We start from the raw sequence: 72089 nt of genomic DNA on the forward strand, positions 1-72089 counted from the left end.
GAGTGGAAGGGGAGAGAACATAATAAAGAAAGTAAAAATTGGCATTAAAACGCTGAGGGAAACGGAAAAGAACAGAAGAAGAGATATTGATTTTGACTTTGGAGAGATTTCCTCCCGGAATGAAACGGGAACAATAATTAATACCTCGGAGTCCGGACTGTGCCCGTCCGTAGATAAACAACTTAACGAAGGATTAGCCGTAAGCCTTCATCAAACTATGAGCTTTTTTTCATTTTCTATCTTGGAATCTGCGCTTTCCCAATATCCTCCGAGGATTCGACTCCTAATTCATTAAAACAGAGGACGAGATTCTGATTTCATCTCTGTTCCATGAGATTTGGACCTTCGGTGCCGCGGCGGGAAGACCTTTTCAGCAGAGAAAAAAACTTTGTTGCCGGTTTTTGCTCGGAAAAGTCCGTTCTACTTTTTGAATTTCCGAAGAAATAAGGAACTAGGCACGCACTGACAACGTTCAAGAAAAAAAGTCTGAGTAATCTCCTCGGAATTCCTTGGTTTTTCATTTTGATTGTTTCGAATGTCTCCGCGCCGATAGAGTAATGTCATTATCGAGCCTTTACCCGTGGCTTTTCAGTGGCGAAACAGCACAATTTGATCCTCCTAGAGTTTCAAAGGACACGTCAATTGAGAGGGTTTATTCTGAATCGGGAACAGCAAAGTCTCGTGGTTTAAGATCTGCAGAGTACCAAATGAATGTCATGCAAAAAGCTTACGTTCCGATTGTAGAACATCAACGGTGTATCAACCTCCTTTAATCCAAAGTTGCCGTCATTTTTCTGGGTTCTAAGCGTTTCTATGGGACCCTAGGGATCATACTCTTTATGAATGAATACTCTACACTAAGGAAGAAGTCCAGTTTATATTGAGCACCGAACCTTGTCGGTTCAGCTCTCCAAAATTTGCGGTTTATTGGACCAGAACTTTTGGTTGCCTGCACCAAATAAGTGTGGCATTCAATATGAGCTGAAGTTCAGTCCGTGCAACCGAGCTTTTTTCTTAATGTAGACTATAATGCAGGTGCGAGCACTGGGGAAAAAAAAACACATTGGATCTAGAGTCCAGACTCTTGAAAACATTGACAAGAAAAAAGACTCTTGATTCAATAAGAATCTAGCTTAAATCAAAAGGAAATCCGCTCAAATTAAGAGGCTTGGTTCTTGATTTAAGCTTAAATCTGATTGAATCAAGAGTATTTTTTCTTGTCCATGTTTTTAAGAGTCTGGACTCTAGATCCAATATGTTTTTTTCCCTCCATTTGAAACAATGGTAAAGAATCGATAATTAAGGTGTTTGCTGCAAACATCCTGTCTATAGATTCTTTTCCATAGGTTTAAATGGCAGATCAATTGATTTATTGCAAAGCACGCCACACTACTGCAGTAAAATGTCCCTATTTTTCCCAACCACGAAAGAATTGAAAGCGGCAACGGCGTGTAAGGGTCTGGAGGACTGTCAGACCGGGTACTCAGATAGGAGTAATTTGATTAACAATAAGTCTGAATTGCGGCCGACTGTCGATCATGAATCAGGGCGCTGCTCTGTTCTTGCTCCATCGCTGCTCCGGCCGAGCTCTCATGCCGTAAGCCCGTAACTCCCGCTCGCACGGAAAAAAACGAGTTGCGGCGGAGACACAAGATGGGTAGATCAATTGGCGTTACCGGGCTTTTTTGCGTCCCACACCCGCTGGTTTAGGGTCGTAACGTACCCTGGTTTGCGTCTCAGCCTAACCCGGCAGACGTGGGACGCAAGAACTGTTACGCCAAGAGACCTGTCCGTCTTGTGTCTCCGACGGAAACTTATTTTCTCCGTGCAGGGCGAGCGGTGAGCCATCTTGTTCGTCTACCCCCACGGTTTGCAAGGCTCACCCGGGGATGGAGATGTACCCTCACGCTATTTTCCATGTTGAGGCTATATGTACCTACTAAGTAAAAATAATGTAACTCCGAGGACAACCCCATGTACATACGTACACGGAGAAAAAAACCTCATGCGTGGGACCGAAGCTTAGGTCATATGGATCTCTGAAGTTTTCAGATTGAGCATCTGAACACTTTAGGTCTAGCTGTCGAGGTTCGGATCACACATCTGAACTTCAGTTCTTACATCTGAAGCACTTCAGATGTGAGAACCGAAGTTGTTCGGATGTAAAACCGAGGTACTTCAGATGTAAGAACTGAAGTTTAAGATTGTGTGATCCAACCTCAGCAGCTGACCTTAAGTGTTCGGATGCTCAATCCGAAAACTTCAGAGATCCAAATGACCGTAACTTCGGGTCCCACGCACGAAGTTTTTTCTCCGTGTAGGTTTTAATGGACACGATAGATCTCTTCCCTCCATTCGCATAGACCAATAAGTGCCGCTCGATGCGCTGCATAGACCAACATAGTGATCACGTTAATCGATGTGTAGAAATTAAAACGACGAAATAGCCCGAGACGTAACAAGGATTAAGAAACAAAAACACACAAAACATGGATAACCGAAGGCTAAATATTGAATAATTTAATCAGCCGGAACGTTTTGGAATTCCTCACTGCGTGTGTCTAATTTTGTCGAGTTCGCCTTCAATAAGCCGTGATGGCAATATGAGCGACTTCGGAGCAAGAATAGTTGCACGCTGTAGTTTTGTCTTTTTTGCATCTGTCTAAGCAAGGATCACACGTTAAAATCAAAGATGTTTTTACCAAGGAATTTGTTGCATTGAAACCAATGTTTGATTGGCTTACTCCGAAAAAGGCGCAGAAAAATTGATCAAGATACGGCATCAGCGGCATCTCTGAATCTTCCACGCGATGTTGCCATGTGATAGAGGCATTAAAGCGCTCAAAAAATCTTGTGTCCCACTCGCATCATCACTCTCACCAACTTTTTAAGCAGGAAAAATCTCTTTTTTAAATTGCGATTTTTCTGCGGGGACAAAAATAAAATTTCTTAGCTGACGTGAAAACATTAAACTATAATCGGGCGCAAGAAATTTAAACATCCGCAATCATTGGCTCCAGAGCGATCATTAGTAAGTACCTGATATGTCAACTTGACTCACATTTATAAGTATAGATATGAGCCATGATTACAATTTTTTTATCCATTGGGTTTGCTCTTTCGTGCTCGTGGTAAACACTTGAATCCGTCGAAGAAACGATTATGATACCGACAGCATCCACGTAAATTTACAGAAACACTTGCAGTTGGCAGTACGTAATTCCTGATTTTTCGCGTGAATTGGCTAGCACTTCCAAGTGTCGGTCTTTGCACCGGGATTTACATAGTGGGTGCTGATGTGCATAGCTGCTCCTGCTCCAGCTACCCGGTGAAGGTTTATAATGGCGCACTTGACTTGACACCGTGAATTATAACCGCCTCAACGAGATAGACGTCTCCCAGATATGTGTAGTTTGTCACCAGTATTGTGTCATTGTGTCCAGCTCCTCCCTTCCCCATCTGGCTACTCCTCTCCTCCGAGGACCGTGTAAACCTGGCCAGCCCCCCCCCCCCCCTCCAGAGTTTCATCCCGTAACGCGGCGGGTATGCAAAATTCATACTTGCATTGCCGGGCAGGAATTCTACTCTGCTGAGGAAAAACGCCGTATGGACATGCGGTTGTTGCAAAATTTCCCATGGTAGAATGTTTACTTTGAGTTTAGTTACAAACAGTTTCCCTAAAAATTCCCAGGAACTTTATTAATTAAATTGCGATTGACAGTCTCTGAAATATTGCAGGAAAAATATTCACAGCTTTTTCACGAAATTCGTATGTATCGCAAGAAAATTGGCAACATCTAAAGGCTCATGGGGTATTTTTCCTCAGTGCAGAATTGTCCAGCGACATATCTTGAGGTGCCCGCACTATCAGGTTCCAATGGCTTGTTAAAATTACTCTCGTAGAGTAACATTGATCATCACGCTATGATGACCTCTGAAGAGCGTTGTGAGCAGTTTGTTTGACCAACAAGACTCACAATCAGTTTGACAAAACGCTGGACATGCACCGCTGGGCCACTGGTTAACCCGCACATAGTTAAGCATCTTCAGTTTCTTCATTTCTACGATGGCAATTTGTAATAAAACAGTGTTTCTTTAAAAGTGGAAGATTGACGTGGCTGCGTGAAACGTAATCGGGTCACCGACTTCATCTAAACCGTAATTACGTGCTGAATTTGACAGCTGCATACGAAAATCATCAGTTGTTGCTCATCAGTTGAAATTTTGTAATTTTTGGTCGATTATTTCCACATTTATCAAATCTATTCGGATAGTTCAGACTAAATGATAACTTCCGAGCCTCGATCCTCATCGGTGCCCTGAATTTTACAACAGACCGATGACTCCCAGATTTAGCTTCTTATATTCAGTGTGCGACTGGGGCATTAAGAAGCGTTCATAAATTACGTAACGCTCTAGGGGGAGGAGGGAACATGAGCTTGCATTACGCTACTTACAAGTATTAAGGGTTGAGGGGGGGAGTGCCAGCGTTATGTGACCCTCTCTATTGATAAGAAAACACACAAAATCAAAAATGTGTCATCATCATTTTTTCGACCTTGTTCGTCACACTATCATCAAAAATACTTCAAATTTTGCCCACCTATAAATATTGAACAGTTTCCTGCAACTTTTGGGATCTTAAAAGAAGGCGGATTCGTTAAGTGTTGCGTATTTATTGATCGGGGGAAGGGGGCGGGGGTTCGCGGCTGCAAAAGCATTATATCATTAATGAAAGCTTCCGAATGTAAGCAGATCCTCCTTGAAAGAATAAGCTGTTCGAGAGAGGATCCAGTATATGCCGCCCATAATCAAAGGTTAGAATGGTGAATCCATACCGGAGCTACATCTCGGTTGCCTGGTCATTTGTACATGGAGGTAAGTAGACGTAATAGCGCGGGCGAAGCACACGTAGCAGTTTCAACTAATGTTGCGCCAAGCCTACTGACCACAGCAAAAACACCTTATATCCGTTCAATATTACGCATTTGTCTTCCATACATAATGCATTATTACGAAGAATCTTCATCACTCTCTAGTCTCGTTTTGTCAGTTGGTGATCCTCGTAGTATGCTATGGTTATTCTAAAAATATGAATGATGAGAGTTGAGTGGTTTCTCTGCAACACACAATTTTCTCAGAGGGTAATATGGAACGGAGTTAGGCGATTTAAGCGGGGGACGCCAGACGCTAACTGAGCCGGCAACTGGGGGGTTTACACGATACAATCGGTGTTTCGATGAGCTCCCGATATCCCGGCTCATCCCGATTGTCTACGATGCGCGGCGCTCCTTATCGCAATGGGAGTTTAATCTCGGCCCGAGTATCACCATTCACCATCGCCGGATCGCATCGGGCCGGGAACATTCAAATGGGTAGCAAGTATGTAATTTGTTGCTGTCCGTGCTTCGACGGTTTCCCGGTCTCGCACTTCATCGCGGATCCCCGCTTGCGCTTGCGCTGCGCTTATGCAAACCGGTTGCGGGCGTGCGATATGAGGATACGCGCAGGAATCCGCTCACAATGTAACAGTGGCACAACAGGAAAGCTTTTAGAGGCGTGGCGGGTGGAGGATAGGTGTACTTGCGATCCCCCGGCTGATACAGGAGGATCAGTGTCAAATTAATGCCATAAAGTTGGACGGAACACCTCGGAGACCTCGCTTTATCAATACTTGAAAATGGCCACGTTTGAGTCCGTTTCGAATGAGTTGTAACCTCAGAGGCGGATCCACGGGGACGTTGTGTACGCCCACCCTCAATTCACCCCCAAAAAAGGAGGAAGGAACATAGGACAGAAGAATGAAAAATGCTTACATTTTGTAATTATTCAGGACGAAATTGACTCAAACTGCAAATTAGATGCTTCAAGAATTCAAAATATTTCTGGGGGGGGGGGGGGGGACCCCCCTTGCGCGGCTCACTCCTTCGAGCCATCTGGATCCACCTATGTTTACCTTTGTGCATGGTCATGAGGTTACCTTGAAAAAGAATTTACTTATGGGCCGTTCAAGTATTATGTGAGCCACTTGAGCGCTGAGGGGCCACGAGTCGCTTGCCTAGCGAGGTATTATGTCGGAGGTTTTGTTTACATTGTGATTTAGGGAAGTTCTAGGAAGCCCTCAAAATAGCATCGTAAAAAGGATACTATTGCCAATCTCCAGTGAAATTCAGCATAGTAACGTTGTAAATGAGTCTATGAAAGGGATGACAATTGTTTATCTCTACAAAAGGTACAAAATACAAAAGAAATTCTATACCATATTCATACATTTTACGGTAGGTTCATACCCACCTTGTTATTCGTGAAAATCATAGAAGTTTTTCTTTCGTATTTTGTACTTTTAGGAGTAAAAAAGTATTGCAATCCCTTTCAAGGGCCCATTTCCAAAGTTATACTGCTGAATTTTTATCTGCAACCCAACGCGCCTTCAATTTATCGCATATGCAATATGGACATCCATCAAGTACGAATAGTTGCATCAAGGCGCTGTAGCTTCGAAGCTCTCCTATATGAGCGTCTGAAAGCCAGTGAGTTTTCATATTTTTGCATATCCAACACGGACAGTCTTTGAGTACGAATGGTTGCATTAAAAAATGGATATTTTTTTTTGTGTGTGTATGCATAGTAAAATTCCACTCCGTGAACCAAATTAGGAGCCTCCTAATGATAGGAGCCGTTTAAAGACTGATATCCTCCTTGACTATAAACCTCCCTTAATCACAATGTAAACCATATGGAATATGACCCTAAATACTACCGATCAGAGTCTTCAGCTTGAACTTCTCACCACCATGCAGTTAGGCACGAACAGAAATGGGATCTACCCCAGAATAAACGGAAGACGGGAGTAACAACGGGAAGATCGTGTGCCTGTTGAGCGTATTAGTCGCGTGGGACAAGGAATGGGCTTGCTTAATGGTTAATGGCTAATGGCTAATGGCTAATGACTAATCGTTAATGGTCGGTAGGCAATGGTGAATGGGTTAGCGATCTGAGTGATCTAAATAATACGTACAAATGACGTTCGGCGTGCTACTATAAATCTGCATGCACCGCAGATAGCATCTGGACTCCGTCGACCAGCCTACCTCCGTGCATGCGAGAGATACACTAATGCCATGTTGCCGAGTCCTGTAATTGAACAACAACATCTTTTCTTTAATACCTTACCTTTTTCATCAAATTTTCTTCCTCATCCGTGGGAGGTCGCAAAAGGAAGCTGCACTGCAGGCGTTGAAAATATTTTTTGTTGAAACGGAGGAATTTTCATGAATTCCATGAGATATGTTAACAATTCACCAAAATAAGAAACACTTATGTAAGGTCCAGCGATATGAGTATGGTAATCACCTACAGGCTCTACAGTAGCGAGTACAGTAATTCTAATTGCATTCACCGAAAGTACGGTAAATTTTACCATGTGCCTTATATTTATCCTACACCATCGCTATGTCAGAAATCAAGCAGACTAGCGACAGAATTCAATGAGCTTCCGGTGAAATTTGCCGTACTTTTCTTCAGTGAATGGAGATCCAGGGATACTTGATTTCGCTGAACTTCATACACAGGGGCTGGGGATTTTCCTCCATTGTAAAAACTCCGTTATGGTTCGTAGCTGTTTACTATACACATACCTTCACAAGCACACGAACTGACATCACATTCAATTTTGGTGAAATTTCACCGGATATAATCAATACACAGTCAAAAATCACGGTCAAAAGCATGGTAATGAAAATCATTTTCAAAATTTTTACCATACGTCATAATAAAGGTAAAATTTGCATCGATGAATGTTGTCCGTTATTAAAACCAACATAAATTCAACTTAATTTTTCATTTAATTTTCATACTTATTGATTACCAAAGAATGGAATGAGAAAATTCCGCTGGGTTTTCAGCTTCATTTTTTTAGAACGATTATTTTTCTTAATTTCTTGCGTGAAATAAATTTAATTTTTAGAATGAATTTTGAATAAATCGGAATGCATTTTTCAAGTCTGATATAGCCTGAAATGCACCAATGTAGAAAAATCATAAGGAAACAGTCCCAAAAGTAATGATTTTTTTTCTTCTTTCCCACAAATTTGCGTTATCGTTACGCTTCCTGAGAAAAGAAGGAAACAAATTTGAAGTTTGACGATAGTCACGTACAGCCTAAAAAACCCGTCCTGGAGCTGATGCAAAAGAAGATGGCCAAAGAAATGTCGAACCTTGATAAATATTTAGAAGGTATTTTCTCCAAACCAATGTGGAAAAAATACCTTAAAAAAATTTCCAATAGAATTTCCATGGGAAAACGCGGCAACAATGTCGCGAAATGGAACGTCGCGTCGCGGGGGCAGCGCGTCAACGTAAATCCTAAAGATCTTTGACATCCATTGTGCAGAGTCGTTGTTTGATGTGTATCTGATTCAGGATCGTGGCCCTTATACCGAGCCTCCTTAGCTGTTATGAAAATAAAATTATTGAATTCATTAGCATGACGGGACCGTGGTCCCTGCGCCCTTCGCCCTTGCTTGATCTCGGCGATTCTCTTGATTTTCCTTTCGCTGATCATTCTGCACCCGCGCGGGTTGTCAGATCACCTGGAAAATAGAGTCGTCCTCAACAGAAGCGATATACACCGAGTAACCTGGAATGAAATGAGTCCGCAGTCCGTTCAAGAAATTTTGGATTGAAAAAAGAGCTGTACAGAATACTGATTTTTAAGTTGAATAACTGTCTTTTACACGGGTTTGGAGCAATTATACGCAGGACTTAAATCTTTGAAGCCATCTCGTGCGATACACACGCATAAAAGAAGAAAAAGTATAAGATGATAAGTCTATACATTTTAGTGCCGAATCCTAAAATACTCGTAATCTTGAGTTTCCGCTATTATGCCCTTCGTCGGAGTGTCGAATTCTTTCCTTGAAAACTTCCCGCAAAATACGGAATTTTCCGAGGGCGACCCGATTTTCCGGGAAATTAGTACATACTAGAGGAAGCAAAGGTCCCTTCCGGATTTTTCCATCTGCAGCCAAGAGGATATGATGCAATTTCTCATTTTTTAAAGTTATTTTTATAAAATTTTCGATTTTCAATTTCTTGAAAACTTCCCGCAAAATACGGAATTTTCCGAGAGCGACCCGATTTTCCGGGAAATTAGTACATACTAGAGGGAGCGAAGGTCCCTTTCGGATTTTTCCACCTGCAGCCGAGAGGAGATGCAATTTCTCATTTTTAAATTTATTTTTATAAAATTTTCGATTCGAAGAAACAATGAGAAATAACACTCAGCTTAAAGCGCATTTTCAGCCGAGGGACTTATCATTTTTCGAGCGGATCCTCCACTTACTAGAAAATCAAAACCTAAAAACGGCAGCACGGCGCGTGTTTCTTTTCCTGACATAAATCCGTTGTCGTATTACGGAGTATGCAAACTTGACTTATTTATCGGTCGGAGGCTGCGAGCCAGTGCCTATTCACTCGTTCGTCCATCGTCTATCGGCACGTCATTAGTAGGACAATCGTCTAGCTTCCGATAATGATTTACGACTCGTCAAAGTTCCATTTTTCCTTTGATATTCCTCAGTCGGAATTCAAATGCGCCGCGGTGACGCGTCCGCGACTCCGCGCCGGTGCTTCATAAATTCTCGGCAGCGCGCCAAAAGTGGAAAGCCGCTTCGAAAAACAATGAGTCCCGGGCCGCGGACGGTGGACGGTGTCGCTGGAGACGCACTGTAGAATTGCAGTTACGCATCGATTAGATGACCCCGCTTAAAATTGCAATTACAATCCTCGCAAGTTCCCATCCTCTCATAAAAGCTTCGATAGGGGATCAAATTCCGAACCAACTCCGATCAAAATGGACCATTATTTGAAGACTGTTGGTCACCTTGAAACATACTTCTTTTATTAAACCTAAAACGAGATCAAGTATTTTGAAGTTTGAAACTGAAAGATTGGTTTGATGAAGTGTTTTTGTGAAAGCCCTGTCAACACTGACAAAAGTTCAGTTCCGTAAAACCATCCCCGCTTGGACAAGGTCTCTCATTTTAAAAAAAAACGAACGAACAAATTATGAAAGAACGAACATAAATGTGGTTAATGTGGTTACCTTCCGCCGCCGCGCGCGCGCCGCGCCGACCGCACTGTGTTGGCGCAATGCGTGAAGTATTCATGCAGTCTTGTAGGCGCTATGCGTTTCACGCCGACCGCTGCTGACCACACTGTTTGGCGCAATGCGTGAAGTATTCGTGCAGTCTTGTAGGCGCTATGCGTTTCATGCCGACCGCCGCGCCGCTCCGTGCCAGGTCAAATCGCGTGTTTGGTTTCGCTCTTGACTCGACAGGTGTTCTCTTGTATCACCGAAACACGACAAAATCTTTTTTCTCGGTGTACGTTTACTTTGCGCGACAAAACCTCAGCAGTATACAGCGCAAAAAGTCAGGAATGTAGCTGAAGTTATCACATGTTTCTCCGTGTGGTTAATCTCCGAAAATTTTAGTAAGGAAAGTGAATATCTATAAGATCTATATGTAGTTTCTGTTTTCTCACGTCATTTCAAATTTCATTCAAAATGATGAATAAAATAGAAAATTCTTTCGAAAATTGTAGGTCGGGAGTCCATTCGTTAAGCACAGATCTCTTACCGACTAAAAAAAAACTTAATACTTAACGTGTACCCTTGCAACGCCTCGCTGGAGCCTTCAAACGACGCTAACGCAAAAATCGCTATCCACTTTGAAAGCGTATCCCCTCCGCCACGAATGCCGAACGCCGCAAAGAGGCCGCACAAAATAAGTTTGGGGCATAAATTCACTGAGCGTGCGGTAAATCAACCACGGCAAGTCCTCCCCGGTTCCTTCCAAGTTCCAGGCCCCTTGTGTTGCGCTCAAGAATTGACGAATTGAATTTTGCCCACCTTTGAATTTTGGATAAGAAAGCTGAAAGTTTAACTAGGGCAACGCCACATTGCCAGCGCATCCTTAAAGGGAATAGTCTATGTTATGATTTCTATGACCCCACAAGATACGCAACATGCTTTAAAGTCCACGAAAAGGTTCGTTGTTAGTAACTTATGGAATTTACGTCAAATAGCATTACCAAGATTTTCGGAAGGATGGTAAAAGTTTTGCTTGGATTAGTGTGAAGATTAGGGTTTGTTGAGATCATGTTTCTTTTTTTCTTATTCTTCTCTTTTGGCAAAAAGTAAGCATGTCCAATAAATAGACGCAAATTTAAATTAAAATCCTTTGAGAGTCTCTCGTATACTTAAAAGAATCATGGTATGGCGCAACTATTTCGACTGTTGTTTCGTTCAAATTACATAGTCCAAATGAAGAAAAACTCTTCCCACTTTCACCTCCTCTCACATATTCTTTTTAATTTATTTTATTTATTTATTTGTTTATTTGTTTATTATTTATCTATTTATTTATTTATTTATTTATTTATCTATTTATTCATTTATTTTTTCTTGGGATCAACGCGAATCGGAACTGAACGATGCAATTGGCAACAACGGTGCTGCAAAGTAGTGACGTCGCGAAATCGACGCCTCCAAGTTTCTGACTCACCCCTATCGAAACCAAGGAAGGGAGGGGGTCTCAAGACACTCGTATTCCACCCTCGTGGTTATTGCCTTGCAGTCGTATCTGTTCGTCTCTTTTTGTTTCAATATTTTCGTCTGTTTATTTTCGTTTACGTACTAACATCACAAATGCAGTTACGGCTGTCTTTTATCAACGGGCGAGATATGTTCTGCGGTCGTAAATCCTAGTCGTAGCCCTGGTCAATACATGGTCGCTTCCGCATGTTTCACCTTGTCGGATGGTAAAACATTTTACAAACGTTGGGCTTCTTAGAGTGGAAGCTATGTGTGGAAGTTAGAGTGCATGAAAGTTATTGAAAGATGCTGTACTAAAAAACACACACTTATCATTGTTTAGTCAATCAGTGAAATCCACTTTTGCTTTGAGTGATATTCACGTCCAGGGCCGGATTTACCTACTTACCGCCCATGGGCCGCCTGTATTTTTCCGCCCCCTTCTCATTTGTTTTGAAACATCAATAGATTGTATTCGACAGTGGTTCGATGTATCGTTTGGTTCAAAACAATAGAACATAACTTCTAACAAACATTTTAGGATTTAATTTAGAAAAGCCGAAAATGAGAAAATTCCTGACAATTTCACTTTTCATTGCCATTTGGTACTCGAGAGAATAAAAATTCGATCACATAAGACCCGTTACCTCAGATTTCTAAATTGACTTTTGAGGCTGTGGTTACATATTGAACCAATCGATATCAATATAATCTCACCTGAGTGATCTGTCGAATACGATCTATAAAAACCATCAAGTGAACGTGCCGGTGGGGGAAGGGTGTATGAGACGCGTTTACTCGTGTTGGGCACATTTTTTGTGAAAGCCCTGTCAACACTAACAAGAGTTCAGTTTCGTAAACCCATCCCTGTTTGGACAAGGTCTTCCACTTATAAAAATGAACGAAAAAATTATGAAAGAACAAACATAAATGTGGTTAAAAATTTTAACTTCCACCGCCGCGCCGACCGCACTGTATTGGCGCAATGCGTGAAGTATTCATGCAGTCTTGTAGGCGCTATGCGTTTCACGCCGACCGCTAACTGATCACACTGTTTGACGCAATGCGTGAAGTATTCATGCAGTCTTGTAGGCGCTATGCGTTTTATGCCGACCGCCGCGCCGCTCCGTTCCAGGTCAAATTGCGTGTTTGGTTTCACTCTTAAGTCGACTAATTAAAGGTGTTGTCTCTTGTATTACCGAAAGACGACAACATTAGAAATTACTGTACTTTTACTCTCAGGAAATGAGAGATTTTGTCGCCTTTTCTCGTTTGTAATTTATTTTCTGAATCCGATTTTTTTCTCTCTTTTTTTGATAACTACATTCAAAACTATTGCAAAATTTGACGCCTCCTACATTTTGCCGCCGCATGGGCCGCGGCCCATGTGGCCATCCCCTTAATCCGGCCTTGTTCACGTCCAATGAGATGCATTTGAAGATGAAATCGCCGCGACTTTACCGGATTAAAAGATGAGGACATAACCCTCTCTATATGATCCTATGCAGAACTTCGTTAAATGGGAAATGTAAATGAATTATTAGACCGTGTAGCGTAGCGAATTATATGTACTTCAACGATGTTTTTCTTCCATTCTTCTTCTTCTTGCTTTTATGTATCAACAGTATATAGTAACAGTAACAGTATACTCGAGGATACAGTCCTATCCTATTGCACGGCGCAAATCGGAGTAGCACAGGAATTTCCTATCATTGAACTCCTCCACCCTGACCCTGATAGATTTCGCACCATACTGGTAATCACGCGGACGGAGGTTTTAACTTCAGCCATGAAAGCAGGAAATTTTAACGCGTCTGACTATTTTCCTAGAATTTCATTTAATTCTGTATTTAATATGGTATATCTCTTAAAGCGGAAAGGTAAAAAAAAATCGCAAAATTTCTCTCGAGGATCTTGAATTTAGGTTTAAGTTTCGACATTTCTAAATTACAATGTGCTCATCTTCATTTTTGAGATATTTCACTGAAATAACCTGGAACAGCTCTCCTTTTCTCTCTTGCAAGAGATTGCGACGAACCCATCCTGTTATGGCTCCTGTTGCCAAATAGGGCCCACTCACTTTCTATGTATTTCCGCAAAAACTCTTGAGGACTGGCAACGTGATGACAATGCGCCGCTGTCCGCGCGAACTTGGACCCTGCGCGCGACAAACGATTATCATACGTCGTTATTAATATTTCATCTGCTAGATCCGCCGATTGTTTTACCGCCCCTCATTCCTTTCATCTTGTACCTGTGCGCCGTAAATAATAATTCTTGTCTGCGTAGTCACATCTTTCAACACACCGCATAACACACCTGAAGCAGCATTCTTGTCCCTGCTGCCAGTTTTAGATTATAAATATACGAAATGACAAGAGCAAACTGGATTGTTCACGTGGTGTTGAGACCAGAGGGCGAAATGGACGTATCTTACTCTTTAATATAAAAGTATAAGAATGACGCATTACGCAAAACATGCACCTGAAGCGCTATGCGCTTCGGATGGTTGGGCCGCGAAGCGCTCAGGAGGCGCATCCGTTGGTTCATTTAAAAAAGAATCCTGCGAAAATGAAAGATGATTACATAAGAAGATACTATGAGTATAGAATTTGCTCCATCGTTTTTTTTTGGGGGGACATATTTTCACATACTTACTTTGAGTGGATGTAAATGGACCGCATAAAGCAGTAAGGATTCACATCAAGGATTGTATAATTTCGTCGGGTGACTAATTTTTTTACGGGGTAATGGTATTGTAATTTTTAAATTCCATTTTTCATTATTTGCATCATGTTGAGCAGGAAAGAGCCAAGTCAAATCACGCATTGCAAAATGTCATCGAACAATTGACTTCTTTGCAGGAAAATGGTTGTGCGATTTTTTTTCAGAATTTAGGGCATCTGCTTCACGTCATGTAGGAATTTCCCTGAAATTTTGCAATAGAATTTGCACAACCGTTTCCCTGCAAAAAAGTCAATTGTTCGATGACATTTTGCAAGGCGTAATGTGACTTGGTTCTTTTCTGCTCAAAATGGTCCAACTTCTGCTTAAATGGGACGTACAAATTCTAATATTCCTCTTAAAAATCCTACTTATTTTGAGTATGAATACTGAGGCATGCATTTAGTCTAAGAAAGACTACATTAAGGGCAATTTTTAACTTAAGTTCTTCGGAAAATTACTAAAAAGTACTAGCTAAAAATCGTTCGGTGAAGGAACGTATCAAAAGGAAGATCAATTTGAACTTTAATGGATCCTTGCGTGCTTGGAAGCCCCCTTGTTGCGCATTTTTCTGCAATTGCTAACTGAGAAAACAGTGCAACATACTATAAACTCATGTTAAAAAGTTCATTAATACCGTCGTTCTTCTGAAGTAGAATGGCATATCTCTTTTTCCAAATGAGCCCCGGAAGGCAAAAATGCATTTGAAGCTTAGAAGGCTCACGTGTGAATTGAGGTATACCCTTACATAGCAGACGAGCCTCGGTATGAAGCAATGACATTTTTTGTGGATGTTTACCATTCCATCTAAAGTATAGTTTCGCAACATTCACCCATTTATCTCGGAAACGTACGAATATGTGGAGATGAAGCTGGATTCATTTACCCCCTATAGAGGAATTTTCTCCGAAAATTAACCATTTCATAGCTTTAAAATGGGTCAATTCATATTTGCGAGGTTTATCGCATCCGTGTTCTTCAGCCGTATTTGAGGCCGGAAGAACACCGTATGAGTCATTAGATATTGCAAAACTTCCTCAGACTAATCACGAATTTTTGGGGAAATTCTTGTACAATCTTCCACTCAATTTTTCCGAGAACTTTCTTCATAATTTGATCTAAAGTATCTGAAAATTTTAGGGAAAAGTATCCACGACTTTCCTCAAAAATAAATATTTTCCGAAAGAAAATTTGGCAACATTCGAATGTTCATACGCTGTTCTTCCATGGCAAGGCAATGCTTGTTCCTCCCCGAAAAATGACAGGGAGAACAGAAAAGAAATTGAGTAAAACGACGGTGAGAGACGCCTCAAACTGTTCAGAGCGACAAGGCGACAACGCTGTCAGGAATAGGGTTAGCTTATGCTGATGCGCCGCGCCGGCCGCGTGGAAAAAGGTTGATAAAAAAACCCCGAGCTCACAGGCAAGACAATGTGGTATAAAGATGTATGATACAGGATGCTTATAAGGCCACAGCAAGAGTTCCAGCCTTCCCCGACCGTGCCCCACGAAGCCCCGTGCGGGGGGCAGGGGCCCAACCCTATTCCCGGGCTCCGGGTGCTATCATAACAATCATCATAATTCTTCAGTCGCAGCCGGATAGTACAACTGTCAATTAAAGCAATCACAGCGCTTCACCGTGTCCCCCCTCCCCCCTCTCGCTCACCCTCTCGCTCCTCTCAGGTGTTCCCGCATGTGTGCATCTCCGTCGATCCTCCGATGTCGACCATCTTCTATCGACCATTTTCTCTGTCCAGATGTTTATTTGGTGTTTTTTATTCCGATCTTCTTCATCGTCGGCGTGTTTTCCTAGCCTTCGACCGTTGAGATCAGCGCTCGCGCTTGTTCCTGTCGGCCTCAATGGCGGCATCCATCAAATTGTGGATCGGTACCAGCTTTTCCGAAAACATGCTCCGAGCGCTGACCGGGCGAGCCTCGCGCTGAGGTGCTACGTCACAGAATCAACGGCCGATCAACGGTGGCGTCAGCGATAGCCATCATCCGGCTCTGCCAACCTGTGACCCCGGGGACATGCTCTCTCTTCGGGTCCGACCCTATCCAGATTGGCGATTTTTTATAGGTGAAAAGGTGCAACTTATGTGCTCTTTATGTGCAAAGAATGTTGGAGGAGAGGTTTCCCAAACAAGTTTTGGATTGCATACCACCTAGGAAAGGGCGACGGGGACGTCTTTCAAGGGATAGCCAGGGCTGGATTAAGGGGGTGGCCACATGGGCCGCGTCCCATGGCGGCAAATTTAGGGGGCGGCAAATTTTGCAATTTTTTTAAATGTAGCTATAAAGAAAAAACGGATGCAGAAAAAGAATTACAAACGAGAAAATGTGACAAAATTTCTCATTTCCTGAGAGTAAATCTCTAATTTTGTCGTCTTCCTGTGATACAATAGACAGCACCTTTAATTAATCGAGTTAAGACTAAGAGAGAAACCGAACACGGAATTTGGCCTGGAACGGCGCGGCGCAGAGAGCAATGATGAGAGAACTTGAAATGAAAAGGAGAAACCCTCGGCGCGGTGGCGGTCGGCGCGTAACACATATCAGCGCCTACAAGACTGCCGGAATACTTCACGCATTGCGTCAAAGACAGTGCGGTCGCTGCGGTCAGCAGCGGGCGGCGTGAATTGCACAGCGCCTACAAGACTGCATGAATACTTCACGCATTGCGTCAAAGACAGTGCGTGCAGCAGCGGTTGGTGTGAAACGCATAGCGCATGCAAGACTGTAGGAATACTTCACGCATTGCGCCAAACACAGTGCGGTCAGCGCGGCGCGGCGGCGGAAGTTAAAATTATTAAACCATATTTATGTTTGTTCTTTTATAATATTTTCGTTCATTTCATACAAATGGAAGGCCTTTTCCACACAGAGATAGGTTTAAGGAACTTAACTTTTGCGCCAAGTTCCGTGAAATTTTGCTAGTAAAGTTGACAGGGCTTTCGCAAAAAATGTGTCCAACACGAGCAAAGGTGTCTTATGCACCCCTCGCCCTCCGGCACGTTCACTTGATGGTTTTTATTGATGTTTCAAAACGAATGAGAAGGGAGCGGCAAAATACAGGCGGCCCATGGGCGGCAAGTAAGTAAATCCGGCCCTGGGGATAGCGGTGGGCGTTGACGAAGAGATGTTGCGTTGTCAGTTACCCAATAACCTCTGAGAAGATGGGTACATGTGGCGTTTGGGTGTCGCAGAACCCTAGAGTGCGTTGTAGAAGCGACTTTTACAGCAGTAAATAGTGGAACCTTTCGCACATGCCTTGAAGTGACTAAAATTGAGCAAACTAAAAAAAAAAATTGAAATATCAAGGAAAAAATATTGAAGTCACATAAATGAATGGCATTTTTCACGGAGCTAAATGGGTGCATTATGCCATTTGATTGGAAAAACCTATTTATTGAAAAGAGAACGGAAAGTTTTTAAGGCATTATTCCGTAAATGTTTGGGAGCTGATTCTGGTAAAATCCCTGGTTTTCCTCATCACGCAACAATATATCAGATGCTCAATTTTTTCGATTTGTCAGGGACGTTCTGAAAACCTGACCAAGCAAGGAGAGAGGGTCGGGCGTACTCTTTTGATTGCAGTAGGTGCACCTTTGCTGCTTGCTTGGGTGGCAATGCCCCGATTTTTCAAGGTCCAGATGAACACCTAGAGTACCTGAATGGAGAAAGTATGGATATATCTGTAATTTTGGAGGTTTAGTTAGATCAGACCGTGAAGCTCTTAGCGCCAAAACTTAGGGTTGAAGATCCCTCCATAGAGAGTTGAGACAACGCGGCTCATGGATGTCACAAACGGGAATAAAGATTACATAAATCGGACGTTTTTTGTAATCTTTGATCAACCCATTCCTGAATCCCTATCTCCGTTCCCGCTTTCATTCCATTTGTTCCTTTGCCGTACTCCTAATGCCCCGGCCCATTCCAGTTTATAATCTTTGCAATTGGTGAAAATGTTCTCTATATTCCCGTTTGTGACTCTTTGAAGGCCTGAAATAGGGGAACCAATCAGAAATGGATTCACATCGTCTTTACTCTCAGTGTATCCAGAATTATTTATTTATATCTGCAATTGAATTTGCTATCATTGAGTCTATCGGTGCCATACTCATATCACCGTACCTCAAACCATACCTTTTTATTTTTCAGTGCACCGTTCGAAACTGAACAGTCAATCAGTAGATGACAGGGGATTGCTGCGCGAAACGCATGACACTTCCGGAAATGGTGGAAGTAGGAGGTAGGATGCGCCAAAAAATTAGGGTTTATCTACGAATTCAAAATGTTCAGAATCATTTATATCTGCTTTGTAATTGCTCTCAGTAAAGTGCTTGAGTCAATTGGTACCATACTCATATCTCAGTACCTCAAACCATACCTTTTTATTTTTCAGCGCACCGTTCGAAACTTAACAATCAATCAGTCGATGACAGGGGATTGCTGCGGGAAACGCATGACACTTCCGGAAGTGGTGGAAGTAGGAGGAAGGGAGGCGGGTGGGGGTAAGTAGAGTACGTCGCGACGCCGCAATGAGACGTAAGTAGGAGTTGCGTGCCGTAGCGCCGGGCGCCGCCATTAATCACCGGCGAGAAAATATCCCGGCCGATTCCGGCTGATTTACGGCCCCGGGTCGGCCGCGACCGGGGCGCGGGGCGCTATACGGGAATTATGGTCAAATGAGCGAAAACGCATACGCCCAAGTAAATCTTGGCGAGTCCCGAACCCGGAGCGGAGCTTATGTAATTTACAATTTACAGGAGCCGGGAGCCAACCAGCACCAGGTGAGTTGGGGTGGTCCGACGCGCTGCCTTTCGGGCCGCAGCTTCGTGCACCCCGGGGCCGCCGGATCCCGCCGCCCCGAACGAGCCCCCCCGCCGACCCCCCTCGGGGCCGCAATTCGGGGATATCCCGCCCGATCTGTCGGCGCCGCGTGTCCTGCGCCGGTGATTGGTCCGACTCCTGAGCTGGCGGTATGCAAATCGGCCATTTTAACACGGGCACCCATGCGTCCTTGCCAAATTTGACCATTTCGTCTGTTTACTCTCGATTGGAAAAGTCTCGAAAAGTGCCCAACCCTGGGAGGAAAATCACACACGGAGAAAAAACTTCGTGCGTGGGACCCGAAGTTGAGGTCATATGGATCTCTGAAGTTTTCGGATCACGTATCTAAAAACTTGAGGTCCAGCTGCCGAAGTTCGGGTTAGACATCTTTGAAGTACTTCGATATATGCCGAAGGGTTTGGGTCACACATCTGAAGTACTCCGGTACACACCGAAGTGCCTCGATGTCTGACCCGAACTTCGGCAGCTCGACCTTAAGTTTTTGGATGAGTGATCAGAAAACTTCAGAGATCCATATGACCTCAACTTTGGGCCCATGCACGAAGTTTTTTTCTCCGTGCAGGTTGTGGGAAAAAGTGGATTTAGCCAAAAATTCTTGATGGATATATAGACATTTTTTTGGCGAATTAAATGCACAAAAAGAGACCGTAGCCAAAAATTTGAATCTTCTCGGTACTTTCATTGTAAAAAGTGGCCGGTGTTAAACCTCACAGTGGAGCGCCTTTGGTTAAAAAAATATTTATAAAATAAAATTTGTTGGGTTCATTTTTTTCAATAGTGCTTGGACCTAATACGTCTCTCAATGATATGCCTCTAGTAAAATATCACTCCAAATAAAGCCATTTTTGCACTCATCAGTCATAATTATTTGAAATCAATACATAACAACATCGATGCGGTTTTGCCAGGGGGCCATTCATAGTATTACGTAAGTCACTAAGGGGAGGCAAATCCTACCTTATCGGGCCTTATAAGGGAGCAGGGAGAAGCGGATTACAGAACCCCCCATTATTATCATTCATTCCCATAGTAACATTATTTCCAAGCAGATATACTGTACAGATCCCCTGTGTCATTTCTGCACATTTATGGAGGTGCCAAGCCAGCCTTACATGATCCAAGGGGAGGGGGGGGGGGTGTCAGATGTTGTTCTTTGGGTGCCTTGCAAAGAGGGAGATGGGTCAAGTATTTTGCCAAAATGTCTTACGTAATACTTGAACGTTCCGAACCCCTTTGCAATCGAGTACGGACTTGGATTTTAGAAGTTGATCGAGTTAGTGAAAATTCAAAGGTTGGCAACAGCGCCTCGTGCGCGGGCATTATGAATATTCAAGCTAACAACGCCGTAATAAACAGGGCTGTGCTCCGTGGGGTTCTGAGGGGGTTCCGGGGGGTCGTGGAGGGGGGCGGGCGTTAACCGTGGCTTGATTTACGGTTCGGTGCCATTACAGCATACAAGCTGATGAACGACGCTATGCGTTCTGGGAGCATGGACGATATATCGATAAATGTCAATTTCAGCTAGGCTTTAATTATAATGATGCTTTTTAGCCCCTCCCCCACCCTCCGCCCGTTGTGTTGCTTTCTCGGACGTTGATTGTTCGCTCTATTTTATCCTGGCTCCACCGGTAGCGGTTTTATTAACATTTTTATTACACAGTTGCCGAGTGCTCGGAATATCTCAATTTTCTCCCATTAACTCGGTAATGAGGATAATGAGTTTTAATGGCACATTTGGCAAATATGTTTATTCGTATAAATCAGGGCCTGACACTATAAGTTCGCTGAGATTTCAGTTATCGAATCGCTTTTTTTATATAATGGCTGGCACTTTCCGGCAAATAATAAACCACATCTCCTCTAGAAACTATGAACTCTGTGAAGCTCCAAAGCCTCTCCTAATGAAAAACATAGTTAAGCCAGTGGTGAGGCGTCAATGATCTAGAATCGATATACTATTTCCCTGATTAAGGCTATGGTAAAGAATCGATTATTAAGGTGTCGGTTGCAAACACCCTGTTCACCGATCCGTTTCCACAGGTTTGAATGGCAGGTCAATCGACAAATTGTAAAGCACGTGACGCCACTATGAGCTAATCATCGGCTCAAAATCTTCCCGCCTTCATGGGAAACTTATCGCGTTTTTCATGCATGCACTCCTCGAAATGCAATTTTTAGAAGATGCACCTCAATGTCAATAATGTGAAAACCGAAGGAAACTTGCAAGCCTACACGGAGAAACAAAGTTCGTTTTACATCAAAGACCATAGTTTCTCGATTCAGAAAGGTGAAGTTTTCGGTTACAGAAACTGAACTTCGGTTGAGCTAATCGAATTCCTTCCTTATGAGCGAAAACTCCGGTTACTGGATTGGATCCGAAAACGTTCGGTGATCCAAACGAAGCAGAACCGGAGCTCAATATCTGTACACTGTTAAATATTTTGGAGTGAAATTCTGTGCCTCAGTCTGTAAAGCGCCAAAAAACCCCATGTGACACGAATGCAGAACGAAATCTTTTTTACTTGCAGAATGTGACTTACACACTATTACGGAGCGGAATCTACTAGGTATCTTTGCGGAGCGACTTACGTACGCTTTTAGGGTGCTAATTTCACTTAGCATTCATATCACTCTGGGTTCTCGGGCGCCTTATAAACTCTGGCACCATAAGCGGATTCAGACACCTCGAAAAAAAGGCGTAAGCGGGGTCTGGGGGGCCTCCCCACAAATTTTTTTGTAATTTTAAAGCATCTCTTCTGCAATTTTTCATGAATAAGTGCCCAATTTAAGCATCCCTCCTTCTTCTCCCTCCGTTTCTTCCTTTCATTCTTTATTCCATTCTTCGTGCTCATTTTTTCGGGCGAACAGGGGGGGGGGGGAGAGGGCGTATAGGGGGTGTATGTACTGTTTCCGCGAATACCTGGCACCGAATTTTGCTGCTAGAGTTTTAACAGTGTAGCAAAAGTTTTTCGCCATGGGTTCAGCGATTCGGCCCATTTTCGTTCGTCGATGATCGTCCGGCCTGAAATTCAGCCGCTCAGCTGCGGTGGCCAAGACATGGAGAGGACGGGAGTGAGGGGCGATGGGGGGCAAAGACGTTGAGCAACAAGTTGACCGTTTATTAAACGCTTCCTCCTTGGCTGAAAGGTCACTCTCATGACGACAATAACTGATATCTTCATAAACACTCATTTCCGTCGGGCTCAGCGCTCCTCTCGTCAAAAGCTGACATTCAAATTCCTCACTCATATTTCGAGTCTGAGTCCATCTCTAATCGACGGCGGCGCGGCGTGTCTAGTTCTTCTTCTTCCTCCTCCTACTCTGCCGTGCTAAGGAAAAACGCCGTAAGAGCATTCGAATGTTGCCAAATTTCCTCCTAGAAAACATCCATTTTAGCATAAAGTTATGAATGTTTTTCCTTGAAATTTTCAGACCTTTTAGATAATATTTCGAACAAAATCCTCCGGAAAATCGGCGGAGAAATATTCACAAATTTTCCTGAAAATTCGTCGTTTTTCGAAGGAAATTTGGCGATGCCTGATGGCTCATACGGCGTTTTTCCTTAGCACGGCAGTACTCCTCCACGGCCGCAATTGAGCCAGATTGATCCGCTCGAATAATAAATATAGATGACGCGTCCTGCAGGAAGCGCTCCTTCGTATCCTTTCATCTTTTCATTGTCCGGCCGAACGCGAAATTTATCTTAAAGTAGTGGAGGCGGCTGCAAGTTATGTCACGCTTAACAGACCTGATTCGTTTAGCTCCTGCGCTGCGGAACGCTGGCGGCTAAGTGCTTGACATCATGTCATACGATTCCGCGAATATGATCCAAACTGAAGGAAAAGGGGTGAAAAACGTCGTTTTACCACACTGAGAAAAAGCTATGGCTTGTAAACCATTTAGTGGTTCATGTACACCACTAATAGTGGTAAAGGCAACATATAATAATAGCACATATACCTTTGTGATGGTACGGGATACCTTAGTGTGGTTCACAGACCGAGAATCATTAGTTCATTTACGACTATTAGTAGTGTTCATGAAAAACCAACCGAAAGATATGTACTAACCACACGATTAGGTTACGTTGTGTTCTATTACCCACATTATCACAAAATTTCAGTTACTTCTTCTCACTGTGTACTTCACGAATCCGAACCCACGAGTTATAAATTGGTAAAACTTCTCTCGAAAGGTGACAAAATCTGCTTCTGGGCTTAATGAACCCGTTGTCCGCCAAAAATCTAAAGTGAAACCGGTAATTCAACATAATTTGTTTGATACCTCGATGTTCATTTTCCTCCGATGTAGATTCACCCTAATGACAGTAAAATAATAGGAAACGGCAGCCGCATGCGCAGAGGCGGATCCGGCAATTTGGCAACACCGGATTTCCTCCATTAAAACCTATGCTAAATAATCGATTTTTGTCGCACTCGGTCCCTCCAAGAATCGATACATTTCCATTGGTTTAATTAGAGAAAAGACAATGTTGCCAACTTGCTGGATCCGCCGATGCGCATGCGTTGTATGAGGAAACGCGTCTCACCGAATTCATTCAACGCGCACGACTCGTATTATTGGGTCCGCATGGAACAGCTTTTACACTTCCACCTAAGTTTACGTTACCGGGATCTCGCGCGGCGGGAGGCGAGATGCGGGGAGGGGGGAGGGGGGAGGGGTAGGCGTCTCGGCTAATAAGCTCTCGTCACGCAGAAAGTGCCTTAAATTGAAACATCCTACAGTAATAACATCGTTGTGTCGGAGAAATTCTCTGCCTCGGGTAATGTTATCACGTTCGGTCGTCCCCCCCCCCTCCTTCATTGCGCTCAGGTCAATCACTTTTTTGAGGGCGATATGTGCATGAACTTTTAATCGTTGGTCTGATTGTGAAGTGCTCAGAACGAGGGCATCTTTTTTAGGAAGTATTATGGAATGTCCAACCTTATTCTGACAGTCTCACACCGTACCACAGGGTGCAAAAAGCTTATCCAAAGAGATTAAATATTTGCCTGAGATGAAACTCGCACCATTACGTCTAAAAAGATATAGTAGCTGATGAGGATTCCTTGCGATTACGCTTGCCTCGTTTTATTTTCATTAGGTAATGGAATGTAATTTTTTTTTTTTTTTTTTTTTTTTTTTTTTTTTTACCAATTGCCTCGTCCTTTATATTAGACGAACCAACGTAAAAGAAACTTCAGTCCATGGAGGCAAATTTTTGTCAAAACTTTGGTATGCCACTTTTTTAAGGAAACCCCTCTTTTTCAAAGGAATTAATTGCAAGCATTTTTGTCAATTTTGATGCCAGTTTCATGTAGAGCTATGGGTTTAATATGAATGCTGAAAATACCGTGTTTTTATCATTCCGTTTAAAGTTCATTTATATATTTAAAGACAAACTTCAAACCGGCATGACGACAGTTAAATTCGATATCTTTGGTCGTTTCTGTGCCAAGATTTTCATAAAATAATCTAATATGCAATGGTGCTACTAACAATAAATCAGTTTTGAGATCTCTCACTCTGAAACTTCATTTCCTATGCGCGTTACACATTATAATATCCGAATTTTTTAAGAGCACGACAACATTACTGCCGTGATAAGAAGAAACGCCGTATGAACCTTCAGGCGTTGCCAAATTTCCATTTATAAAACACGAATTTACTGTTAAACTTAGGAATATTTCTTTTCCAATTTTTCAGATAATTTTGTTCGCAATTATACCTAAAGTTCCTGAAAATGTCAAGGAGAAATACTCATAACTTTCCTCAAAAATAAACATTTTATCGAAGGAAATACGGCAACTTTCGAATGTTCATATGGCGTTCTTTCAGCGCGGCAAATAAGCTGATGCGTTTATTTCCAAAAGATACGAGCCTTGGCCTTTTTTCATCTAAAAAATGCTTGCGGAAAACCCTCCCCTTGAATTTCCTGCCCATGAAATAACCGCTCGATCGGTGCCCGAGGACTGTGACGTCACCTCTCGAACTATCGAATAATCTGGCATCGAACATGAATGCTCTCCAAACAGGAGTAGATCACTGACCGCAGGCCACAGGTCAAATCGCAAAGCCTCTCAGCGAGCAACCCCTCCCCCCACCCCGCTCACCTGGAGTCCTGCAGGAATGGCGGAATGAATCATTACAGTCTCATAAGCGTCGATCGGTGGAACAAGACCCAATGCACACCAGCTTCATACTGCACAATTCTCTCACATGGAGTCATAATTAATTACATGCACACACAGGTCTGCGGCCAGGTTGTAAGCACGACTGCCAGATATCCCTAGCGTAGCCGAGGGTTTCACCTTTTGCATTGAATTATGGCTGGAGTATGCAGAAGACATGATTTCTCGGGCAACCCTGGAAGGTGGATGTAAGAATGGTGCCTGGATTAACGTGGAGACCCACGTTGCCGGACATTGCATGGCAGGGAAAGAGGCAGGAAGAATGAGCAGAGGTCACAGATTTGAGGGCAAAAATCTGTTGCAGATTTGTCGGAATAAATTACAGAAGCTTTGACTCAAAAAAACATATTTTGAAGGTCATAAAAGAACCCTGCCAAGAAAATAATCAACCGTTGTCAGCTATTGTATCCAAGAGTAAAGGGACAACCTTAGTCTAAATATAATATCATTTAAGAACGTAAAAATCCGTTACATTCTCTCGCTTGGCATCCCAGATATAGCATGTTTGAATCCTTAGTTGAACCAGCATTTAAGCAAAATATCAATCACTTCCACAGATAAATTAAATATACTTTAAAGTGGTCTTCTAAGTTGGCTACCTGAGTACCTACGGTTTCATACGCCACTAAGTGTGGCAACCCCGCACCCATACCCAGACAAACATCAGGAGCCAATAAATATAGAAGCGGAGAATAAGTTATTAATGACTTTTAACCGCGGGATATTATGAAATCGTGACCCGCCCGGTTCTTCTCATTGGTTGGAATTATTTTCATGAGCAAGGTGCCCATGTATTAGGAATATGCATGTATTCGTGGATAAATTCCCTCCTCTACTTCTCTCACCTCAGCCATCAGTTCGCCATCATATTTTTGTATCCATGAGGCTAAGACTTACCGGGTGGTCGTGAACTCAAGATTCTTGGAATGGATTTGTTCGTCTCGCCTGGCCTCCAAATAAAGAACATTTAGTCTGTTAAACACAACTTTCAAGGGAAAGAGTAAAATAATATCAACTATGCCTGATTTTGGCGCCAACCTGAGGAATGGTTGCATCACTCACTAGTATGGTTGTGTTAGCCACACTTCTGCAGGAAGCTGCAAATATCAGGCAGGAGTATAGTTGAAATTGTTATATTTTTTCTTCGTGAAGTTGTTTTTAACTATGACTATACGTGTTCCTTATTTGGAGGCTAGAAGAGACGATTGAAACTATTCCGAGCATCTCGAATCCGTTACCATCCGATAAGACACTTTGTTAAAATTTTGGTTTCGTCTAATGGGTGTAACAAGGCTATGAACTGGTCATACGTCGTATTATTTGATTTTATTACTGTTATGCGCATTATGTTGAATGGGCGACAAGCTATAATATATAGACCTTCCTCAGAGCATGGCACCTTTGAATATAACCCACACGACAAGTGTATTCCAGAGATAGATTCGTTCAGCCACATTCTTTCAGTTAATAATTAGTTTCATCATAACCCACAGCTAAAGATAAAAAATATTTACAATAAGCTTGTGGTTTGGTTAAAAGGTTTATTGGGAACACTGGTTATGAGAGGGTATGAAGAGCTTCAGCGTGCTTTTGAAAGACCGTCGAACATGATTGCATATCACTCAACAAGAAGTTACCTATGAATACGCTTAGTGCATTATTCTCTAACACGCTACCCGCTCAAGGTTCTAAGTTCTAGGCTGGACTCAATATAATTCCTACGAGAGCTTGTTTCGCTAAATTTGCTTTTACTGTTTTGATGGTTATAAGAATCTTTGTCCAGTGTTTTTGTGTTCAATATTTTTTGGTCCATTTTACATTTTTGTCCAGTAGTTAGTTTGGCCCAAAAGAAAATTTTTCCTACCTTTTTTAGTCCTCTTTATTACTTTGACCCATATTTATGTGTCCAATGATCAGATTTTCTTTTTGTCCAATTTATAGCGTAGGTAAATGTTAGAAAAGGGAAAAATTTGTGCGGTGTCTGTCCGCTAAAACTAAGTGTGGGAATTCCATACACGTGGTGGGAAATGTGGGGGCACTGCTCGTCGACGACCTCTTCCTATTGTCTAATGTTCTTCATCGAAAAGAAAAACTATGTACAAAGGACAAAAAAAACACAATTGGACCTAAAACGCAGGGTCATTTTATAGAGTGAACCAATGAATATCGGACCAAACTTACTTGACTAAGTGGTACTGGGCGAAATTTATTGGACTAAAATTCTCTAGGACGAAAAAAGTTGGCCGAAAATTCCTGAAACCGCTTTGATTGATACTAATTTGTCAATAATTTGTAATTATTTGTCATGTATTGGGCAAGATCAATCTCGGAACATTTACTGATAGGCTTTGAGTTTAGCGCTGGAAGAAAGGCACTTGAAGAATCCAAAAGCTTTATTTCAAAAATAAATTAAACATATTGGCTTTCAGTAGAACACATTATTGTAAACTTTGCTGTTCAACTTTGTAGGAGACCTGCGAGCTCATTGCAGGAGCTGCATTCTATCGAGTGAGTACACCGAGTAAGTATTCTTTTATCATGATATCCGCTGGGTTATATTTATTTCCCATAATGTTGATATTACATATCAATAATTATTTATAATAAGCAAGAATGCTTATTATCCGCTAGAATTACTTTTAAAACTCATTTATATTTAATAACAAGTCAATAGATACTAAGAATTATAGTAGTAGTAGTGACATATTTGTATTGTTAATATAACAATAAATTAATTTAAAAAAAAAAAAAATCCGCTGGGAATGTTGCCGTGCTAAGGATAAACGCCGTATGAGCCCTAAGGTGTTGCCAAATTTCCTGTGATGAAATACGAATTTATTAGGATCGTTACACATACTTTTCTTTTAATCCTCCAGTAAAATTTTGTCCGCGATTTAATGTGAATTATCCGAAAATTCCAAAGAAAAGTGAAAACGTTCATAACTTTCTTCCAAAGTAACTTTTTTACCAGGGGTTTGGCAATATTCTAACGTTCACACGGTGTTTTTCCTTAGCACGGCAGAATGGCATCGTGGTAATGTTAGAAATCGCGAGAAATCGAGGAGGAAGGAGAGGGGGTTAAATATGAGGGGGGATTTTGGTGCAAACGAGGGAGTAAGGTTAAAGAGGAAGAGAGGGGGGTGTGATTCAAAGCGGAGGAAATATGGACTCGTAGGTTCAGAATGTTCGACCACGTAGTGGCATTGTTCAGATGAAGCGTTTAAAATAAAAACGGTTAATTAACTGGAATTCTGACTTATTTCTTAGGAAGACTATTTGTTGGGCCTCATCGAAGCGTTGTTGACGAATCTCCACCATGGATATATGATTGATAAAAAAAAATAACAAATCTGTACCGAACCTTTGCAGAGAAGTGAACAATTATTTCGGAGAGTTCTTTTTCTTCACAAAGGCAAAATCTCTTTAAAGTGGCAGGACGTCTCTTTGAAATAACAGAGAAAACGCTTGAAACTAGATTTCTGTTGACTCAACGAGAATTCTCTCTCGGTAATTATATTGATTAAAATTGCAATTGAGCTGACGGAAAATTTTCCCACGTGCGTGTAAATTGTCTTATGATGAAAGCTTAATTCATTGCAGAGCCTGAAATCCCATTTTCTTACTTCTTTCAGCTGGCAACAGCGTAAAGCTTTTATCTAGGAATCTGAAAGGGAGGGGGGGGATTGGCGACCACGCAAATCGGATTTATAAATAATCAAATGAGGAAGGGGTTTTGCGATATTGGCGCCTCAAACCTGGAAACAAAGACTCCCTGGCTGGACTCGTCGGGACGAAGGGGGGATGGCACGTCAGGCTACAGCGAGTAATGCACGCCCTGGCCAGAATCGGGAGAGGACTCCAGAAATCGCCGGGTTGTCGTTCAGCGGATACATTAGCTTTCGCCACCACCTCGCTGTTACGTCCGAGCTCACCAGAGGGCACCACTGTTGCCGCCGTAGCTTTTCCTTATTTTCTCCCGCTCCTGCAAAAATTAAAATAATTGTCCGAATCAATATGATAACGGAAGGAAATGAATCCATTTTTCGGTCATTTCGAATCATCTGAATGCAACTTCAACCGTTTATGGGGATTTTACGGGGTGCTCCTAAAGTCCAGCACCACCCCTTCAACTCTTAGGGTTCCGGTCGCTTCACAGTTGACAGCGTCACGTTACCCTCCCTGTTGGTTAAAAACATGCAAAATTTTGGGAAAGTTGGCGCAATCTTTTGCTGGTTGCGGCCGGTAGATGGTCTGCGCAGCGAGAAAAATGATGACTATAAATTTTATCCAGTTATATATTCGACAGTTTCCTAAAATTTCGGGATTTTAAAGGGGGTCCGTTAAGCGTATCGTAATCAAGAGGAGGTCCGGGTAAGCGTAAGTAGAGGGAGGGGGTGAAAAATGTCAAAAAAGTGCGTTACGTAATTTATAAACGCTTTCCGAAGATGAATGCAGTGTCGATGAAGAAAAGGTTTTCAGAGAAAATAGACTTTAACCTTGATCCGATGATATGGCGTCTCGTGGACAGGTCCCATGTTCATTGTTCGTAGATTATACTTCAATTTTTGTTGAGATTGGCATAATATTGGTCCTTAAAACGATTTAGTGTAAGAATGAAAGATAAAACAACGAAAGTAAAAACCTGTTTTTCCCTTATACATATCGTCACCTTCCAGGCAAAGTATCACAAGCACCATGCGACGTTTAAAAATTTCCGCCGCCATTTTATTTTTTTACAGAGAAATTGTTCAACGAAGCTGTCCGAAAATTTCACTAAATTTTTTTTGTGCTGCCGATAAAATGTAGTGAAATTTCCAAACAGATTCAACCAACAATTTCTCTGTAAAGAAATAAAATGGCGGCGGAAATTTTTAAACGTCGCATGGCGCTTGTGATACTTTGCCTGGAAGGTGACGATATTGTGATCTTGGTACGATTGCCTGGCGTTAAGACTTAAAGATAAAACAACATAAGTAAAACCCATTTTTCCCTTGTACATACTGTAATCTTGCCTGGCAGTACGGGCGACGGACAGGAAGTCCTTTGGCAACGCGGTGGTGGATGCAACTTACGAGTGGCTTCCAGAGGGGCTCTCGGTGGCGTCGAGTCGCGACTGCGGCAGATTCGCAGTTCTCCTCTCCTACGCAACCAGAATCCAGCATTCCTCAATCAGCCTGGATTTACTGGTCGCTCATAGATTTATTCCTATAATTCCCGGCCCCAATCCCAGGCCAGTCCCAATCCCATGTTTATGTGCACCCATTGACAGCTCCAGTATGGGCGAACACAGGGACACTCGTTACCCTGCCTTGTTGCCGGCGTAATCCGCCGGCCGAGTGGGGGACGTGGAGCATCTCTGCAGGGAGGGAGAACCCTTTTTTGATTGGCTCAGCCATCTTAGTCTTCTTGGAGTTCTTGGGATAGTGAAAAAAAATGGTGGATGTGGCATGCAGATCATTCAAAAGTGCAGAAAGTAAGGTTTCATTCGCTCGTATCTCTGTGAACTTTACTCGACGTATACACTCTTTTACATATTCAGAATAGGATCAATGTTTTTGGCGGGAAGATACAACCGCTTAAGTTCCTCAAGAAATTGGATCGCATTTTTTAAAAGGAACCACCGCAATTACAGTATTTTTAATATCCTACTTACTTCCTCTCTCCTTTTAAAAATACTCAATGGATGTACAGTATTAAAATTTACACAATTAATTTCCTTTAAAATATGTAATTTCTTGGTGGGAAGCAAAAACTATTTGCTATTCTGGGAGATTTTTTTTTTATAATTATAAAGAAGCAACATTTTTACACCTGGAACAGCGCGGCGCAGAGAGCAATGATGACGAGAACTTGAGATGAAAAGGAGAAATTCTCGGCGCGGCGGTCGGCATGTGACACGTATATTAGCGCCTACAAGACTGCATGCATACTTCACGCATTGCGTCAAAGACAGTGCGGCCGCTGCGGTCAGCAGCGGGCGGCGTGAAACGCATAGCGCCTACAAGACTGCATGAATACTTCTCGCATTGCGTCAAACACAGTGCGGTCAGCGCGGCGCGGCGGCGGAAGTTAAAATTATTAAACCACATTTATGTTCGTTCTTTCATAATTGTTTCGTTCATTTCTTATAAATGGAAGGCCTTGTCCACACAGAGATAGGTTTATGGAACTTAACTTTCGCGCAAAGTTCCGTGAACTTTTGCTAGTAGTGTTGACAGGACACTCGCAAAAAAATGTGTCCAACACGAGTAAACACGTCTTATGCACCCTTCCCTCTCCGGAACGTTCACTTGATGGTTTTTTATTGATGTTTCGAAACGAATGAGAAGGGGGCGGCAAAATACAGGCGGCCCATGGGCGGCAAGTAAGTAAATCCAGCCCTGTCGATAGTGCTAACGATGACTTTATGTCGGGTAAAGGTATTCAAGTTCCCACAAATATGTACAGTACTGACCAAAAAACGTGTAAAAAAGGGGCCGTTCATGAAATACGTAACGCTCTAAGAGAAAAGCGTTGCGCTATTCTGTTTTTACGCTTGAAAGGATAAGGGGACCTACTTCACATGATGGGAAAACCCAAAACTCAGCGTTACATATTTCGTCGACTCCAAAGATGAGAATATGGGAAATTTACACCGAAAAAAAACGTGATGCTGATTCAACATTCTGGATGTAAAAGAGTGTGCGAGAACTCACTAAACGCTGCAATAACCGCTACAGCAGTTACATCAGCAACGTCAAGATGTAAAACCAACTGCTGTGACAGTTAATTCAACGCTTTGAGAGTTCTAGCACACTTTTTCACATCCAGAATGTTAAATTAGCATCACTTTTTTTTCGGTGTATATTTCCCGGTTTCTGGCAACACAGGACAGGCAGGAGCCCCGTTTGGACGGCTGCTGCTCCGATGCATGGCGTTGTGAGTTATTACGTAGGACGCCGAAGTGGCTGCGATTGTGGTCCAGTCTGTGACGTCACGTCTTATCGAGTGGTGTCACTCCGGTGATGGAAGATGCGTGTTGCTGTTGCAGCGTGAATTGTGCCGGGCGGAGAGAAGTAAATCCGGATCAGTAACGAGCCGAACAATTGGAGATTTTTGTCCGTTCCGGCGTGAACTTTCGCGCAGCTTTCGTGATAAGGAGCGAGGAGTGTGCTCTCATTTCCAGCGACGCTTCGCGCCGGAATAGGCGAGTCGAACGTCTACCGAAAACTGTCTGCGGTTGTTTCATGCAGATTGGTCCGCGCTCAATCCGGAAATCTGCCTCGCCGAAGAAGAATTCGCATTTGAGGAGCGGAAACTCAAAACCTGGTAAGCCCTATCAAGTGTTGCTAAGATTGTTCGTGGTATACCTCGATGTTTAGATACCAAAATTCCTTCGCTTCATGCAATTTTTGTTGAAAAATGTGTCTTAGATTTTTGTTTTGTTTTTAGGGCATGCAAGAATCTTTACTCTCAGGCTAGTAGATTCAAATTAGATGAGAGAGCCACTTGCACGAGATGTCGCTTCTCTGACGAAAGGGCTCGATTTCCACACGTGAGCCCCGCTTTACATATAAACCCATGCTTTTCGCGGCTCATGTGGATATAGATGTACGTCTTTAATTTAGAAGCGAATCTTGAAAGTTGGTGAATCTTGAAAGTAATAAAATTGATTCTTGGTATGAGGCAAACAAGCGATGGGGCTTATGAAGTTTTTAATTTCCCGGCTTCATTTATTGAATAATGGACCATAATAAGACAAAATAAAAATTAGATCTCTAAAAACATGATGCAGCCCGTAAAAATTTCACGTAGAACACGTTAATATTAACGAAAACTTCCATATCCAACCCATTAGAGCAAAATTAGTTTTTGCATTTTACATCATTATACATTACAAACACTAAAATCCAACTTCCTATTCGCGAAACCCACCTTAATCAATGTAAGTCAATTTGGCCATTGAAAACAATCCTTACTGAAATCAAATAACTGGTGAACTGGTGCTTGTTTTTGTACCCGATTTCCTCCTCCATTGATACATGGCCGCTCGAATTTTGTTAAAAAAAACGTCACCACCAATGAAAATGCTTCTATCAGCACTATCGTAAAACTTACCGAAAGCAGTCAGCTCTATTTGACTAGAGTAGACTTTGGACGTCCTGCAGTGAAAAGTGTAATGACATAAACAGAAAACTAGCTTTTTTATTTATGAATTAGACATAGAAAGTGCGTGGAAAGTATTTAGTGTGTCCATTGTATTCCACTTCACATTTTGTGAAAGGAAATGTTTATTTTAGTGCCTAATTTCGCACTCTATCTAGTGGTCTATATTATTCGCAACCCATTATAAGAATCGCGGCCTATATTTCAGATAATTTTGTACGAAAAACAGATATAAAAAATCATCAAATCATTCTGCTTGATGATATCAATCTAAAAATTTCACATGATATTCCAAGTACTCCTCTCAGTATACTCCCATTTTTCCTCGAAAAAATTTCAAGGGAAAGACTGAATTAACTCGATGGCTGTGGAGGATAAAACCCTCCAAATAGGTCGGTTCTGGGTCGCAATTTAGCAGTCCGCTACTCTTACCACGAGGAGGTCATTACTCTTTCCCTAATTGTCCGGTTTATTTATATATATTTTTATTGAGGTGAATTAGTGAGCGAATGAGTCGTTCACTTGTTCATGATTCCAAAAATGAGGAAGAACGGACGACGAAGCAGGCAAAATCCGTGCGCTGGAACAATCACCCCCCGCCCCCCGGGTCTATCGCAACGCTCCCATGTGGGTGGGGGGCGGGGGCGGGGAAAGCTATTTTTCAATAATTAGAGCCGTGTTAGAATTGTACATCGTCGTGACTTATCCTCTGGCTTTACTGTTTCTCAGGAGCCACGCTTAAATTATTCCTTCCCTGAGAGCGCGAAGCCAGTCTCGCGCCGAATCGAACCGAACGCGAACCGGTTTACCCCTGGACTCGAATAGGGAAGTAGGGCGATTTTCCTCTTTCTGGCGCAAATCGGCAACCTCAGACCCGACTTAGACGTAACCTAACACAAGCAAAGTCGGGAACGCGGAGTTGTGGGTACGGTTGAAGGGGATCATATAAAAAATGGTATGTTTAGAATGGTGTGTGCTCTCACATTATTCTATGGTGTGTAGTAGTGGAGAGGTGAGAGGAGGTGTAAATTTTCTTGTTTTAGATTTTTTCAGGATTTCAGTTTCTAGCTGTAAAGAAGAGAGACCAGCAGTGAGAAACCTCACTCGATTTGAGCAGACTCAATCCGGTACTTCGCTGAAGAGGAAATGCCAAAACGACCGACATGAGCCGAAAGAGACATCCGTTATTCGTCGTCAAGCTTCAAATCATAAAACAATCCCCCCCCCCCCATTTTTCAACCCCTGGCTTTACCATCTGCAAGGCTTTAAAATAATCCTTTCTTTAAGAGAGCTGGATTTAAGAAACTTTTTAAACTAGTTGTGCAAGATTGATTGAGGCGCCTCAAGAAAGAAAGGTGAAAGGCGTCTCGAGGACACTCTAAAGCTTACTTCATTCAAGTAAATCTATGTAGGACGGACAGATAAAAACGAAGGGAAAACTACCAATTTAAAATTTGAAATTCGTGATTTCCGAAAGGAGATTCTTTTTCGATTGCGAATTTTTTGGTCCAAGCAATGAGCGATGAAACTTCAAAGGAGCCACATGATGTCAGAAGAAAAGCTTAGTAAGACGAATGAAAGCACTTCAACCTATGCGAGAATGCTCCTCAAGCCTAGCAAATAAATTAGCAAACATAATTTAGGTGTGAAAAATTATGCTTTCGAAAACACCTGCTTGCCGTAAACATGAAGTTTGATCAAAGGATCTTATCTGAGAGAATATGAAAAGAACGGAAAATGATTCATAATTTGATTGAGTTTATAGTTCAAGATCGTATGATTTACTTGAAATTATAGTTTAATATTTGCGGATGTTATTCTTTTACAGCAACATACTTATTCAACAGCAAGTTTCTGAGAAATCGCTTAGGGATCCCAAAGAGTACAGCTCTGAAGTACATTCAAGGCATAAAAAGCGAAATAAATGTGTCTTTTTTGATAAATATAGCTCTACTCGTGCTCCCTGGTATTTTTGTTGCCTATACGTCAAAATTGAAGGGGAACTTTAGTTGACGATACCTGCCCGCTTTGTCTTTTGGGTAATGTAGTTTTTTTAATAGGTAACAATTCTTGTTATGTTCGTCGCGTAAGCTGCGAAATTGAAGGCAAACTTGAAATGTACGCTAAAATGCCGTTAAGTTTACACTTTCTTAATGACTCTGTCGATGTTTATGGAGCGAGATACATGTGTGTTTTTGAAGATACAACTAAACGCGCTCTCCGGTATGTTTGTTGCCTATACGGTGAAGTTGAAGGCTAAAATGAAGTGCGCGATACCTGCCAACAGATTAGCATTTTCTCTCAGGTTCTTCTAGGTTTTCTCAGCATATCGCTAAAGGGTAAAACCACGTGACTTTGTTACAGTGTTTCAAAATTTCTTCTTCTGTTTTCATTTTTCCGAAGAGCAACAACCTAACTTCATAGCTCAACATTTAAACAGCACACTCTACTGACAGAAAAGAAAAATCAAGGCGGTTTGAAAAAAATTACGTAACTGGTTTTCCAAAGAAATAATAAAGTTTGACAGGAAGTCTGCAAGTCGCATATGGAGATTGGTGGTTTTACATTTTGGCCATCGATATATTTGCCCCACTTTAGGTCTGAAGATCATTCTGCGCCCTTGAATATTGAAATCGACAGACAAAGCGATGGACAAAGGAGACATAAGGGGTATTTAGCGATCTTATTGGTTGAGATGGGTGGCTCCTATAGACTAAGGAGAAAAATGATGGACTAACTATGAGGTCTCTCGTGGGTTGCCGTTAGTTTGTCTATAGCCCACCTCCTCTGTCCATTGTAACCACTCGCTTCCACCAATAAGATCTTTCCAAACCGCTGTCGTCTTCTTTGTCTGTAGCTTTGTCTAACAATTTCAATAATCCCGCTGCACTGAAAAAAATAGCTCTGTTCATAGGTTTCTTGCACTTCCTTTGTTACAACTATACAGAAGTTTCCGTTATGAGGACAGAGTACTCTATGATCATGATCGAAGTTCTGGTCTCACAACAGAAAAGTTCTGTAAGTATAACGAAGAAAGTGCAGGAGCCCTGTGAACAGAAGGTTCTGTCATCAGCATTGAGTTTTTTTTTTGCGTGTGGCTCACTGTAAATATGATTTGTTTGCTTGGCGCCATGTATTTCAATACGGATGGAGCCCGCCTTACCATCTCTTTTCTCGCGAGGGAGGGGGAGGAGGATCACTTCGAACTGAAACACCTCCCGCCTCCATCTTGCGAGCTCCCGTGCTTTCCACATTTCACGGCACGGCATCGCGATCAATTAAAATAAAAGCTACCTCATCCATTCTAATTACTTCCAAACTCATTACCGCATTCTGCTGCGGGACTGCGGGTGTCCCGTAAATTGTGCACACGGAGGAATTTCGTGGCGATATTTTCGGCGCAGCCCCGTGGTCTGGTCGTGTGGTCCGCGTCGGTCACCTTTCTCCTCCGACTCGGCGCCACCGAAGAGGGTTGCGATATATCGATTGATCTGCCATGGATCGTATTCGATACATCAGACAGATGTGATTGTATCGATATCGATTGGTTCAACACGTAAGCATAGCCTCAAAAGTCAAGTAAATAGTCTGAGGGAACGGGTTTCTTGTGATGGATTTTTGATTCTTGTGAGTATCAGATGGCACTGAAAAGTGCAATGGTTCAGAATTTGCTCATTTTCAGCTTTTTCTACTTAAATCTTAATTTTTTTTTTTTTTTTTTTTAAGGTTATGTTTATATTGTTTTGAACCAAACTATACATCTAACCAGTATCGAATACAATCTATCAATATATCGGAGAGGAAAGCTTAAAAAATGTAGCTGAATTTATTTTTTTGGAAATTATTTTCAAAGTGAGAGACTTACGTAGGACTAGGCTTCCCCCTTTCCCCCTCGTATGAGACAAGCGGAATCAGGTCCCTTCTCATTTAAGTAGCTTGCGTAAGTCTTTTGAGTGGCCCCTTGCTACTCGTTTTCTATGAGCTACTGGATTATAATAACGAAATTTCGAGCCTTTGCTGGTGCAGCCGAACAAAAGAGTACTGTCCTTCGAATGTTACACGCTCTTGGGTAGCAACTAACCAATCAATGTCTGAACGAAGAGACCCAACCTCAGAAAAATAGAGAAATCAATCCTTAGATTGAGGAAAGATAGCGTTAAACCTTTTCCCTAGCGCGGGGACTGAAATATTCATCAGATTCGTTAATTGCACCAAAGTTATTGGAGGCAGTCTCATTAACCGTAGTTTAGAGGTTAGGCACGGTGCAGGGAGTCAACCAGAAATGGAGCGCGTGAACACTGATGCCAAATCACCCACGAGCATCATACATCACGGTAGCGTAGCGATTAGACCTGCAAGTTTGTCTGGCAGCGCTGTGAGGAGTATTGAACGTCGGTTAGCAGGGTTTTAGAGCACGTAAATCAATAGACATCTTCTTCGAGGACTTCTAATAAATTACTAGGTATGTAGGTACAGAAAAAAGAGAGACAGATGGGTGTGAGAAGAAGGAAGTGAGTCGAAGGAGGAAATCGGAAAAATCAGAGACGGACAAAAATATCAGATAGCCGTAAAGTGAATTACTAAGTTCACCTCGAACGAATTAATAAGACGATATTTGGGATATTGAGGCTCAATCGATTTTTATTAAAGATTTCAGGGGCCATTGAAGGGGCTTGTACTTCTGCACAACACGATCTTAAATCTGAAATAAATAAACAAAAAAAGAAAAAACAAAAACACGTTTATACACGGTCATACTTCCCAGTGCCAAGAATAATGTCACATTCTCTCAGAAAGAGCTTTAATATCTGTTCAAAGAACACAAGGACACAATAGGGATCAAAATTTGAAAAGGTCATCTTAAGCATTTAAATTCTCTGAAGCCTTAAGAAGTAAGAGTGGCTGAGTTCCATTTTTGAGCTTATACAAGGAATCTTATTCGTAGAAATGTTACGTTTCATACACTTCTTGTTGGCTGCCCCAGTAAAATAAGAACCATGCTTTTAAATTAAATAATTAGATAAGAGTATCGTTTTCTAATTACATGTCTTCACAGCCATATTTTAGAAACGCCAGAATATTTTTACTTAAAATTATCGGTCACACTAGAAAAATAGTGAGTAAACTTCACCAAAGATTTTAAATAAAAATGTACACGTTTTTCAGAATTTTTGTGTTTTACGGTATGAAATTTGGCAGTGTCGGAGTGTTTATAATCCGTTGTTCCTCAGCAAGGCAGTAAGTTCCTCCTCTTCTGCGCGTTATTGAATTATCAAAGGTTCTAGCTTGGAAAAATGAGTTAGTTGGTCCACTCGCGCAAGCCCTACATCGATAGTGGACGGGGAACTTGATAGATGTTGGTAATAACTGCTAAGCACTCCGAGACTTGAAATTTCGATCGTGAATTGTAGCCGGCTCACTGGCTCCCGTATTTGCGACGTTTCTCCATGTATTGGAGGTAACCCAAATTTAACAAATGTGTAGGAAGGCAATCCTAAACCTTTAGTTTTTGTGAAACATATATAATCATACAGGGAGAAAATGACAAAGATTAGGTACACAGCCAGATTTACTGGGATCGATTAAGCACGTTTCACCGAAGAAAAAATGTTGCTCTTAAATGACGCAAACTAACCGCATTTTTTGTTTGATTTTGGCACAGAGAGTGATGGAAAAACATAGAATGGACAAAAAATGTATGTTCGTGCGTCTTCCATTTCCTTCATTGGCTAAATTCATGTCTTATTTTTTCTTTCGGTCTATCCATTTAGCAACCAAGACCACCCTTTCGTAAAGTTAGCTTTGAGCTCGGATTCGAACATGATTCCAATACAACCAAAACTGCCGAGAATCTAGCGCTATTACCGGGTTTTTGTATATCTTAGCCGCCATCTTTGTATTTAACGTAAAATAACATTTTAACTCCTATTTTTAAAATGTCTCTCGATCAGCGGCAAATCGTTTCTCTGCCTCTTCTTACCTCTTTTTGCACCTGGTTTTTTTCCTGCTATACTTCCTTTCGCCCTCTTTCTGTTTGTTTTCTCTGTCCGTTCAACTTCTCATATTTCTATATCTGAATCTTTTTTATGGTTTTTTCTCTTTCTTTAAATTCATTTTTCTCCTTATCGCGTTTCCTTCCGTGTCTCCTAATGTTTCATCTCTTTCCAAGCAAAATAAGAGAAAGTACAAAACAAGGAAGCAAGTAAAGTCCTGATGACTTTCTTGTTTCATAGGCTCTGAACTTTTGCTCCTCTCGTGTATGAAGGAAGTTAGGAGCTTTAAAATCTGTTGGGAAAATTTGCCGTAATTATGCTCTCTCATTCGCACAGTTGTCCAAACAATGGTTTCATCTTGAAATTGCCACGATCTGACTAATGATGGAAATTTTGCAGGATGCTATTATCAACATTGACCATGTGAAAATATTCCAATTTCGACTTCTTGAAAATGAATTTCCAAAAATGTAATCAATCAATTTACTCAACAATTGCTACAGTTTTCACGGTAATTTTTGCTATTTGGCCCCTGCATATACAGTTTTATAAGATTCCTTTCATTTTAAGAGTTAGTATTTAAATAGACTGGTGCAAGTTGTATGCTCTTACGCGAAGATTTGCAACAAGGATTTTTTGGAATGAAAACTTGAGAAAGTTTGAATGGTACAAATAAGGGTTGAACATTGCGCCCAGTTTTTCGCCTTCAATTTTTGAAGTAGGCTAAAATACATCCTCCATTCCGCAACAGATAACTATTTGAGGATTCGAGTCTAGTGTTGTCTATTGAGGAATCGTGCAGTGAAGTGAATTATGTTGAACATCCTCTGATAAATTCGATACGCGTTCTATTTACTACTTGAGCCCCTATAATTGATCGTGAATATCACAGGGAATAAAAAAAATCAATCGAAAATTTCTATGGGATGATTCATAAATGATCTATCACAAACTTTTGCCGCAGCATGAGACTCCACCAGACTTATACAATTATGCATTCATCCTAGCCTTCGCTGAGAGGATATTTGTCTGAATTCGGGCGATATTCTTCTCACTTTGTGGAAAAGTGGCGTCCAAGTGCAGGAGGCAAAACGGAGTGGATTAATCTTTGAATACGTCTCTCGGAGCGTGAACGTTTAATTTAAATGTGAAATTGTAAACTTTTTTGCGTGCAGGAGACGGGAAACTAATTAGCTGATGCCGGGGCTCACCGTGGAAGGGACAGCTTAAATTCGAAACAAGCCAAGACAAGATTTAAACGAGCAACTTGTGATTCGCACGACAAAAACTGAAACTCAGCGCCCCGAAACGGAGACGGAACTTCTGCCGGGCTATGAATCGCACGTCTTCCCACTGCGGACTTCCGTTACCTGCACGGCTGCCACGCGTTCTAAGATGTCGCTTCTTTTGCTGCGTCACACAGTGGATTGAGTCAATCAGAAAGGTCGGACTTGATTTTTTAACTAAAATTGCATATTTTGATGTTTATTTCGTCATATTTTAAATTATACACTGGACAAAAAGTCGCTTGGCTCTGGAGTCCGGACTCTTGAAATCGTTGACAAGAAAAAATACTCTTAATTCAATCGGATTTTTGCTTAAATCGAGAGCTAAGCCTCTTAATTTAAACGGATTTATTTTTGATTCAAGCAAAATCCGATTGAATCAAGAATATTTTTTCTTGTCATTGTTTTCAGGAGTCTGGAATCTAGATCCAAGTGACTTGTTTTTCCAGTGCAATGGATGTTGCTGAAAGACAATTCCATGAGGAAACCAACGGAGCCTCTTTTAAGACCTCAAAGTTCTATATGAACGGAGTTATAAGCTTTAAAAGTTTCCAAATTTTGTCCGACCTCTCTCTCATCGACTCGATCAACTGTGCGTTTCCTCAAACATGTAGTAATGTAGTAACTGCACAAGCAAGTACAGGAGAGGAATGGATAATATTTATAGAAATACAGTCATTAAAACTGATCAAACAAAAAACCTCACATTTTCAAAACTCGCGATTGGCTCTCATTTTATTATCAACATATAAATAGTAACAAAGGGCTCCTGAAAATCAGCGTTCGGAGAGTTTTTATCGATCATTATGGTACAGTGCAATATATTATTTTCAATTCTCAAGGGCGTTCCAAAGTTGCCTAACTGAGGCGGATGACAGTCGTCGTCTGACTTTCTGGGGTCGTTACGTTTTGGAAACGGGATTAACAAGTTTTAAGGTTACAAATTGACAAATAAGGGACTAAGGGTACCATTTTCTCAAACAGCTGTAAGAACGGTAAATTTTCTTGACACTCATGATATAATGTTGATTTACCTCTGCTTTATTTTCTTGAGATGAGGGACAAATTTTGCTTTTTTTACCACAGAAACATCCAGGTTGGATTGGATTCAAAGGATTTCCGAAAATTTGGCGCAACTACGTTGTATTCGGTACCACGGCAGTCTCAACGAATTCACATGCGGACCACAACGTGCGTCAATTCTCCGCGAGTGGTGAGTTATTCGACGTCACGGTTGCATCCTGATGACATGACAGTTGAAACCGGTATGACGCTTCGGGCTCCGGGATGACAATCTCATTGACCGAATTGGCAAATCGCGATGACATGTTATGAGCTTTATGATCCGGAAAGTGTGCGCTCCCGTCCGGTGAAAATATGCTGCTCGTAGGGGAAGGGTAGAGCTGCTTCAAATACGGAGCGTGTTTTTCATCGAGTGGAAAAAAGCTTCTCCGACTTGTTGCTCTGCTCGCGGAAACATGAAGATCCGTGCGAACCCCTGCAAGATAATGATCGTCCACAATGTATTTGAGTGATTTAAAAATCAGCATTCACATCGATGCAACATCTTCTCCTTCCTCTTTTTCCTGATTTGACTATGTCAAATGTCCTATTTGGTTAGCCATTATCATATCAGGAAAAAAAAATGGATATAATTTTATAAAATTGATCAAGGAGGGGTATCGATAAGAACCGTTTTTGGATCCCATCATAAATTTCCTCAGCTCTACGATTTTTTTCTACTTAAAGATCTAAATTTTACATTATGCTTCATGATTTAGTCAGTTCCGGTCTCTTTTTAGGTCTAACATTGGCCTAAACATGGGTTTGAGGGCTGATTTTAGCAAAAAATGCGGATTTTTGCAATTGCACATTCTTGCATCTTGACATGTAAAATGGAAGTACAAAATCAGTGCGTAAGCCGTGCAAACAGTCGGATATACTTCTTTTTTTTTGGGGGGGGGGAGGAGTCTTTGATCATAAATTTCTCACCCCCTGAACTCCCCTGGCTACGCCACTGCATGCGAAGAAGGGAGAAGAATTATTGAGAAAAGAAATTCGGTCTTAGGGAACGTAGGACGAACGACTGAATTTTGAACTGTAAAACTAAGTCAGTAGTATGAATCGAACTGTAGGAGACACGCGGTGGTATAAACCAAAGATACACGGAATAAATAGTTTAGTGCTCATAGCATGCCTAAAAGGATAGGTAAAATGGCATTACCTAGATTTTACTTGCCCAAGTTTTCTGAGAGAGTCATAACTAACTATGTGTGCATTCTGAACTCGATTACATCGCAATTTTGCAACGGAGCATGTCCCTCAAATTGCTTTACTCCTCGATCCCACTCAACGTCAAACCTGAGACGATTCTGACGGCTGTATGAAAGATCAATAAACGGACAGCTCAAAGGCTAATAAGAGCTTAATGGGAGGAAGTAGACAAAAGCGCTGAAAGGGTCTCTTAATTCCTAAGCACTAGCCGGCCCCTTGGCGATATAACCTTGACTCTCCCAACGAGCTTGAGGTTACCTTTTTATACTTTTGAAACTTTTGAAACGGGCCTTACAGAAACCAATATGGTTTTCAGATTTGGCTCAAGTAACAGGAATAACCATTAATCCGAGAGAACATTTTTATCAACTCTCAAAGATAAATTGACTTTATAATCGTGATGGCTTATCCCTGAGAAAAGTTTACAATACCTACATATTTAAGAACGCGCATACAACCAAGAATTAGGTTAAGATAAAAGGAATGAAACACTCAGCGAACGGACAAAGGGACATTTATATGCTCCAATATTTTACAGCTCCTTTTCTTATGGTTGAAAAGGAAAGCTGAAATATCCGAAAAACATGATTGAGGCGCTCCTTTTACATAAAGATCTGCTGGAATTGCGACTAAAGGCCTTAGCTCTCACTGTCTGTTCAAGACTATACCCATCCTGCATTCCTCTTGTTGTATTATTATTATACGTTCACTGAAAAAAAAAATATTAGTGTTGTATGCTCAAATTTGAGTGTACGGCACCAACTCATATTTGTGTGAAATTGCACTCAAAGATTTATCTGTGCCGGATACAAACTAGAGTCCCTTTATACCCAGAGTTACGACAACTCACTTTTGGTTGGGCCAGGATTGGGCTGAAAGTGGCCTAAAAAAAAATCCAATTCTGATTGGTTCTCGCTCATGGAGGCCGAAACTAGTGCACCAAGATGGCGGTACCTCGTATGTGAACAAGAATAATGAAAATATTACCTAATTGTGGTTTATCAAGAGTAAATTGTTATTGCCATCGGTCCAAAATGAAAATAGATTAAGAAATTATTCACAAACCAATCTCATTTTCTTTTTAATTGATCAATTTGTTGATGTTGTTGTTTCTGTGTGACAGACATCGCAGGATTCCTGATCCTTATCCCCCAATATCGTTCGTTTGAGTGCACTAGTTTCGGCCTCCATGGCCAGCCAAGGTCGGTTGCCAGTCAGCTGATAATCGAGTTGTCGTTACTCTGGGTATAAAGGGACTCTAATACAAACTTGGATTTTGGTCGGACGCAAATATTAAATTTGTGCCCGTCACCAATTAAATTTGTGCCCGTCACCAATTCAATTTGTGCCCGCCACCAATTCAATTAGTGTCCAGAACAAATTTATTTGTGCTGGGAGCAAATAAATTTGTGCTGGGCGCAAATTAAACTTGTGCCCAGCACAAATATATCTGTGTTGGGCGCAAATGCTAACCTAACCCAACCTAACCTAACCTAACCTAACCTAACTCGAGGTATCATATCTAGAAGTGCTGGTCCACTTTTCCATGAGTGGACTTATATGTTATGATGCATTTGAATCTGAAAAAAATAGAAGATATTGCTTGAGCATAAAAAGGATGACTAAATATACGACTCACCACTCGCAATAGATCAGCTGTGGGATCCTTCTGTAAATCCAACTTTGGTAATCCATTGGTTAATTAATACACTCACACCAGGTTACACATCACTCACGAAAATAAATTGCAGCATTTAGAAATGCTGCAAATTATCACTAAAGATTATTGAAAGCACTAATGATTGTTTTATCACTGATGATCATTGAAAGCATACCATGCAGTAAACTCCTCGCCCTTGTGTAGGAAATTTCGATATTTTGTCTTATTTTTGGATCTGAGGGGAAACAAGTGAGGTTTGTATGATAGCTAATCGAGAAGCAAAAAGCAGTATGATGATAAATTTTATTCGAGAGGAGGAAACACAATAGCACTGAAGCCAGAACGGCTATGAATGATGCAGCCACAACACTGGGGATAGAGGGGCACATTTTGAATGAACGATCAATTTTCCGGAAGAACTAATAACCGACGCGAAGGGAATTGGCGAAATTTTGAGATTTTCACGTTCAAATGTATATTACCGACCGAATTTGGTGGGTTTACGACCGGCTCAAAGGAAGGCGTTAGATGTCGACGACGATCTGCTAACTTCTTGTTTGTTTACAAATAATAATGGTTAGGAAAATCCGATGAATGATGCACGAACGGCTACGAGAGGTATACGCGGTAATTTTAAAACAGTCTCTAATCAAATAATCCACTTTTATATTATAATCTTCTTGATTTTCCCGACGCGGACAACGAACGCGACGCCATTTCCTTTCCAACTGACGAAAAAAAGTAACGGAAATTTGAAACAAATTTATTATTAGTGGCATCAATAAATTTACGTACGGAACAAATAAATTTGTGCACAGAACAAATAAATTTGTGCCCGGTCCTAACTACTCCGAAATGCCCTCTACGCAAATTCTAGACTTCTTACGTATCAAATAAGGTTAGTGCAAGGGGATAATTCATTGGTTTGCGGACGCAAAAAAATTGGTGCCGTCCACAAATTTCACTTCAACTCAATACGATTGTTCAGAACACAAATATTTTTTTTTCAGTGTGGGGCAGCTTACATTTTAAAATCTATAATTCATCACGAGAATTCATGTCGATATATTTATGACCGTCTAGAAAGAAGATAGACTTAAGTTCCGAAAAGTGTAAGATAATTGAGCTATTTGTACCGTTATGCGTTATGCTAAAGATGTACTTTGGTTAAATTAGAAAAAATTAAAGCCACTAGACGCACCCAAGCACCATTATTTCCAAAAGAACCGAGCCAGTGCTGCGGTTTACACGAGCTTATGACGTGAGTCTGCAAATCAATTCTAAAGAAGAATCAGACAAGAACATGAAAAAAGAAGGAAGAACGAGTATCAATACAGACGAAGATAGGAAAGACGTATTCGGGCCTCTTCTTAAACTTTTCCCCCGAATCTGAGCGACACCTCATTGACAGCATATAGGAGAGCATTGAGAGCTCACGCTTCGCGTCATCGCGCCTTCAATATTTCAGATGCAGCACGGACGTCCATCAAGTACGAATAGTTGTATCTCTGCGCCGTCGTAAACGCGCATCCTTTCCCTCCCTCTATATCCATATTGTGTTTGCTTCCGTTTGTCTTACCTGTAATTGTGCTTCAAGCACTACGGGAGTAACACAGCCAAAGGTGGGGGAGATGTGTTCGGGTCTCTTCTTCAACTTTTCTACCGAATCTCAGCGACACCTCATTGACAGCATATAGCAGAGCACTGAGAGCTCGTCATCGCGCCTTCAATTTTCTGATGCAGCACGGACGTCCATCAAGGACGAATAGTTGTATCTCTGCGCCGTCGTTAACGCTCATCCTTACCCTCGCTTTTTTCCATATTGTATTTGTTTGCGTTTGCCTTGTTCGTAATGGTGCTTCAAAGGCATAGAGCAGGGCATTTCGAGTTCACGACTCACGCCATCGCGTTTCACATTTTTCATATACAATGTGGACATCCATCTTGCGCGGATAGTTGTGTCGCGTTTACACTTTAGATGTCTCTTATTTTTGAATTTTGAGATAAATTAAGGTTAACATTGCCTGAGATATGCTATGGTATGTCCAATTCGATAGTCATTATTTGAAAAGGAAAAAATTAAAGGTCTCTCAAAAGGTGCGATGTCGTAAAAATTCGAATAATTGTATCCGCCCTGACAAAAATCGTTCCTCCGTAAAGACGTAACGCCTCGCAGTAAGGTTCGTTTTTCTTTGGACGGCTATTCATGAAGAAAAAGGTTTTCTGTAGCAACGAGGGGCAGAGGGAAAATAATAAGACGGAAAACTGTCTAATGAAATTTCGATCGGACTTTCAGTCAATTAATACCTGCCAATCCAGTTTGATTTATTTGGGGTTGGGTTTATTTATGAGGAGCACGTTGACGGCCCTCACGCTACCCTCTGCGTATCGACTTTTCCGCGCTGGTCAAGTGACATAGATATAGGGGCGTATTCATAGTCGTCCCTTAGAAAGGCCGCGTACGCTTTACATTATGACTAAGGAAGCCTTTGACAAAGCATCATGCTAAGGACAAGTTTCATCCACCTTCAGTAAAATTCAGCACTGTCAATCCCCGGAATTAATTCCGAAATTCGGCAATTTTTAACTTTGCCCGTAATCTTCTGAATCCCCGGAATTTTCAGCTATTTTCGGAATTTCCTCGAAATTTGCAGTTTTTCGCCAGTTTGACCATTTACTTGATCAAATGTAGGGACTTTTTGATCAAATTTGACAATCTTTGGAACTAAATCCGGGCGTATTTTGGAATTTTCCCCCGAAATTTTTCTCGGTACTTTGGAAAATCGGAATAGGTATCTTTCCGGAAATCGGAATTATTTCGGAACCTTTTGATAAAATAAAATGGCAGCACTGGTAAAATTCAACTGCGAATACTGTAAAGGACCACTTCAAAACCAATTCTGCCACGCTAAGGAAGAACGCCGTATGAACTTTCAAGAGTTGCCAAATTGCCGCCGAATAAAACATGTGTTTTTGAGAACAATTTTGCGTATATCCTTGAATTTTCCAGAAATTTTAGACAAAATTTCGACCAAAATTGTCTGAAAAAATTGAAGAAAAAACTTTGCGATTTTCCCAGTAGATTAGGTTTTTATCGAAGAAAATGTGGCAACGTCTGAGGTTCACGCGGCGCTCTGCCTTAAGCACGGCAGAATTGTGCAACGTTCCTCCACAAAAGACCGCTAGTCGAAATAATAGGATCATGCCTTAAACTGGAGACTAATCAACGCGGAATAGTTTCACAGAAAGTAGGCAGTTGTGAGGTGTTTATCGCGAGGTAGACCAAGCGGCGCGTCAAAAAATAATCTCCTGCAAACTCATCGGCGCGATGCGCTTTGATGCAAATGGCTTGAGCTGAAGCCCTACGATCATTGGTCACCCGGGCACCACAATAACCTTTACTACATGGAACCATGGTCCATCCGACAGGTCGACTGCGCATTCAGCGCAGGGCTCATGAATTAGAGAAGGGTAGGAAGTTTGCTATAAGCTCCCTATTTAATGTTGAGACTGGCGCCGGCTTCCAATCGGCTTTTTTCCACTTTACTTTGCCTCACGACTCTGATGGCCCTTTGCTCTCTGAAGTATATCCATACCCAACCAGAAACTTGCGGGCCAGTTGTGTAGGATTTAGATATTTTTTGCAAGGAATTAATACGAACAACTCATGTGAGTACCTCCGCTAAAATACCACACAGCTGGAAATAATAATGATATTCTGATTCCATTATGAAAAAAGAAGAGACCAAGTCAACTTTCACTATGATTTTAAGTAAAATTAGACTACATTTCAATTCCCTATACGCTATTTGCTTTTGCATGACCCTAAAATGACTCTGAATGACTTGAAAGCCTCTGAATTGGTGTCTAATTCAAATCGACCTATACGAGACAATAGAGAATTTGCAGGATCTAATCTGCTAAAATACATGTGTTTAAATAGGAAATGCCACCAGATGACGTCACTAGGCGGTGTATTTTCTCGCTTTTAAATATATTTTTATACTATTTCCCATATCAGAAAAAAATTATAAACAAATACTGTGAAATCAGCTCTTTGACCACTTCCAGACAAAGCAATAAAAAATTTGCATGCAAATTCTCCATTGGCTCAAATTGTCTTCAGTATGGGAACAGACTTTACAGGGTGATCCAAAAGTCCCTTCCACCCCCTCTAACTTTTTACCTAATTGAGGTAAAGATTTGAAACTTGGGGGATATTCCTAGGTCAAAGGGAGCTACTTTTTGGCCCCCCTAAAATTTTCAGGGGGGCCCCCCTTGGGGGGGCAACGGCCCCCAACTTTTAATTTTCAAATGGGAAGACCCCCTTTGTGATAGCTCGTTCGAAAGAGCATAAAAAAAGAAAACTTTTCGCGCAAACCCGAAGTCAATATCTCAAACCGTTTCAAAATGGCGGCCGGTTAAAGTTCAAAATGGCCGAAAATTCACACCGGTTATTTGTCGATGGATTTGCGCGAAAATCGGTATGTAGGGGTATTTTGACACGAGAAAAACGAATTTGACGTTAGATTTTCAAAAAAAACCGAAATTTCCAAAATGGCCGCCGGTTAAAGTTCAAAATGACAAAAATTGATTTTTTTAGAAATCTAAGTTCAAATTTGTTTATCTTATGCCAAAATACTCTCAAATTCCAAGTTTAAGGCAAATCCATCAGCAAAAAACCGAGGTGACAATTTTCGGCCATTTTAAACTTTAACCGGCGGCCATTTTGGAAATTTCGGTTTTTTTTGAAAATCTAACGTCAAATTCGTTTTTCTCGTGTCAAAATACCCCTGCATACCGATTTTCGCGCAAATCCATCGACAAATAACCGGTGTGAATTTTCGGCCATTTTGAACTTTAACCGGCCGCCATTTTGAAACGGTTTGAGATATTGACTTCGGGTTTGCGCGAAAAGTTTTCTTTTTTTATGCTCTTTCGAACGAGCTATCACAAAGGGGGTCTTCCCATTTGAAAATTAAAAGTTGGGGGCCGTTGCCCCCCCAAGGGAGGCCCCCCTGAAAATTTTAGGGGGGCCAAAAAGTAGCTCCCTTTGACCTAGGAATATCCCCCAAGTTTCAAATCTTTACCTTAATTAGGTAAAAAGTTAGAGGGGGTGGAAGGGACTTTTGGATCACCCTGTATATAATTGTTGACAGAGCATAATTCAAGAATATCATGATCATTCAATGGCTGGCTTTGTTAACTGCCAAAAATCCATGAATATCACATCATGCACAGCTCTTCAAAATTGTCATAACACTAAATCGATAATTTTCCTATGTTTTATTTGTATAGTATGGGTATTTGCTCGAGATAACTATGGAAAGCTACAAATCCAGAGAGAGAGTACTGTCTCAGGTACGAATAAGCACCTGATCCTGTTTACACCTGCCCTGCTGCTCTTCGACAGTTTATTAATATTAAGAGCTAGTTCCGCTTCCTCCGTTTCCGCTGCCTGACATTTCTCAGCACTTAATAAAAATTCGTCCGTTTGCGGCGAGTCCTCTTCGGGCGACGCATAACCCTTTCATCGTCACATACACAACGATTAGTCATGTTTTCCTGCTTGACCGCCCTCAGCCGCTGGAAGGCTGTAAGAGGGATTAATTTATGAACCGTGAGAAAATTCCTTCGATTCCTCTAAATTCTGCAATATTAATTATGTGCAGCCTTTCCCACACGGAGAAAAAAAACTTTGTGCATGGAACCCGAAGTTGAGGTCATGTGGATCTTTGAAGTTTTCGGATCACGCTTCCGAAAACTTGAGGTCCACCTGCCGAAGGGTTCGGGTCACACATCTGAATAACTTGGGTACATACAAAAGTACTCCAGGTGTCTAACCCGAACTTCAGCAGGTGGACTTTAAGTTTTCGGGTGCGTAATCCGAAAACTTCAGTGATCCATATGACCTCAACTTCGGGTCCCACGCACGAAGTATTTTTCTCCGTGTATTGCTTATTGGTGTATTCTTTAATATTGTTTTGCGTAACTGGTCGAGTTTTTCAAATAGGAGCATAGCGTTAAAAAGTCCCTACTACATTTGTTGAAATAAGTGCGAATGTTGATGGCCGTTCTATCATCCTTTAGTACGCCAATGACCTAATTTAGCAAAAAAAAAAGTTTAGGCAATTTGATCCCGGTTAAAGAAGAGGATGTGGAACCGAGATATTTCAACTCCAAACGCGCGTAAATTTCTGCATATTTCCCTTATGAATAAAATAAATAAAGTGCACCTAGTATCCATCCGTTTGGGCTTAAGGTAACTTTTCTCGTATCCATTCCACGTGTGTTTAAATGTAGAAATGTATATTTCTTTAGAGCGTATGTTATAAACCAAAGAATTGCAACTATTAGATCAGCTCTACCTCTAAGCCTTAAGTTAGGATACTTGTATTGTACATGCATATACATTATTTTAATGATTGAAAAAAGGTGGAAGGGAATGTACATGTGACTCGCCGTCTAACAATACAGAAAGTGTACCAAATGATATTTTTTTTTCAAAAATTGCGTAATGTACCTTCTACGTATGCCACCTGATATATGATATATTTATATTCCTATATTCAACCTACTATTCACGGAAAAATAGGGTAGGTAGTCGTCACAACCAGCCGCTGGTTGTGTTGTGGATTATTTACTTATTTCTAAGCGCTCTTTTCCAAAAAATGCTCCTTACATGACACCCGGAGCCTTATCATTTAATATCAAGAATGTTTACGTACATTTTTTTGCGTATTTCTTACAGACAATGAACGAGAGTTTCCAAAACACACAATGCTGAGAATGTACAAACAAACAAAGAACGAATCAGACCATTTTCTGGGAAATTGTTCAAAATTTTAGACATGTTACGCTCTCTTTCAAAATGGCAACGCGCCTGAACGGGAAACTCCCAACGCTGAAGCTATTTTCTCTCATTTGCGTACACTTTAAAAGCTATCTCAGAGATGATATACTTAAGTTGCTAAATTGAATTCATGTGTTCGCTCCGTGCGTACAATTCCGCTATTTATTCTGACTTGACGCTCCGAATTTCCACTTTTTGTATGCACATTAGCGCAACTCTCCACCCATCCTCGCCCGCTGTTCCCCTGGTGTTCGAAATGCGATTAAAGTTTTCGCTGAAATTCACTGAAATTTTGATACCAGCGTAGCACGGAATCTGTGCGTTATGTCGTAACACTGTTAACAAATGATGCTTTGAAATGAAAACTTTCCTTGCTGCAACAGTACGTAATGAAGGAGGATTAAAGCCCCTCCTAATCCCCCCCCCCCTTGTCTCTCTGCGGAAACGATGTTGCCGTACGAATATTTTTCAGAGCAGTTCGTTTTTTTGCATTTAATTTTTCACAAGACTTTTGGATTGCACACATATATATCACCAGAAAGGATGAAAATTTAAGCATTGAACATATATTTTCTCATCAAACTTTAATATAAAGCACATCGGGTATATCCATGAATGCCACGAGAGGGTTTGTGCCTTTTGTGCGCAGGAGTTGTTAAGACACCGTTTTACAGTTTTTCGGCCAACATATGTGATGGGATTCAGTTTAAACCTGCAATCCTGCCTACGGATTAGAGAAGATAATTGTGTATAAAAAATGTAATAATACTTATACTAGTATGGAAGAATTCATTGCGATTTAACCATGCCGTTCATTTCATTGAGTGAAAAGATCGTAAAAAATTGCAAAATTTTGGTTCTTGCGGCCCAAATATCATGTGCTGGAGGCAAATACATCTCTGATTGGGAATTATTTTTGTCCAAGTAAAGCAATTTTACCTTATTTTTCGGTACCCTGTCTCTAGATACACTTATTTTTAATAAAAAGAAGTCACGCTGATCCTGTGCGCTACATTGCATGAATTCAGTTTAAAAATAAAGTGTCGAAAATTCCCAAATTACTGGACAAAAATCGGCAACATCACCTGTGTCGTGTTCATTCTACGCGAGACGGAGCGGTGAAAAGTTGATTATTCATGAGTCGAGAGGCTCACACGCTCCGAGGATCTTTGATTCGGCGGTTTTAATTAAAACTTGAGTTTGCGCTCCTGAGAAAAATTCCTGAAATTTGGCAAGTCGAAATTCTTCCCAGAGGAAAGGCACCGGTGATGAAAGGAGATCCAGTGCCTTTTGGGACATGTTACATTTATTGAGCTTCCCTTACCAGAATTAGCTCTAAAATCTAGAGGTAGAGCCAAAATAGTCTCGTGCTACACTTGCAGACATTTTTGGTAGCCGTGACGGGGTGGTATGGTCCCTGTTTTCGAGCGAAAAAAAATTTCGGGGATAACTCCTGATATTTTTTTCCGTGACTCAACGAGAATTTTCGTTCGAGAATTATTGACAGGAATGAATGGAAAATGCGTGTCCACACGTTTGACATCGCAGTTTAAAATCGGTGAACCGGTGATTTGTGCATCATTCTCATTATGACATATTATTCTAGAGTCTTCCGTATTATGTGAGATAACATAACAAAGAGGTCAAGTATGACATTCGTGCAGTGGATGTAATAATTGCGCTCTATTTAATATGGAGATCACTCATGCTGCCGTGCTAAGGAAGAACGCCGTATGAACATTCGAGAGTTGCCGAATTTCCCTTGATAAAACATGTATGTCTGATGACATTTATGCACATTTTTCTTTGAAACTTTCAGACATTTTTAATTAAATTGCGTACGAAATTGTCTGAAAATTTTGAGAGAAAATATTCTCAATTTTTCCTGTAAATTCGGTTTTTATCGAAGGAAACTTGAAGGCTCACACGGCGTTCTTCCTTAGCACGGCGGCAGCATGCTGATCATATCGGTTTCCATACATCATACCCGCGAGTGTGAGGGTTGTGGTGATCGGTGAGCGGTGAGAGGTGTTCGCAGGTGCGACCACAACCGGAAATACGTCGTCGGTCGAACCCTACCGTGCTAAGGAAAAACGCCGCATGAACTTCCGAGTCCTGTCAGTTTTTTTTTTTTTTTCCGATGAAATGTCTATTTTTAGAGCAACGTATGATTTTTTTCCTTCGGCGTTTGTAGCTACGGTAGTCAAAATTTCTAATAACACTCTCTAAAAGTACCCAGGAAAAACACTCACGTGTTTTCTGAGAAATTCGAGTTTTTCGGAAGGATTGTGGCAACGTCCGAATGTTTTGTGCTGCGCTTTTGCTCAGCAGTAGCGGTACCGATCTCGCTGTCTCTGGGTTCTGCACGAATAATTAAGTCACTTTCATACAAAGCAAAAGCAAAGGAGTCGTTCATAATACGTGACGCCCAAAGGGGGATTGAGGAGTACGTTACGCCGTTCTGTTTTTACGTGTTAAAGCATAGAGATCGACGTCATAAAAGCGATACTATAGGGAGAGGGGGAGAAGAGTCGAAGAATCTTAAATTTAGCGTCACGTATCTTACGAATAGCCCCAAAGGATCGTAAAAAAGTGGTTGATCAGCAGGTGTTTGTCCTGATTCACGCGAAATGGGAATATAAAGCGTACGCCCTATGAAGTTAAACAAACAAACGTACTGCTTTTCCTTGTCGTAATATATTTGGGAGAGTAATTTTTTATTGGTATATGATACAATAGGTACTAGATAGTGCTTAAATTCTGTTCTGAGGCGGTAACAATGGTGAGCTTTAAAAATACCAAAATTGGCAGTATCAAGTTTTTTGACCTTCAAACCCATTCAATGAGCAAAAAATCGTAGAGGTGAGGAAATTAAGGGTGTAGGCTCAAAAACTCTCCAAAATCACAGCACAGCCTTTAATGGGCGGAAAATCGTAGGGTTGAGGAAATTCAGGATAGGCCGAAAAACTATCTCTGAAATATAGCACAGCCCCTCGGCCCCCGTCTTCCCCTGGCCGGTAGCTGCAATCATAATATTGGACTGCAGCATTTTCCCGATTCATTGCTGCCATGCGCGGTACTTTTCGCGCTAACAAGATCCGCACAAGGAAGCTGGGTGGGGGGTGGGGACGCGGGGAGGGGGCTGAAAAGGCCCCTTAAATGGCTCGCTTCATCTGTCGGTAAGCAGGACACGAGTTATGTTGCTCGCTAATTTATTGTGATACCACGAGGCAAGTTACCAACCTGTTACTACCGCTGTTGTCTAGTCTCTGCGCAGGGGGATAACACGGCTCTGCAACCAGAGGAAATCGGTAGCAGGGATCGAGCTTTTCGGTAGCTGCGGCCTCACCGTGGATCGAGTAAATAGGAGAGGTCGGACAAAATTTGGAAACTTGAAACGCTTACAACAGTTACAACTCTATTTATGCAAAACTTTGAGGTTCTAAAAGTGGTTTCATTGGTTTCCTCACGAAATTTTCTTCTAGAGGCACCCCTCGAAATTTAAATTGTGACAAAATAAACATCAAAATTTACAGTTTTAGTGAAAAATTTCATGTCCGATCTCTCTATTGACTCGATCTACTGTGCGGCCGGGCCAAAGCTCAGCACTCGGGGTCAGCGCGGCTATCCTGAGGCACCTCGAATGTGTTGAGTTTCGGTCGTCACTACCGAAAAACTCGGGTCCACCTCCCGAATTTTTCAGAGCTTTTTTTCTCGCATGAGTTACAAACTTGGCAAGTGACCGCACCTACGTATATCTAATTTCAGGAATGAACATTTTTGCTGAACGGAACCAGAGACAGGTACGAAAGAAGAGGTGTGCTCGTTAGTTGAGGGCCGTACGAATGAGCGGAAATTGTAAAGCGCCAATGACGTCAGCTTCAATGGTCGGGTTCGATAAGCTCAACGATGCCGCATTAACCCATGAACCCTAATACGTTGTTCTAATACGAGTTCATGATCCATGAGCTCTAATACGAACACAGAACTTTCCCGCTTGTTTCTTTTCTTTTTCTTTTTATCAATCTCCAAATTTTCAAGTTGTTCGTATTCTCCCAATAAAGGTACTCCACCTTTGGCTATTGCCGTGTTCCACGGAGCGGCAACAGTGCTATGTGTGGCGGCGCAAGAATGGCGGGTTGGAGGCTTGAGAGGATCTTCAGCAATTATTCAATGTAACAGCTAGCTCCTTTTTATTGCTATCATATAATATCTGTGTATGAGCTGTTCGTTGTGGCCAGAGTGCGCTCGCCCCGGCTAGCTTCAGTACAAATACAGCATCGACCCATGCCCATGCTCCTTACACGTGGTTAAACTTCCTTAGTTTGGACTCGGCGCTGTTGTCACTCCTCGAAATGTTTCACGTTCCGCTTGAAGAGCATCATCTCCTAAAAACATCATAGATCCGCTGCAGTGGCATGGCGTGCTTTGCGATGTATCGATTGATCTGTTATTTAAATCTATGGAAAAGTATCGATGAACAGGGTGTTGGCAGCGAACACCTTGATAATCGATTCTTTACCATAGCTCCAAATGGGGAAATATCGATAGTCAATCATTTACGCCACGCCACTGATCCGCTGCCCTATTCTGCCGTGCCAAGGAAAAAAGCCGTATGAACCCTCAGCCATGCTATAATCCTGGATGGAACAATCCAAATTTCATCATTCCAAAACCTGTGCGTTTATGTTTTTTTTTTTTCAAATTTAGGGGCAGAAAAGCTCCTCTGTCAAGAGAAAACGAGCAACCACACCGATCTCATCACATCCTTGTTTAGATGTGCAATAATGGGCCACTGAAAACCTTACCAACTAGAATATTCTCAGTAATTTTTTTTAGAATTTCTACCAAATAAATAAATTTTTGAAATTATAAAATTTACGATTATACTCTCAAAGCTTGAGAGACTCATAGGGCATGATGGTGAGTCTGCGTCGTCCAGTTATTCTCAGAGGTGAATCCACATTCAGACCTTAAAATGAGAAAAGTGGCATCGCTAGATGGAAGTGTAAACGCTGACGTCAAGACGCGTGAAACGGTCAGTTTTGCTCTCTCCAATTTCTTTTATGTAGGTGTTGCTTATTTATCAGATTTTTTCTTCTTCTTTTATGAGTGTATGAGTTTTTCCCTATTGTCGTATCCTCGCTTGATCTTACCTTAACTATCGCCTAAATCCACCGTTCAAATTCTGTTTATTTTACCCCTCCTCATTAGAAGATTCATTCAAAGACTGATAAAAATTGTGTTGTATTTTCCAGCGTAAAAAACCCGTTAAAACTTAACATTATAATGGGCCTGTTGCAAACTTTTGCTAGAGCAGAATGAAGAGTTGTTTCCGATAGATAATGCCTCAAAAATCACGATGAGCGCATCGGCAAAGTCTGAAATGCACTCATAAATTCACAATCTGCGTACGAAATTTGCGTTATTTTGAGCTTCCCGCTTCAAAAACGATACTACTGCACAGGTGAACATTTTGTTAGAGGAGTCGCTCCATCGTCGGCAATATTCATCATGGCCGACGCTTGGGCAGTTCCTCGCGTAATTCGAGGAGAACTCAAGGTCAATTAAGGCGGGCGAGGAAAATATGAACGTAAACACGCCGATTGTTATCTGGTTTAATCCTGTTCAGGTGTTATCTCGTCCCATCACACGTGTTTTGGCGAACTGGCGTCGGCCATGATGAGTATTGCCGCCAATGGAACGACTCCTCTAACAAAATGTTCACCTGTATCGTAGTATCGTTTTCGAAGCGGGAAGCTCAAAAAATTGCAAATTTCTTACGCAGATTGTGAAGTTATGAGTGCATTTCAGACTTTGCCGATGCGCTCATCGTGATTTTTGAGGCATTATCTGTAGGAAACAACTCTTAGTTTTGCTCTAGCAAAAGTTTGCAACAGGCCCATTACAAAACACAAAACTCACTTGGAGCAATATATTCATACAGCTATTTTACTCGGCAAAATTGATCTGAAACACAATTTTTTTTTTCCTCTCTTTTTGTTGAAAAAAATGAAATCAACACATTAAGTGATGAAAATACCCCTACCATCAGCCAGGGCCAGATTAAGGGGGCGGCCACATGGGCCGCGGCCCATGGCGGCAAATCTAGGGGGCGGCAAATTTTGCAATTTTTTTAAATGTAGGTATAAAAAAAATCGGATTTAGAAAAAAAATTACAAACGAGAAAGGCGACAAAATCTCTTATTTCCTGAGAATAAAGTAATTTCTAATTTTGTCCTCTTTCAGTGATACAAGAGACAGCACCTTTAATCAGTCGAGTTAAGAGAGAGACCAAACGCGCAATTTGGCTTGGAACGGCGCGACTGAGAGAGAAATGATGACGAGGACTTGAGATGAAAAGGAGAAGCCCTCGGTTCGGCGGTCGGTATGTAACACATATTAGCGCCTACAAGACTGCACGAATACTTCACGCATTGCATCAAACATAGTGCGGTCAGCGTGAAACGGATAGCGCCTACAAGAACGCATGATTACTTCACGCATTGCACCAAACACAGTGCGGTCAGCGTGAACCGCATAACGCCTACAAGACTGCGTGGATACTTCACGCATTGCGTCAAAGACAGTGCATGCAGCAGCGGTCGGCGTGAATTGCATAGCGCCTACAAGACTGCATGAATACTTCACGCATTGCGACCCGGTGCAGTCTGCGCGGCGCGGCGGCGGAAGTCAACATCATTAGACCACATTTATGTTTGTTCTTTCATAATTTTTTCGTTCATTTCTTATGAATAGAAGGCCTTGTTCACACAGAGATAGGTTTACGAAACTTAACTTTCGCGCAAAGTTTGGTAAATTTTTGCTAGTAATGTTGACAGGGCTTTCCCAAAAAATGTGTCCAACACGAGTAAACGCATTGCATGCACCCCACCCCCGCTGGCACGTTCACTTGATGGCTCTATTGATGTTTCAAAACGAATGAGAAGGGGCGGCAAAATACAGGCGGCCCATGGGTGGCAAGTAGGTGAATCTGGCCCTGCCATCAGCTACCATCGGTACTGAATGGTAATTCAATTATTTATAATTTTGGCTTCAGAAATAGAGTAAATTATTAAAATTTAAGTGAGCAAGCTTCGATTATTATAATTTTGTTGTTTTCTCTTAAGATCTTGTGAGTTGAATCCCTAGAGAATTCTCCCGGTATCTACCTCTTTTTTCAAAAGACAGTGTACATAATTTTGCTGTCGGGTGTGAAATGAAACCTAGAATAACTGTTTCATTAAATAGAATAAAAATGACCCGTTAAGTTAAGCCAATCTCTCTGAAAATTGTTTGATTTCAGTTCAGTGAAGTAACCTCCACATTACACAGATACTGTGATTTCAGACGCCAGCCCGGAAACCAAGTTTTGAAAGTCCTAACCTGTGAAGTTTTCACCCGTAGAGTACACGTAGTGTGAGTTGAGCGCGAGGGTTTCGATCACTCTATCAAAAAGAAATATCTGGCAAAAAAAAGTGAATTTATTGGATCGTTAAGATGACCCGCATAAAAAATTGAATGATTGATGCGAGCTTTTAACTCTCTCCCTCTCACCACTATTCCCCGCAGAGGGACCCTCAATATACCGCAGACACGTTTCATAGCTCTATATTGATTTTCACCTTTTTCCAGAAGGCACTTCCTGCCCTATTTCCCCGTCTTGTCTTCAAATCATGCGTTTTGACTTTCTCTTGATTTTGACGAATCGATTTTGATGGTTTTAAAGGTGCTCTTGATCAGTGGTAGCATTTTTTATTTTTGCTAATATTCTCTCAAAATCTAATAAAATCATTTTTAAGACGCTCGGCGGACGGGGTGAGGAAAGGGAATTCAAAGGTCTCAGTTTTAAAACTGAGACCTCACTCTATTAATAGAGTGAGTTTTTACTTTCAGGTGGCCATGGTTTAGTCATAGACAGCTATGTATGGCCCTATCAAGGTCGACTTCCAAAAAAAAGAATACAAATTCAGAGTATGGAGAAAGTCACTAAGAGTATTGTTCAGCGGCTTTGTCTGTGAAACATCGTTTTGTTATTTAATTAAAATTATAATTATGCTCATTGACCGCCAATGGGCGATTTCGACGATTTCGCTGGCCGCGAAGCGGCCTTTGGGGGCGAGCGGCGCCCCTGGGTTTAGGCCACATAGTGGCCAGAGGGCAGACCCCATGGTTACAAACAGGCCCGCCACATCCCATCTCGGGCCCTGGTACCAATTTTCTGGCCCGGGCCCCTAGCACAGGGGGGAGGGGAGGTCCGGGGGGCCTCCCCCGGGAAATTTTTGAAATTTTAAATCTATTTGGACGCATTATGAAGCTCTTATGATGGAGATTTTCCATCAATTTCTGCAAAATAATTACGCCTTTTTGTTTACTTTCAGCACCAAAAACTTTCGAATTGTTGCATTCAAAACATCTATAAATTTTTTTTTTGAGGGGGCAGATGATAATTTTCAATTCTATGGGGAGCCGGGCCCCCCTGGACTCCCCTTTCGTACGTCTATGGCAAGGGATTTAAGCCATTGAAGTCGAGGATGCCCAGAAAGGAGCCTCTTAGCATCCGACAACGGAAGAAAATGAAACACAGTTACTAAAAATATCATTCTACATATACTCAAAATCTTGAAAATCTCTAAAAAAGTAAGAAAAATTTTATAGTGCCCTAGCGTGTTTTTGAAACTTTATTCACCTTTTGCGGAATTTTTAGGGTAATTTTTTCACTTTTCCCTACGAGACAAGGGTTACACATGAATTCGTAGTGGTTTGTCACCTGCGTCACGGGCCCCTCCAGGGCCCGGGCCCCGGTGCCAAGGACCCAGTATCCCCCCCCCCCCCCCTTGTGGCGGGCCTGGTTACAAAGGCGTTTAACAAGACGTTTCAAATTAAAAATATTTGAATTTAAAGTCCCACAAACGTAATTATAAATGTATTTAAAACTTCAACTTGATGTATTACTTTTGTAGGATGAAAAAAGCCACCCTAATTTCAAAAAATATAATGAACATCAGGTGTTGCATGCCATTTATTTGTTAAAGGTCTACAACATCCTGAATCGGTTTTTTCTAGGTACTTTACCGAAATTGCTTTCTTCATTTTATCATTCCTCATTTAAGTGAAGGACAACTGCATGTAGTACTATGATCCTTAGGTAAAAATGAAAACAACGCACACTACTTAATAAATAATACAGTGAAGAAGGGAAAATGTGTTTCTCTCCTCTTTTTCAATCCTCGCTACAGCTCCGCTTTTACATTGTTTCGCAGGTTACCCTTTAGAATAATGTTGAAGGCGCTGAGTATCCGTGGGAATGATGTTTTATGCGGAATTTGCGCGTTCTCGACTCCGGGTCTAAAGTGCCCCGTCAATTTATTGAACCAATTTGAGGAAGAAATGAATAAAATAAACGTCATTATGGGGAGTCGAGGTAAAAATGCACAAGAATAAGGAAAATAACTGGCGGGGAAATGCGCCAATGCGCGGATTGTATTAAAATGTTGGCATTTTGACAGACCGCAGCGCATTATTCAAAATAAAAGAAAAAGAGGGAAAAAAATCAAATTTTATTACCTCGGCTATATTTTGTATGTTTTATGGAGATAGTTCTCCTGACATTTCGTGCCTCGAGCGGACGGATAGATAGAGCTTATTAATTTGCGCTGTTTACGCTGAGAAAATTGACCAGTTCTCATCGGTTCTGTGTCTTGAATACAGTGTAGACAAACTCCGGCAGGATTGATTCGAATTGACGATGCTTACATATCCCCCCTCTCTCTCTCACTAGTTCCGATTTCTAATAAAATGGTTTATTATTGCTTCTTCACTTTGAGCCTGACGTCATTAGTAAAATGCATTTTGCCTGTCTCTGTATCTTTTTGCCATGTTCTCCACTTTTTTCTCATTGAGAGGTCAAGTATGATGACATCACTTCAGGGAATTTCCGGTAAACAGGATTGAGAAAGCTTGCAATGGTGCGAAGATTGTACAACGTAGCCCTTTACATACAGAGTGATCCAAAAAATCCGCACCACCCCTGAAATCCCTTAAGTTCTTGTCCCTTCTCACGTTGGTCCCTTTAAAACTTTGGGGTCTCCAAAAGTCGTTCTCTTTTACTCAGGGACACTCATAAAATTTCAAATATCTATCTCAATGTGTTCAAACGTTACAAGGGTGTTGCCTGGTGCTTGTGGAGCAGTGCTTTTGGATTACCAAACCCAGCCTCAAAATGATCTTTAGATTGCCTATCCTTATTTTTCTGTGAAATAATTCATTTTTCTGCAAATCGTATTTGAAATAATTGTACAGTCTAACTACATTCAAAGTCTTATTGGTCTTTCTACCAAATATGTCCTCATTCACTTCATCTCGTCGGAAGTACGATTAAAACATGGAAATCATAGTGCTTGACACTTTTTAAGACAATATATACTATGCCTCATCTCCAAATGTAATAAAATTAATTATTTAAAACGAATATAATCACAAAGCATGCAGTTGAAGTTTTACAAAGAATAATGTGCAGTTCCTATACTGAAGATCAACTTTGACTCTATACTCAAGACCGACATACAGTCCCTGATTTGAATATATTTCGCTAGGTACAAATTTAATGTAAGTGAATTCAATTGGCTCTAAGCTAGCGTTTTATTTGGCTTTAGACTGGAAAAAAACACATTGTATCTGGAGTCCAGACTCTTAAAACATCGACAAGAAAAGGTACTCTTGATTCAATCAGAATCTAGCTTAAATCAAGAACCAAGCCTCTTAATTTTATCGGATTTCGTTTTGATTCAAGCAAAAATCCGATTGAATCAAGATTATTTTTTCTTGTCAATGTTTTTAAGAGTCTGGACTCAAGATCCAATGTGTTTTTTTCCCAGTGTATCTACAAGTCATTTGACTCGACTTATCCTCAATTTGGGAACGTAATATCATTATTTTTCACACCGTGTGTAAGCACCTTCCGCTATTCCTCTAAATGCTGAGATAATATGTAATGGTGGTTTTTTACCTCTTTATTCACCGTGATGTTGCTCAGGTACACCGAGTATACATGAAAGGAAGACGGGGAATGAATTATTTAATTTCGAGAATATTCTTGTGCCCGTCACAGATGAACAAAAGATGAGGTTTCGAGGATCTTGCAAGAACGACATTGCTGTTATTATTGAATGAATACGTCGTGTCTCTCTCTATGATGTTGACGAATGACTCGATTATTCATCGTCAATTGTTTTGAATTGAAGCACCGAAAAAATAAACGATTTAATCATAATGACACCGAAATTTGGCAGCGTTTAATCCAATAGCCTCGACATTAAGGGACCAGTATCCAGTCGCGAACAAAAAGTGGAGTTGATTTATTTCAATGAAACGAAATATTTTCAGCATCATTTTTGCGACTTGCGAACACCGTTCGACAGAAATCATCCAACTCCTGAATGCGCGGCGGTGCCATCTGCTCCAAATCGGTGAGGAGGAACGTCAGCTCATTAATTTATTTCCTGATTCGTCAAAATAATCAGCATGTGTGGGTCTACCAGGCTGTGGACACTATATTCTCTCCATATGAACCTAGCGAAAAGTAAAATTGCTACAATTTTGTAGAAAAACGATCCTCAAAATTTCGTATGTTCCGAAGTCTCCTCCGATAAAGAGGTTCTTTGGAAAGAGGTTTTGAATATTTTTCAATTACATTTTCAGATACCTCAGATCAGATTAGGACAAAAAATCTTACTTCATGATATAAAATTATTATAAGAGTAACACATTTTCAGATACCTCAGATCAAACAATGAAAAAAAATCTTACTTCATCATATAAAATTATAAGAGTAACACATAAAGCATAAAATCTGAGCAGCACAGACGCACGAAGCGCCTCTGAGGGTTGGACCACGGGGCGATCAGGGGCATATCCCTTAGTTGTTAAAAAACCGGAGAAAAAATATTCACAATTTTTTCCAGTGAATCTGCATTTTATCAAAGGTACATACAATATCGCAACGTACAAAGACTTTTATGGGGGTTTTCCTTGGCAAGGTAGCAAAGTTAACCGTAACATGTTGTTTCAGATGCTCTTGCATATAGCTTGAGTCTTTTAAACATAAATACATCATACAAACCTGATAAACGCTCAACATCTCTCAGTTTAGAATTTTCTATCATTTTAATCTCACCTTATTGCTTGTGTTAAGCTCGTGCTTAAAATTGCTGCTGCCTTATTTTCTAGAACATTTTCGTAATCGCTAACTGACAATGACAACCAAACGGCAGAGTATTTACCCCGCAGCTTTCATTCAGTTTAATTTATTTCCTCTAATACCAGTCGAAGATAATCTCCGACCTTGAAAATTATATTCGTTTTTACTCAAATTTGAGCAAAAAACGTATGATCGATGGTTCCCTCTGTGTCGCCTTGAAATTTTAAATGCTTCAACAACGTTTCACAGCTAAAAATAAGGATTACAACAAAAAGAGTTGAAGGAAAAGTCAGACTTTGTGACAAAAAAATCAGCGGAAAGCAATGACAACAAAAACAGTGCAGACCGAATAAAAATTCATCGATAAATGGCCCAGTATTTGCTGCACACTACCGTAACGGTTTTCTGAAGTGAGCAAATCTGAATAACTAAATTAAACCCGTATATGTATACTTGCACTAATTAAAGTGAAAAACTTTTCATATGTGGCTTCATTTTAAATGCATGGGCGTTCAAAACAACGCTTTTGATATAGACTTAGTTCTCTCTGATTTATTTCAATGATGCGAATAGTATTTGAAGGCAGTTCATAGAATACGCAATGCTTCCCCCCCTCCCAGGGGGGAGGAGGGCTGAGCTTTCATTGCGGATGCGTTACAGGGGAGCGGGGTATCCATACTCATGGCTGCGTTATTAAATGCTGAGAGAGTATGATGGTAAATCGACGCAGGGTCTCTCTGTTTCATCCAAAATTCATCACAAAACACCAATTTTAGGGACAGGGAGTCAAATGGAGCGTTACGTAATCTTTTTAGGGAGTCGCAGATCCGTTGCATTACGAGTGCGGTACTGAAGAAAGTAAAAAAATCCGATTCTAAAAATTACGGTTTCTGTTAAATGCATTTTATGCAGTTGACGAAAAATTTTAGGTTTGATTTCGTAATGTGCTTTATCCGTGGTCTTGACTCAACTATTGACCTCCTCGTCCAGGTTAGCTCAGGAAAACAAAAAATTTAATTTTTAAGACAACATTCTGAAAATGGAAGTAATAAATACCACAGTTTTGTTCGATCTGACAATGCGGTGTAACAAGAAATTGAGCAGATCAATCGCCAAATACCAATCATGTCACACATCATTTTAGCGTTTACCAGAGACTCGATAAGGGGTCAATTCCTTGGTTTACATAATACCGTCTGGACAGCATTTAAGATCGAAGTAAAAAAATATGTTGAAAAAATCCTGAAATAACATCACGGCATGACGCCCGAGGCGCTTTTCTCAAACTCGGCGTTAATTGAGATGGTTCTGTCATAATTCAAGTAATATATTCGTGACACAAATTCCCTAGTTTGTCAAGTTTTAAGAAATTAGATTTTTAAAAGCCTATGAGCTCAGTAACAGTAATAGAATTCAGCCCATTTGTCGGTCCCATATTTAGAAGTTTACCCTTTTTTTACATCATCAGAAATCTATCACTGACCAATAACCTATAGATCTATTAGTATCATATAAAGATCATGTAATAACAAGACTCTATTGACCACTGACATTCTCATTCGACCTTGTCGTCCGATATTTAAAAGAAACATAAATATGTACGTTCAGGGCTTCTGGGCAAGAAAAGCAACAAAATGGCATCAAAAATATCAAAATTAATTGTTTAAATTGCCGATCGGCTCCCTTATTTTGACCGATTTTCTTGAATTGTGTATAGTAAAAGCAAAAACGAAACAATACTTAGCGCCCGTTTTTTTGTGGCAGACTTGCAAAATATGCTGAAAAGAGCTGTTGCGCACGCGGACCCGATTCACATAGTCTGTGTTATAGTGTATTGTGTTATATTTAGTGTTATATTTATATTAGTGTTATATCTGTGTTGTAGTGTGTCATAGTGTAGTTTTGTTGGTTGGGAAAAACACTATGTACAGGTTGGAATGTATTCTCAGAGACTTAGCCATTTACATGTCGGACCAAATAAAAAAAAATTAAGTATATACCGAGCCCTACATGAAGAGACGAAGGAGTCAATGGATACTCGCATCGATTACTTTTGTTCTCACTTGGCAACATGGCTTTCCTCAGTGACTTTTTTTGTTGTATGTTTTTTGTTCTCAACTGATCAAAAGCTGCTCGAAGATCTGACAGCTCGCCAACTCCTGCTACTTTCTCGAAGCTGTAAAACTGAAAGATCATCATTTTTTGTCACTTTCTTTGCAAGCTCAGCGTATGCAAAATTTCGTGCTTATTCATAACAAGTTTTTTTTTTTTTTTTAAAAAAAAAAAAAAATCAATTTCCTGCGGGGTGATATTTTGCTTCGAGTCAAGATTTGCGAGAAACTGCGTCAATTCACAGAGGAGATATTGCAATCCATTTTTCCATCCGTGCAAGAAAGAAGCGAAGGCACAAAATTTAATAATGGTAATAACGCACACAGTTTTGAGCTCACCATAAAGGTGTAAATTTTCGATGAACCTCCCCATTGGCGCGTTGTGCTTTGCTGTAGATCGAGTTGCTATAGTTGAAAAGGATCGAGTATTGGGGTGTTCGCGAGGAACACCTTAAAAATCGATTCTATGCCATGACTTCAAAGGGGACACAATCGATACCCGATAATCCACTCCTCGCCACTGATGTTCCTGGTCACCTGGTATAAAATGGGAGGTGTCAAAATTTTGACATCACTTTTTTGATGGGTGTAATGCGTGTTGCATCTGATAAAACTGGGTTAAGTAAATAAACACCTCTAGGTATCTTAACCTGAATATTTTTTTTTTTTTTTTTTTTTTTTTTTTTTTTGCTGGTTTAGTGGCTTATATTCCGTTGGAACCTACAGCCATCGATAGACAGTATTTATTGTCCTTAAACATCATGGGATTTAGGCACATCCATGCTCCAGGCTTTCAAATTTTCAGGGATTAAGGCCGAGAGGAATCTGTTTCTGCAGATCCACTCGTCAGTTCCATGAAAATTTGTCGCCACCACCGGGATTCGAACCCGGGCCTATTGGCCTAGAGTCAGACGCGCTGACCACTAGGCCAACCTGGCCGGCTAACCTGAATATTGCTCACTCAAAACTGGAATTTGCTTATTGTCCCGTGAAAAAACAACCATAAAAATTCACATTACAGTCGAGCATTGGCAACATTGATGAAGGTGTCATGTCACTGACAGTGAACTATGCGGGCTTGGAAGTCCAAGCGCATGTGTTCGTCCGCTACTACGATCATTGCTCACCTTTATAATATATCTCTCTAGGTAGAAGAAATTTTCCGAATAAAGTTGTTCAGCCGTAGGTACGTAACTGGAATAGTTGTGACTAGTGAGGATCCCTCCAAGTGGTCAAATCGAATTCGTCGACAACGGTTGATGAACTTGAATATCTATCCATCCTTAAGAAATCAAGAAAGAAACTCATCCAAAGAATAGAAGTTTGACTTCATCATTTCTAAAATACAACATTTGAGAAGAAAAACTAAGGTATTCGTTGGTTTTGTTCAAAAGCCACTTCCGTTACCAAAAAAGGTCTGAAAATTGTGTCCGCAATGTCACCCAATTGTTAAATTACAAGTGTCTACCTCTGCAAAAGTGGTTAAAAGACGTTCATAGAGATAGGTCTTATAGGGACCTTACAAGAATTACCTGGCACGTCGAGAGGAAGTAGGGGGGGCGGGGGGGGGGGGGCGGTGTTTGAGTATTCATTAAATTTTAACGATTCAATAATTCAGTGGAATAAATTTTGCATTAAAAAATCACTATTCCTACTTCATTTTAGATTCAATATTTGTGCCATACCCATTTGTTTTCCCGATAGGTTAATTCATGAACACTCCCACACGAATGGTGTAAATTTTTTTCTTCCAAAACTAGAGCCCGACAATGGTGCTGCCAACGCACAATAGAACAAATGAATGGTAGAATTTGGACAAAATTGGAAAATTTTAAAAGCTTATAATTCCGTCAATACAACCCGTTGAGATTTTAAATGTGGTTCCATTGGCTTTCTTGTTAAATTTTCCTTTAAACCGCCCCTTGAAAATTAAAATTTGACGAAATAAACATGAAAATTTACAGTATTAGTGAACAATTAATGTCCGACCTCTCCTATCGACTCAATCCACCGTGCGACTCGACGCTCAGCGTCAGCACTGGCCACTGGTTGGCGTTACAGCTCGCTACTCGTGGTTATCATCATGCAAGTAAAACATACTCATGATGTGTACACATAATGTGGTTAACGTACATTAGCATAACGCGGCTTGTGGCGGAGTCCCCGACAGGCAACTTCGACTACGGCGGTCTGTCATCTCTACCCAGTTGGATTATTTGCTTCTTTCGATAGACATCCCAAACAGAAGCTTTGGGAATCAGATCCGAACCTACATCATGTTACCCACTGTTGTCGGAGTTTGCGAACGTTCCAATATTCAATCCTGATCACACTTTCAATATATCAGCTTATATCACAAGGTTACTCGGGCAGTTTAAAACATGGAAAAAAGTGAGGACTAGCCTAACAATATTTAGTGGCTCGAACGATATGAATGGAATCGGGCTTATGTGACGTCACTTATGTTTATTTTTTTCATTCAAGAAGAAAACAACCTAATTCTTCAGAACTTCTTTTAAACTTCACCCGGATTAAAAATCATTTTTTTGCGGAAGTTCATATATAGGAGAACGTTCCTTGGTTTTCTGCTTAAAAAATAAACCATTGATGGAGATCTTACAATGTACGGTATAATCAGGCTGATCGTTGAATCTTGCAAAACACTGGTTGTACTTGTCAGAATGAGGTAGCTGCATCCTTTATCATGAGAAGGACCCAAACACCTTAGGATGTTCACCATTATTATCCGTAATTTACACCATATTTACTTTTGAGCAGCGATCTCTTTTTTACTTTAATTTTCCTCCACAAAAAGCAATTTTTTATTTTCAATACTAAGAGCCGTTTGAATTTTGTTGCGATTGAATATAGCGATCCGTCGTTTAATCTGGAATTTTTATCGTCGTTGCAACAACGTTTTTGCACTCAATCTATCGTCGTCGATAGATAGACACACCATTAAGTCTATCAACTGCTCCAACCAGGTGAGCACAGGATAATATTGCCAGATTTCTTAAGAAAAATCTGCAGCCTTCCATCCACCTGGTAGGCGAAATGAGCGATATCTGCTCTCGCTGGCAACCAGTTTCGTGAGAAGGATCTGATGCTGGAACTCCTTGTACTCGCAGCGTGATCGCTGATCTCCTGATTAGCTGATTCTGGCCCTGATTGTGCCATCGCGTCACTAGCCACCGCAGCATGGCCTAAACGCGCTATATTTCATAAAACGGTCACTTCACGAGCCATGGGTGTGGGGCCTGGCAGTTTATCACTTTCGCACACTTTTGATTCTGTAAGGTAAGCATTACTATATTTTAGTGCACTATGGAGCAACATTGAAGAACCTCTACTTTTCACGGTCAAATAATTCGAAAAATATTACGATTCTACACAAAATAAATGAGAGAGGAATACTGGAATTTTGAGGGCGAAAATTGTAATACTTAAAGCCTTCGTAAGAGATGCTGTCTTTGCCGCGGTTATTTTTAACTATCGTAAAATTATTACTTATTTTAAAACACTTACAACTACATAAAAAACTAGGAACACTTTCGGTTAAAATCCCAGTACTAAAAACCACTACTAAAAATAATTGGACTAAAAACATACAGACGTCATCGAAGATGCTGCGGCAGAAGATTTTAAGGGTGGATTTCTGTAGATTTTCATTTTGCTGTCGCCGGATGATTTCGAGGCGGTAATCTACGGAATATGTCTAACTTATTTTTTTTTACACTTCGGTAGGTCTTGGCAATCTTAAAAAATTGTTAAATCTACTTTAAATGCCGAAGCATACTTTCGGGAATTTTTTTAATAGTGCAAATGTCAACTCCGGCTAATGTCGCCAGGCTAAATTCGAACACAAGAACTGTTCTGCTGACTTTTTGGCGGAGTCCTGCACAATTTTGATGCTTTATTTAAATTGTTGAATAGATGGGGTCTACTGAAAAATTGTTAGAAAACTATTTAAAAGTCAGGGGAACGTGCACCATACATAGAAAGTTGTGTCGCTAGCTTTGGTGTCAACTCCGGCGGAGCTATTTTCGCGCATTCCGGAGCAAATAGCTGATAGTGCGCGCGCAGGGTAGCCATCGTGATGGTGTTTTTTCAAGAGTTGGAGGTCCCGGGCTATCGGAAACACTGCTTTGATAAACATAAGTAAACCTTTTCTGCATCAAATATTTGGATTTCTAAAAATGGTAATTTGAAACTGTCAACTCCATTTATGTTAAAATTTCATACTGGGGAAGTGGCGCCAGTGATATAATTCAGTATATGATGTACCTGCACGATCGAACCTCAAAACAATCGGTTTTGTTTGTATTCTGCATCGTGGACACTTTCTTTCCCGCGAAAAACACTCAAATGTCAACTCCGGCCGCGTCAACTCCGACCTTGTCAACTCCGGCCCAATGACGTTTAACGTTATTAAGCTGAACTTTATTCGACATTCGTGTAATATTTTTGTTCAATTGTTTGTTCCAGTTCATTAGATTTCAGTCTTTAGTTAAATATTCGTTATTTTTTCAAAAAACTTTGTCTTATAATTTCACCTATGTCAACTCCGGCCCAATGACGTTTAACATTGTAAAACATAGCTCTTATTTGACATTCGTGTAATATTTTTGTTCAATTATTTGTCCCAGTTCATTAGAGTTCAGTCTTTAGTAAAATATTTGTTATTTTTTCAAATAACTTTCTTTTGTAATTTCATTTCTGTCAACTCCGACCTTATCGATTCCGGCCCAATGGCGTTTAACGTTGTAAAACTGAGCTTTATTTGACATTCGTGTAATATTTTTGCTCAATTGTTTGTTCCAGTTCATTAGATTTCAGTCTTTAGTTAAACATTCGTTATTTTTTCAAATAACTTTGTTTTGTAATTTCGTCTATGTCAACTCCGACCTTGTCGACTCGGCCCAATGACGTTTAACGTCGTAAAACTGAGCTTTATTTGACATTCGTGTAATATTTTTGTTCAATTGTTTGTTCCAGTTCATTAGATTTTAGTCTTTAGTTAAATATTCGTTATTTTTTCAAATAACTTCGTTTTGTAATTTCATCTATGTCAACTCCGTACTACCTGTCAACTCCGGCCATCGGTGAAAAAACGGCTGTAAAGACTATTTTTTTAAGAATCAAATCGGCTTTATGAGAAGATTAGTTTAATTAAGGGTATCATTGAGAGTTTTAATGCATTTTCAGTATCTTCGATTGGTTTTTTTTCTTAGGAGGATTAAAATCAAAGTGTGTTTTTCAGAATATTAAGCCTTTTCCGTACTGAAATTCCAAAAATGACCATTTGTAAGTCATTTTAAAGTATTATCCTCATCATTTTTTTATTCACTTGACTTCTCTTACTTGAAAAAGCAATAAAAAACCTTAAGTTGAAGGAAAGAAGCCTTGCAAGTACTAAATACAGGATGTGAAATGAGACTGGCTGGAGTTGACAAAGTAGACTTTTTTCGTTCACTTACAAGCAAAAAAAAAAAAATTGGCCCTACAGAAGTTGACCCCTCCACTTAAATATGATTCTACATAGTATACTACTTCTAAAAAATGCTTTGTGGATTACCTACTGTAAAATTTTTTTTGAAGGAAAAAAAATTCCCAAAATGAAAATCTACAGAAATCCACCCTTAAATCTGATCTGCGTTGAGACGTTGCAAGATTGTGCACTGACAAAATTTGTGCGAAACCGAAACTGTGCGAAACTGTAGCGCAGCCGTGGGGCCTTCCTGCATCCGAGGAACACTAGAGCTCCCTTTTCCTGGTTGAAGAAACTTCATTAGATGACGGAGACCACAGCTCGCCGCCCCTCTGAAGTAAGAGCCTATCTCAATGTCCGAATGAGCTCCCGAATGAGTGAATTTATATGTAAAACAGGGCTCGTGTGATAATTGAGGTACGCCCTTACGTCGAAGAGGTAACCATTCGGATATCGATTAATGGCCCTTAAAAATACTATCGTGGTGCAAATATTATTTTTTCTCGTGAAGTTTGTTTGAAATTTAAATTATTTCACCCTAGGTGACTTTCGTGTATAGTATCATAGACCTACGGACAGTGAAAAAACTATTTTTACCCTGAACAAAATATCGCAATCTCAATTATACTTCCGATTAATTTTGGCGCCAACCATAAGAGTAGTTGCACTGGCTAGAAGTGTGAAGACACCAGCCATCAGTACAGTTAATCCAACC

This window comes from Bemisia tabaci, chromosome 1 (assembly GCF_918797505.1).
Source record: "Bemisia tabaci chromosome 1, PGI_BMITA_v3".
NCBI lineage: Eukaryota > Metazoa > Arthropoda > Insecta > Hemiptera > Aleyrodidae > Bemisia > Bemisia tabaci.